Source organism: Haliotis rubra, unplaced genomic scaffold (assembly GCF_003918875.1).
Source record: "Haliotis rubra isolate DU_JTF1 unplaced genomic scaffold, ASM391887v1 Scf167, whole genome shotgun sequence".
Taxonomy (NCBI): Eukaryota; Metazoa; Mollusca; class Gastropoda; order Lepetellida; family Haliotidae; genus Haliotis; species Haliotis rubra.
In genome coordinates this window covers 1,023,028-1,086,437 of record NW_025765636.1, presented here as the reverse complement: position 1 = coordinate 1,086,437, position 63,410 = coordinate 1,023,028, and the positions used below count along the sequence as shown (strand labels likewise).

The 63,410-nt window shown below is 40.1% G+C and overlaps 2 protein-coding genes and 1 long non-coding RNA gene across 6 annotated transcripts; 2 read left to right on the top strand and 1 right to left on the bottom strand.

The window, feature by feature from the left end:
• The first annotated feature begins 13,964 nt into the window (after window positions 1-13,964).
• On the top strand, window positions 13,965-22,767 carry LOC124272144 (WSCD family member AGAP003962-like). Its single transcript, XM_046707288.1, has 3 exons — window positions 13,965-14,394; window positions 17,481-17,714; window positions 22,280-22,767. Exons 1-3 carry the CDS (start codon window positions 14,124-14,126, stop codon window positions 22,630-22,632), a joined length of 858 nt encoding a protein of 285 aa, XP_046563244.1. The 5' UTR covers window positions 13,965-14,123; the 3' UTR covers window positions 22,633-22,767.
• A 4,551-nt stretch (window positions 22,768-27,318) lies between these two features.
• LOC124272191 (nmrA-like family domain-containing protein 1) lies at window positions 27,319-57,133 on the bottom strand. Of its 4 annotated transcripts, none has more exons than XM_046707336.1 (8): window positions 57,097-57,133; window positions 49,606-49,706; window positions 33,887-34,065; window positions 33,353-33,480; window positions 32,687-32,831; window positions 31,466-31,561; window positions 30,354-30,547; window positions 27,319-28,729 (listed from the first exon to the last, which is right to left on the bottom strand). In XM_046707336.1, the coding sequence occupies exons 2-8, from the start codon at window positions 49,644-49,646 to the stop codon at window positions 28,526-28,528; spliced, it is 987 nt and encodes a 328-aa protein (XP_046563292.1). In that variant the 5' UTR covers window positions 49,647-49,706; window positions 57,097-57,133; the 3' UTR covers window positions 27,319-28,525. The 4 variants fall into 4 exon arrangements, with proteins under 4 accessions (XP_046563292.1, XP_046563290.1, XP_046563291.1 ...); XM_046707334.1 differs by lacking the exons at window positions 49,606-49,706; window positions 57,097-57,133 and adding exons at window positions 44,106-44,584; window positions 46,926-47,362; XM_046707335.1 differs by lacking the exon at window positions 57,097-57,133 and having other exon boundaries at window positions 49,606-49,782.
• On the top strand, window positions 36,101-42,269 carry LOC124272192. Its single transcript, XR_006897281.1, has 3 exons — window positions 36,101-36,476; window positions 36,527-36,530; window positions 42,258-42,269. It is a non-coding gene; the product is annotated as an uncharacterized LOC124272192 (long non-coding RNA).
• Window positions 57,134-63,410: the final 6,277 nt, after the last annotated feature.

Genomic DNA, 63,410 nt, shown 5'->3' with positions numbered 1-63,410 from the left:
ACAAACACAGATCGACTACCAACCCCCTGAGAAGAAATAGGTGAGTCAATGTTATGCATGCATTACAAATGCAACTTGGATTGTATGATCCGCACGTAGCTGAGAATATAACTTGAGTGCACATTGAATTATGGACCGGGATATTGATGTTACCATAGTAATGAATAATCCGCTGGCCTCTGCCTATGGTAAAAGTGTACCCTACCAGTTCATATGTGATATGTTTCAAATTATATCCCCGACATTGACATATCCGTGTACAAATTCCATTGCCTACATTGAACATGCGAGACCTTTTCGAGGCAATGACCTCGAGAATACATTACTTCCAGGCGTGACTTAGTGTCTCGTAACAATTTCCCATGGATCTAAAGTCAGTAAAAGAGGTATGAGATTCATGATTCAGGTCACAATATTGCATGGTTTAAGAAGACATGCAATAACTTGCAAAAGCAGCAATGAAATACTACCTAATATTTAACTTATCCCCATTTCCATATAGACTGATTGATGATATGACAAACCCATTTACTTTTTTAAAGGAATATTAATGGATCGTAATGTAGTTATTGTCTTGTTTATACAACGTTTTACTTTCTTATCGCTGCCATTTACTGAATTTACAGTTTACACTGAAATCGTGCCATGATTAACTATGAACACTCAGTGAGCTACTGGTATTACCATAGATAATAACTAAACATTACATAATAGTCTGCAAGGTGTTACACATATTCCAGTTCCATATTCCTGGTTTTCAATCACAAGTTGCGTTATAGGATGTTCGTCAAGAGCGTTCCAAGGAACATAACTCTATGGGGTTCGCTTGAAATAAAGTTCGGTCGGTAGAGGGTGCGAGAGTCGATTTAATGCCACGTTGCATTAATTCATACGAATTCTTTAATTTCATATTGTAATCTTAATGCGTTATAAATTACATGGTACGTTTTGGGTTGCGTACCATCCGAGATCCGAACCCACACCCTCAGAGACAGGCACCAAATCGCCAGCACAGCCACCGCGACTTCAACTCTCTGAACCGGTTAGGCAGCAAAGTCTTGTGTGCTCAACCCCAAAAGTATTAGAGTTTGTACTTTACTATGAAAGTGTAATCCCTAATATATCATATGTTGCGAGAGAAATGCAATATTGAGTTTTAGAGAAGTGTGGCGTGATAACGAGCCTTAAATCATATATCATGTGGAGTATTTATTATATGAAAGAGATGTTATCGATTTTGCACTCATGTATGAATCGCTAGCTCTGCTGTCGATATACTGAAAAAGAAAATAACATGTTAGTGAGTGAGTATAGTATTACGTCCCTTTTAGCAATATTCCAGCAATATCATGGCTGGGGAACACCAGAAATGGGCTTCACACATTGTACCCATGTGGAGAATCGAACCCGGGTCTTCGGCGTGGCGAGCGAACGCTTTAATCACCAGGCTACCCCACCGCCCCATACATACATGTAATCATGACATATAATATATTTGTTGATGTGCAGAGACGTTGTCACAGGTTTTCAAGCACCTCGTGGACATTGGGCACATCGGACCCATGGCTGCACGCCTCCGTCCGTTTAAAAAGAAACTGAGGTCCTTTTGGGGTTACCCAACCATTGTCTACAGGGATATTTAGGAATTTATTTGTTTAAAGATGTTTTGATATCATCCAAACTTGATACGTCGCAAACTCGACCTGAGTCGTATAATTTTAACTATTGCTTCCTGAATGTAATAATTTATATAGCACACTAGCCTACCTCTCATTGAAATATGTTGCACGGCCAATATAATAAATATCCATATGAAACAACCCCAGACATTACAGGATTGCTGTCCCAATATATGTTCACAACTATTTGCCCACAAATGCGGACAGAACGTGCATTTCTACATAAATGTCTAGCTAAATTATATTTTACTTCAGGCATCTCTACAAGGATTCTATTTTCATTGCAGCAATTTACTGGCAGAAGTAAATTTATATGTTTTTCATTAATAGCACTTTGTATAATTTAATTTAGAAATACCATGTATTATTAATTCAGAAATATCACCAAGCAGTCATTTTGTACTTACAAATCTGCATTTGCATTAAACATTCGACTTGGTGGTAAATCGATTAATTTAGCAGTAAATGAGAATCCTATTGACTGATAGATGAAGGAATAATATATATATATTGCCAACAAATTATTTCATACACTTACATAGCTTGAAATCCTAATGAGTGACAAAGGAAAAACAAGTGGCACACACTATAATTCATGAAAAGAACCTTCACCAAAATCATATTGAGTCCACCTAGTTTCTAACATAACCTACTGATTATGGATGCTGGAATGCACGGCTTTTGTAGGCTTAGTATCACGTTGAAATTAGTTACAGGATAGCAGGCAATGATTTACGTCACAACGGACCACGTTATGGATCCTTGAATGTACAGGTGTCGTAGGCTTAGCACCGCATTGAAATTAAATACAGAATAGCCGGCAATCATTCACGTCACAACAGACTTTCCAGATGGTGCCCAAATCCATTGATTGCACATCACAGAGCCCTTTGTCGGGTTCCAACTGTTTCTTCTCTACTAGTGTACAAGTCTTCGCGGATACAGTGATGGTTCACACTGAACGAAATGGAAGGGCATTGGTGCACGATTTATTTTGCAACATTTGGCCCACGTTACAAATGTGATCAATCCGACTATACTTCAGACTTGGCCTGGTTTTAAAAACATCTACAAGTTCATCCTCAATCATCCAGTGACACGACATGATACCTCTTAGGCCACGTTTTTTTATCACTTGGTTTACGGATCCGCCGACTGTAAGTTTTGCTAAACGTGGCAAGGTAATTAATGATTGATCGGTCAAGTTACATGGGGAGGAGTTATTGAGCATCTTGTGGAAGATCAGGCCTACACCTATCTTGGAATGCAAGTTCCAGTATGTCCAGATTCAAGACAAACTTCGGGCTGAGAATGAATCTCGATTAAAGAAAAGGAGCTCAGAGCTAAATGCTCGAAACAAGGTCAAAGCCACCAATACTTTTGCATGCCAGTCCTCTCCTATTCCTTTGGAGTTGTTGACTGGACAAAACAAGATATCCAGAGTCTGGACCACCTGACTAGAAGGATCATGTCTGATAACAGAGCCCACCACCCTCGTTCCTCTCTTAATCGTTTATATATGCCAATCAATTCTGGAGGTCGGGGTTTGATTAATGTGGAGGCTCTTCATGACAGAATTCTTTTGTGTACTTTTGCACATATTTATTTCTCGGATGATCCTCTGGTGATGCATGTCAAAACTCATGATGAAAGCAAGGAATTCCACAGCTATTGTAAGCGTGTCAGGGTTGTTGGACAGAATCTGAAATTTGAGGTTGATTTTGCTTATGGCGATGTACTGCTGGACGGTACAGCGATGGGAATAAACCAAGCGAAGTCCTTCACCAAGTCTGCCCAGAGTCGGTCATTTGTGAAGAAACTTTCTGAGAAACCATTGCATCGTGTGTACATGCATTGTGTGGAACAGAATAGCAATCCAAAAGACTCCATCGGCTGGTCTTAAATGTGAAACTGAGGGCTTTCTTTTTGCTGCCCAAGGCACTTCCCACTCGCAATCACCTAAATCTGATTCTAAAAGAAAATATTAACATGAAATGTCGATTGTTGTAATGAATTTACAGAGACTGTCTAACACCTTGTCAGTGGATGTCCTTCCTTGGAACAAACAGCATATCTTAAACGACATGATGGCATGACCAGTTGCTTCTTCTACCGTCCTTGCTATGCCTGTGGCTTTGACTCCGAGGTCCATCCATGGTACGACCCTGAACATGTCCAGGGCGTCATGGAAAATGCTGCTTTTAATCTTCTTTGGAATAGGCCCATTTACAGCCTCAGAAGAATTCAAGCCAACAAACCTGATCTTGTCCTGTTTGATAAAGGTAATGAATATATTTATATCACGAATTTTCTGTCCCTTTTGACAGCAACGTGATTGGCAAGATTCAAGAAAAGCATTGAAAATATGCGGACCTCGCCTTTGAAATGTCTCGCTTGCATCCCACGTACACTGTCGTCTCGATGCCCTTGGTTTGGTACCTCCTGATCTCTTGGCGCCGATCAGAAGAGTGCCCGGGTTCTCCACCGGGAGTACAGCCCTTCTGACACTCTGGGTAATGCAGAAGGCTGCAGTTTTGGGGAGTTCCTGATTTGTTGGACTAAGCAGCGTTTCTTAGGAGAAGTCCCATTCGCTCTGAGCTGCGTGCAGAGGGGTCAAGGGCCCTGAGCTGATGATGAGCCTTACCAGCCTGACTGTCAGGATTAACCAAACCCTCTCTGCTGCATTGTCATCTTATTCTGTATAATTCTGTATAACATGATAATAATGAATACCCCAGTGACCTCTGCCTTTGGTAGAAGTGTACCCTACCAAGTCACATGTGATAATGTATCAAATATTTTCACCAACAATGACATGTGCATGTACAAATTTCCTTGCTTGTACTGAACATGTGCAACAGTAGCTACTAAATATACTCCGCAGCAAAAAATACGTCAGTACGAATTCAAAATTAGATAGGTACTGTAATCAAATCATTACAGAAATGGACATAATAAGCGGATCAAAGAAATGTTTGTGTACAATACAATTTCAAGACATTGCGTAAAACGTTTGCAGTCCATTCAGACCCTTGACTTCAGTATCTAGTGTGGCCACCACGAGCGGCAATAACTGCAGCACAGCGTCTATGCATGGAGTGCACCAATCGATTGATGAAGGCCATTGGCACCTGGAACCACACTCTGAGAAAGGCCTGGCGCAATAAATCGGCTGTGTTCGGCCTTGGTTTGACATTATTCAATCTCTTCCGAATTTCATCCCAAAGATGTTCAATTGGGTTTAAATCAGGACTAAGGGCTGGCCACTGCATAATGTTGACACCGTTCTGCTGTAGGAAGTCCCGTGTAGCTCTGGCAGTATGGGGCCGGGCGTTATCATGCTGCAAAATGTTGTTCCGGTGACATGCAAAATGTGGTATGACGTGGGGTCTGAGAGCTTGGTCGATGTAGTGCACCGCTGTAATGCCGCCTCCTCTCCCTGGACCAAGGCTCTGGAACACCACAGAACCCACTCTCTGGTTCAGGCCTATTCCATCCCATACCATGCTGCTTGCACCTCCCCATGAGTCTCTTTCCATAACACATTGGTCTGAGTAAGGCTGGCGCCATATTCTTGCTCTGCCATCTGCAGTTGATAAGCAGTACCGACTCTCATCTGTGAACAGAACAGTTCTCTATTGCCTGTGGTGTTGTAGGGCAAACTGTAGACGTTCACGCCGATGATGAGGAGTGACGATAGGTCCACGGTAAGGTCTACGGCAATGGAGGTTCCCGCTGTTAAGACGTCGGCATACTGTATCAGTACTAATTGGTCTTCCGTGTGTTCCCACTGTCTGGCGTGCTGTTTCGGATGCCTGCATGAAGGGATTCTGTACATGCTGTCGCACAACAGGGCGGTCTTGTCGTCTTGTGGTCACCCTTGGTCTGCCAGTGCGGGGGCGATCATTTGTGGTGTTGATGGCCCAGAAACGTTACTGCAGCCTGTAGATGGTCCGAAAGTTAACCTGGAAGTTATTGGCAACGGCTTGTGCAGTGTGGCCAGCTTCAAGTCTTCCTAGGGCCTGGTTCCTCTGAGCTGTCGTGAGTTGCGGCATCCAGCTGACGTTGTAATGTGAATGTTTCAACCAGGTTTGGGGGTGCATTTTATAGGGCTAGTCCTTGTGAACAGCACGTGCAGCATGAGTTGCATGAAAAACATGGAGAACACCGTACCATCTCCGAGATCAGGTTGCGTTTTTGAGACCATCTCCTGGGTTCAATTCTGAGTTTGGGAAGGAATGTCTTTGCTCAGATAAAGTTTGAGATGTCAAACATATACTATGAAAACATTAAATGAGTTTACAGTTATACGTTTATGCGAAGGAAAATTCCAAGCTGATGTTTCTTTTGCTGCTTAGTATATTAACTTAATCGTAACTAATCTCCATTTCCATTTAAACCATAACTTCATTGTCTCGAACCAAGATATAACCAACTGAATTGTTAGTTAGTTAAACCTTAACCGGACTACTTTTGTCTGTTATATTGATTCGACTCCTGTAACATCTGGCATAGATAATGAAATACAGTTTTGATTATATATTTTCTGCTCATATACAAACATTAACTTAGTTAAGCACCCCTGGCACATCTCACTATTGAATGAGCCCCGATCTGAACTCTTTGGAGCATATCTGGGACATGAGGAATGGCGTAGACTGCCCCTTCAGAGGATCAGGAGGCTGACAGGGGGTATGAGGAGGAGAGCGCTGGCTGTTTTAAGTCACTTGGAGGTTATACTCGGTATTGACCTTGAACTAGGTCAGACACGCAAAATGACATTTTGCATTTTGCATGCTCCCATCCACCAATAAATTCAACATTAAACAATCAAGGGCCATACTTGTACAGACATGGTCTTGTATGAAAATCAGTGTGTTTTAAAATGAGCAATCATTTTGTTGTTTATGAGTCAAAGGATCATACGGGTCAGAAAAACTCATATTTTTCCATCGTGGTCATCACGAGAAGTTCTGTGTACGTGTTGAAAATCTATCATTGCAAACATAATTAAGTTCTATGTGTATATTACACGAGTTAAGAGAGTTTTACATTGATTTGGGGCTACTATGGGTAGCCTGCAATCCCGGACACTGGCATTTTGATCCTTGTATGACATAGCTCACTCGACCGCCTCCGTGGTGTAGTGGTTAGAGCGTCCGCCCGGAGAGCGGAAGGTCGCGGGTTCGATCCCCGACCGCGTCATACCAAAAGACGTTAAAATATGGTACTTGTTGGTCCCTGCCTGGCGCTCGGCATTAATGGGTACAACAAGGACTGGTCGGCTCGGAGTCAGTATACTGTGTCTGAGTGGGGTATTCATGCTTCACTGCGGCATGGTATCTCAGTGGGCTAGCACTATAAAACCAGCTTCAGTCTGGGCTAGTACAAGCAGCCACACATACCCATACACACGCATGCACGTCGTCATATGAGCGAAATATTCTCAAGCACGACGTTAAACCCAATTTCACCTCACCTCATAGCTCACTCTGAAATCCTGGTTTTCTGTAAGTCGCTTATACTGACGAATGGCTCTGCTTCGGTGACCAGAGGTTCTGGCGATTAGTTGCTCATCTACACCTTGATGGAACAAACGAGTAGCGCAGGTGGCACGAAGTGAATGATTCGAGAAAAAACCTGAAAGAGAAAGTAGCGTGATTAAAATGATAGTTTAACAGGTTAACATGTAACAGAATATTTAAAGCTGAAAACTATCAGTGAGATATTTAATGTTGTCACAGATATTATAAGAGGTGAAAGCTAATCCTATTGCAAATGTTTTCTGAATTACAAACGGGTTCGATTCCAGACGATCACCGGCTAGTGTATCCTTTCCAATTGGGGAGGCATAGTACCAACATCGCCTTTGGGTCGATTCAGGGGTCGCAGATCAAATGCTGCTGGTGCATTGGCTGGTTGAACACTAATGTATTTTCTAAACAAGGAACCAATCGACCTCTCAGGTTGAGGTACCTCATAGGCCGTGACAACTTTAGGTGTGCCCTTGACATTGTTCAGTCCACCTTGTTGATTCTTGCTGACCTTTTCCCTGTAGATATTCACCCTGTTGATTCATTCCACTTTCCAGTTGGTCTAATGTCAGACTGCTGTGCTCCTCACCACTACAGAGTGCGATATTAGGACCCATAAGAAATACCATTGTGTCCACAAGTGTTTGAGGAGTCTCTCCTCCAAGTAATCCTAAGGATCACAACTGTTCCTGTTGTTCTACACTGATAACACTAGCCTGACGGGTGTGAATCAAAAGTACTAACTACTTGTTGCTGCAGCTGGTAGGAACTAACTTGAGGCCTTTGGACAGGAGGGAAGACTGAGCTTTAGTCAGTTGTTTAGAGCTGAGGTTGACAACGGTCTTCTGGTTGTAGGTTACACGATTTACTGTACTCAGTGTGGTGTGATGTGACTTGGCTGCTGCTTGTAGCTTGAGGTTGTCAAATTTCTTGGTCTGGCGGGCTTTAACGCTCTCGTTGAGGGGTGTATTGGAGTTCATTGTGAGGGACTGGACTTTCTTCAGGAGGTCTGGGCGGATAGCGGATAGCGGATAGGTGCAGCAGCTAGGCTAACGAGTTCATCACCTGCAACCCGTGGAAGTCCGGGTTAGAATATTGATCTTCAGTAACCCATGCTTGTCGTAAGAGGCGACTAACGGGATCGGGTGGTCAGGCTCGATGACTTGGTTGACACATGCCATCGGTTCCCAATTGCGCAGATCGATGTTCATGCTGTTGATCACATGATTGTCTGGTCCAGACTCGATTATTTACAGACCGCCGCCATATCACTTGAATATTGCTGGGTGCGGCGTAAAACTAAACTCACTCACTCACTCATCACCTGCATTGAAAGCGGCCTGCAACAACTGGCTCCCAATGGTAACATTGACTATCTCCAACACCAGATAGATGAATTTCAGGAAAGCTCCGAAACAACGAAGCAATATCTCACCACAGGAACAGAGAGCTATAGCAGAACTTAGCAGTGACAAATCCATCACTATCACCGAAGCATACAAGGGCAAAGCAGCCGTAATCATGGACACCCCTGATTTCATCAACCTCATGAACACCACCCTGAACGACCCCTCCACCTTCAAGATCTTTCCCAAAGACCCAACTGCTAGACTTGAACGTCAACACAAGAAGGCCCTAAAAACTCTCCACGACAACAAGGAAATATATGACACTGTATTTAATAAGCTTAATCCCATCAACTGTACATCTCCATATGCTCGTGCTACTGTTAAGATACACAAAAAGCCTATTAAACTTAGAATTCTTGTATGTTCTCGTGGCTCAGTATACTACAATACTGCTCAGTTCCTCTCGAAACTACTTTTACTTTTAGGTAAAGAAGGCAAGTCATTCATCGGCGACTCTGCTACATTTGTCAAAAAACGTTTGGACTCTAACGTATCCGGTAGTATGGTCAGCTATGATGTTGTGGACTTGTTCACAAATATTCCACTAGACGAAGCCCTTGACGTCTTCCGTGCCAAATTAGTCTCCGGCATCAATACCCTGGACACTACACTGACTGTAGACAGTATTGTGAATGTAGCCTCAAGCTGCTTTCACACCTCCTATTTTACTTGGCAAGACAGCGTTTACCAGCAGATCTACGGTCTCCCCATGGGTTCCCCTCTTTCACCACTGATAACCGAGATGTTTATGACCAGCTTCGAAGAGTCCGCCCTATCCACATCCCCTTTCCAACCACTCTGTTGGTTCAGAAAGGTTGATGATACTTTCACCATCTTAGATCCTGAATTTGTACTTTACTAAGAAAGTGTAATCCCAAATATAACATATGTTACTTTCCTCCACTAAGACCCCAAATAGACCCAGGGGATGCATATATAAATTGAACTGTGATTCTGGCTCCACATACATAGGTGAAACATCCCGCCCATTTGACATACAACTCAAAGAGCACAAAACATCTGTACAAAAATGGACCAAAAATCAGCTCTCTCAGAGCACATCGTCAAAAACCCTACTCACTCCATTGACTGGCAACAATCAACCATATTGACCACTAAAGTCCATGATTGGCACAAGCGCAAACTATTAGAGTCTTTAACCATAAGACAATTACAACCGCAGCTGAACAGGGATCAAGGAGTGTACCTCCAAAGTGCGGGGGAAGTCAATTAGCTCATTACCACGTCTGCTAATCACTTGAAAAACCTCTTCTCTTGTATAAACAATGCCCATTATCTGTACATCTCACTCTTTCATTTCCTGTTTCTTATCCAATTTATTGTATATACATGCAACACTGGCTTCTTGTACATTTAGTATATATACCCATTGATGTATCTTGTTGGTTTCAATTCACCTGACGAAGGGGCAAGGAATAGCCCAGAAACGTTGTGACATACAATATAGAAGAAGTTGTCATCCATAATATTTGCGTTTTATGTGAACCATGAAAACTAAATGGACTACTGGTATTACCATAGATAATAACTAAACATTACATAATAGTCTGCAAGGTGTTACACATATTCCAGTTCCTACGGCAGAACATCTGATAATGAAACATTCACAGGTGACATCTTTATTGCGATTTCCATAACCCGGCCACAAACACTCAAGGCACTTCGGTTACATTAAATTGATTGTGAAATGTGTAAGTAAATCAATGTGGTTTTACACCTACCAAAATCAATGTCAAAATTGGAAATGCTGTTGGCTTGTAAATTACAAGTGTGTTACACTGTGAAATTAATATGTTTTAAGAATCTCATAATTAAGGAACTACATGTCAATAGAAGTTGAGTTCACTGAAAATGGTTTGTATAGAAACTTGATGTGTGTAGCCTAGAGTAACGTTTCTCATAACGTTAATCATAACATAATTACTGCGTTAAACAAGTTGTCAGTGAGTCTGACCACCTGGTTCTGTTATTTACCTCTTATGACAAGTATATTCTTTTCCAACGAAAAGCCGAAAACTGATTGCTGAAGACCCATGGCTTCACAGGTAGTTTAAAGGGTAAAGGCCACACTTTCAGCCCCAGTCTGTTATGATAAATAATTTTGCTCAATACAAATGTCAGTGTTTGTCATTTCTTTATGAGTTTAACTATTTAGGACCTTCTATACACAGTGAACTTGACAGGCAAATTGGGAAAGAACCCCTCATTTGTTCAATTTCATAAACGTTGTGTTTTCTTAAACTGAGGTATTATAAATTGCATTGAGGTATAAATAAGCATTAAAGCTTCTTTCTCAGGTATACCTTGTTGACGAACTTGGATTGATTCTTGGTAAAAAGGTAAGAGTCGTGAACACCAGGTGAACTCCACTCATTTCATATTGGTTCACAAATGTCATGTACTGAATTTCCTTCACCAAGGTTTCCAGCTTCATTGGATACATCTGGTAGGGACGGTGTTTCAGAGGCACAGCATCACCTATATCATGACACACTAAAACCTTACGACCAGGCAAATCTAGAAAAAGGTGAACAAACTCTTGAATGCACTGAGATACTTGAGGTGTTTGCTCAGATCGCACTGGCAAAACACTTGGATTTGCATTTCTCTCGAGGTTCCTTGTCATAATGTATTTTCTTCTTTAAATGCGATTCTTTAAAATCATCCCTGACAACTTCACAAGCTTCCAAAGAAACGATGAAACATAGTCTAACAAACACATTTTAGACCTATCATTCAGCTATTTTTCCTTTAAACGCTTTAAGTCCACGAACAATATGGCCAAAGAGATGATCAAAAGGTCTGAAACCTAAGGACTCCAAAACTGAATCCCTCACACACAAATGAATATCTTCATCCTTATCCTTCCCAGTCTAGAAACTGTAAATCCTTAACCTTGCTTATGCAGGATGTTAAGCCCTCAACGTAACCTGAAGGGTTTTTTGCGCCCAAATGAGTTCCAAGTGCTAACCTTAAAACAGGTTTTCAATAGGAACTTGGAAGAACAATCTGATGAAAAACCCTCCATTCATCATCATGGTGGCCTCCATGTCCTGATCAAATGTTGCCCTTGAAATAATGGCAAACTGGAACCATGTTAGCGTCTTCTAAAGTGCGTGCCCTAATGGCAAGAATTTTGAATTCTGGGTCTTCTCCCTATAATTTAGCCAACCGCTCCCCTCCCAATACTGGTTCCTCAACAGCCAAATTGCCAGACGTTTGCGTTCTCTTCCTCGAAAAATTACACACGTCAAGAATATGAGCCATACAAGTGCCAGGCATATCGTAACTGGAATCATTCTCAGAAGAAATTTGCCTAGCCTTAGCAAGAGTAACAGGACAGGAAGGAAAAAGACCTGGAGTTTCTTTTTCAAGATTTCAAGTACTTTGTGAAGTGCTAGGCTCATGACAAGTAAAATAAACCAAACATTTGATACCTGCCAAATCATTCCCAATACGCAAGTCCACACATCTGAGAAGGAGAGTTTCTACAACTGTTTTCTGATCTATTTTGAAGTACACCACCCATCAAACAAAATTTCCTTCTCCCTTGCGAACAAAAGTAGTACCATCCCCTTTCATAGCAGACCTAAACTTGGGCCTGTAGGCTTCAGAAACCAATTCATAAGCCCTCTAAACAGCAGCCTCCTTGGTGATCAGACCTCTTTTCAACAGGTAAGGCTGAATAAACGTCCTGGGGTTTTCCCCTGAACACATTTTGCAACAACTTGGTCCACTGACTTTCAGCCCTTTTGAAATTGTTAGACATCTTTTCAAAATTTGAGAAAAACCTTTCATCATCAGTTCAGAGATAGACGGAACAAGTCAGCCTGGTGAGGTACTGTAAAGGATATCAGTAGTATTCAGTAGAAACGTCAAGCGAATTGTACAATTACTATATCATGAGTATGTGTTTGTTTGACGCCGCCTTCCGCAGTATTATATCTGTACGACGCGATCTGTAAACTATAGAGTCTGGATGCAGCAGAGTGTTTCTGATTTGGCCATACCTATCGAGGCAATATCAAGAACTACACTCTTTAGTCGATACTGTGGGCTGTTGTCGTCTGTAGATCCATTAATCAGCAAAAGTGGTTGATGGGTCATCTAGTTTCTTTTAATGACTGAGAGTATACTTATTGTTCTTACTTTGTGCAGCCCTAATGGTTCTTGTACGTTGTACTCAATACGTTGACTCTGTCATTATATCTGCCACAAACAGGAGATGAACCATCGATTGTACACACAACATTAATAATTGTCGATATTAACACTATAAAAACAAAACCCACAAGGGCAATTTCAGTCTGTGTCCTTCGCGGTCATTACATTTAGCAATAGTCTTGCTTGTGTTGTCTGTAGTCATTTGATAATACAATATTTTAAACGATGCTAACATTCCAATGCTATTGTCAGAAAGCAGTAAACGTATCAATTTTCAACTGCTTCAGAATAATATCAATAGTACAACCTTGATTATATCTTTTCTCTCCATTTTTGGAAAATATCTGTGCCGTACTGTTACATACCAAAATAAAAGAAACACATTATACCAAATGTCTTTACATATTTGTCAAATTTAGCCGAGGTATGGTCGAAATATGCTTTTAAAACGTGGAATGTGACTACAATATATAATGCTGAGCCATGGTTCTCGTAAGAGGCGACCAACAGGATCGGGTGGTCAGACCCGCTGACTTGGTTGACACATGTCATCGGTTCCCAATTGCGTAGATCGATGTTCACTGGATTGTCTGGTCCATATTCAATTATTTACAAACCGCTGCCATATAGCTGGAATATTTCTGAGAGCGGCCAACCAACTAATGCTGATCCCCAATACAAGCTACACGTATTCCAATTGCATTACAATTTCAACAAAATATGTCAAGAGTAATGATCAATAGACTTTACACTGAGCAGCTATAAAATCGGATTTAAAAACCAAACAATTTGAGCAGTTACCACAGGTGGAAACAGATTTGTAGAACTTCAGCATCACTGATCTATTGCTTTTTCAGTAGACCTTCACAATAGTTGGCTCAAGATTGGTTTGTTTTTCATCAGTAAAAAATTGTTTGAGGGTGATAGTACTGATACAACATTCACAATAAGGACTTGTTCAAAGATAAGAGTGCCATTGTGAAGATAACTGTTGCTAGATTTTAAAAAGTTTTTTACCTTTCTATATCCTGGTTTTCCCTTTGTGTTGGTTCAACATAGCTGACAATGAGTCCATGGATCGATTGACATCGCAACAGCTTGCATTGGCAAGATATATTATCAAGTCTAAATCACTGATAAGCGGCATACAGAAGGACGGAACAGAGTCTGATGGTTGCGAGTTCTGTTTAGGTTCGCTTGGTTAATACTTTCGTGAAAGTCTCTTCTCGGTCAACTTTTCAAATTTCTTTCTTTCCGCCGAAGGATTACAAATTCCTGGATATTTTCTTTTCAGGACTCTCCTAATCAATGGCAATATGTTCAGGAAGACATCTTTGAAAAGGAATTTCAAGTTTGTATTACTTGCATTAATGACAATATTTGCTGTGGACTTTTTGTTGACTGCAACGGAAGGTCTACCAAAATCAATTCCGTCTTCAGTCCGATCTCTTGCCTTCAGTCGGAACGGTTCAGCGCCAAACTGTCCAAGTGTAAGACTATCTTCCAAAGTCTTACCTAATATTGCGCTGGTTAGTTACCCTGGCTCGGGCAATACGTGGACGAGGCACCTCATCCAACAACTGACAGGTAACACTTATGTTTATGTAATGCAAGGTTGCTAGATTTAACCACCGGGCGCAATTGTCACAATGTTCTCTTTTCAAGCAGCATATTAAACCGTCAAGGGATTCAAATAACTTAAAAGTGCCACAGCTCATAGCGGTCTTTTCATAGAAGCATGTGACATGTTTCCAATGTTAATTTTACGTAACACCAGTGTGGATCAGGATAATTACTTACCTCCCCTTAAGTTACGTTTGTTGTGAATGTATGTATGTATATATATATATATATATATATGATTAAGATGGAATGGTTACTGAATGTCTGTAGTCACAGGAAGGAATGAAAAATTATCAATATGCTCTTGATAGTCGCTATGCGGCTGAAACCATGCCGATGTAACGTTACATTTCAAGTGGCTTTTGATAACTGAAGGAGTGCAATGGTATCATTCTTAGGGTTGAACATCGGAAGGTCTTGGAAACTTGGATCTAACCCAGGGCCATCTTAACAGCATTATACACCCCCGGGAGAAGCAGTACATTGGGCCCCTGTAAGCAAGAAACACGATGCATAGATTAGATAAGGTCGTTTGTTCGTGGAGCTGCCAAGCTTTTCCTTCCGTTAGCAATGTCCTGATCTAGCTGCCACGTCGCACTAAACGCCATACAGGTGCCACTTGTTACACTGCCTGGTGCTCATCATTAAACGCTACAACAAGGACTCTCCTACACGGAGTCATTATTTTGGTCGTACGGGTCATTCTTGTTAAAACTGTGGTATAGCGTTGGGCATGCTCTGTATAACCGAGTACATTGTGACTAGCAGAAGCAGCCGCATACATATGAGGTGCACGCGGATGCACGTCACTAGACATGTGCAATAGTCTTAACCTCAACGTTAATCCTCAATTTACCTAACATCGCCCCACTACTTGTACTGTGATATCGCCCGTGTTCGTATGAGCTTGCAAAGTTTGTCAGCTAAAATAAATCAAGCAAGTATTTGCTGTGAATGGAGGGCTAAGGTGCGTGACTTAATAGAGGGTTAGGATACATGACTTAATGGAGGGTTAAAGTACGTGACTTAATGGAGGGTTAAGGTACGTGACTTAATGGAGGGTTAAGGTACGTGACTAAATGGAGGGTTAAAGTGCGTGACTTAATAGAGGGTTAAGGTGCGTGACTTAATGAAGGGTTAAGGTACGTGACTTAATGGAGGGTAAAAGTGCGTGACTTAATAGAGGGTTAAGATGCGTGACTTAATGGGGGATTACGGTACGTGACTTAATGGAGGGTTAAAGTGTGTGACTTTATGGTGGGTTAAGGTGCGTGACTTAATGAAGGGTTAAGGTACGTGACTTAATGGAGGGTTAGAGTGCGTGACTTAATGGAGGGTTAAGTGCATGACTTAATAGAGGGTTAGGATACATAACTTAATGGAGGGTTAAGGTGCGTGAGGTAATAGAGAGTTAAAGTGCGTGACTTAATAGAGGGTTAAAGTGCGTGACTTAATGGAGGGTTACGGTGGGTGACTTAATGGAGGGTTAAAGTGCTTGACTTGACGGAGGGTTAAGATGCGAGACTTAGTAGGGAGTTAAGGTATGTTCAGGCTTCATTAGACATGTTTCCTAAGAGTGAAGGAACTTATGTAGCTAGAGCATGCTTTTGAAATTGCATTGCAATTGACATAGGTTTCCCAAACGGAACTTGATGTCATTACATCTGAAGTGTATTACCTTTCCTAAGCACAGTTCGGAACAGTAGTTTCACAATAAGTGATCGATGGCAAACAGGTAAACGGATAGCATTCGTATTATGAGAGACAGAGGCACAGAACTTTCGGATTTTCACTTGAAGGGGAACGGAAATGTCTTTCCCAAACTAAAAGTCATGTCAATGGAGGTGAAATGATTTTCTGCTGGCCTGTTATGTTGGGGTTCAGGACTTTATTTTAGGAGGTAGTGGTGGTACTTGGTGAAATTGATGGCGTCAAGATGGAAGTGAACGAACATTACCTGTGGCTATGTGGAAAAATGCCGATCAGATATTAACCCTGTCCGTACCCCAAACCAACGTCTACTCAAAAATGAAAATCAGTTTATAAGTGAAGCGAACTTAAACTTGTTTTCTTACCTTCGTGTTCTTCCCGTCAGCAGCTAGGTTTGTAAATATCAGATATCCGCAATATCCAGAATGTTCGGGGCGGTGGGGTAGCCTAGTGGTTAAAGCTTTCGTTCGTCACGCTAAAGACCCGGGTTCGAATCCCCACATGGGCACAATGTGTGAAGCCCATTTCTGGTGTCCCCCGCCGTCATATTGCTGCAATATTGCTAAAAGCGACGTAAAACAAAACTCCAGAATGTTCTCTAAATGTATTTTATGGCATTATTATGCCACGGACATAGTAGTGTAGTTGGTCGTAATTGTGAAGGAATATGTCGTCATATTACTTAGTGAAGTGGGGCGGTGGGGTAGCCTAGTTGTTTAAGCGTTCGCTCGTCACACCGAAGACGGGGGTTCGATTCCCTCGGCCTATATGGGGACTAAGCTTTTTTCTGTTGTCCACCACAGTGATAGTGCTGGAATATTGCTAAAAGCGGCGAAAAGGTCACTCACTATGTGAGTGTAGTTTTTATCACCGCACCTTTCTCCAATTAATAAGTAATATGATCCTACCATCTGATGCTTGAAATTGACGCATCAAAGTATAAACTTAAAAATACCCTCCATATTTATGTTACTGTCAAAACTCATTTCAAAATATAAATATACAGTTTCTCTGATATGGTCTCGTCATTTTATCATCGGTTCTTGTGGATTTATTTCCATTCAGGACTCAAGATGCTCATCACCATGCTTGTCGTAAGAGGCGACTAACGAGATCGGGTGGTCAGGTTCGCTGACTTGGTTGACACATGTCATCGTATCGCAGTTGTGATGTTGCTCATGTTGTTGATCACCGGATTGTCTGGTCCAGGCTGGATTATTTACAGACCGCCGCCATATAGCTTAAATATTACTGAGTGCGGCGTTAAACAACAAATTAACCATTTATGACAAACTCTCTCAACGATAATGTCGTTACAAATACAGTTCGCTATATTTTAGGGATTGCTACAGGATCGGTGTATATTGACGAGGCATTGCGACTCAACGGTTTCCCTGGTGAGAGTCTGTCCAACGGTTCTGTAGTGGCAGTGAAGACACACGAGTATTATGAAGGCAAACGTTATACCAGAGCTATTCTTCTCATAAGAAACCCGTATGAAGCATTCCTGTCCCTATTCAAACTTATAAAGTCAAACCACACAGGAGAGCTCACTGTCGACAAATATGGGAAAGGTAAGTACTTACGACTATTTGTTATTAATAACAGGTTGATCTTGGTCTTTTGCTGTAGTTCAGTGATATGCACGACAAAACGTTGGTATTCCAGGTAATTTACAAACACCTTGTCTTCAAGAAGAGGTATTACGTGGCAGCGTTATTCATTGTGTGAGTGAAGGAGTTTAGTTTTACGCCGACCATTTCCAGAATAAAACAATCATATTTGCTCATGGTTCCTCTGTATAGTCATTGGGTTATTTTCAAAATGGTTCCAAATATAACCGGCATGGTCATAAATGCGTCGAGTAATTAAATGTTGAATATCCTAGGTATATACCTGCGGTTTGTAGGTTGCCGATATTCCCGTGATGACCTCAACATCGATCCATACAAATGAGTTTGGTTTGGTTGTTGTTTAACGCCGCACTCAGCAATATTCCAGCTATAAGGCGGCGGTGCGTAAATAATCGAGACTGGACCAGACAATCCAGTGATCAACAGCATTAGCATCGATCTACGCAATTGGGAACCGATGACATGTGTCAACCAAGTCAGCGAGCCTGACCACCCGATCCTGTTAGTCGCCAATTACGACAAGCATGGGTTACTGAAGATCAATTCTAACCCGGACTTTCATGGGTATTCATTCTGCAACAATGTACTAAATCGTGCATGCGGATAGTCAATGCTATATTTAGACTTATGCTATATTTAGACTTATGCTATATTTAGACTTATGCTATATTTTAGACAGAGTATTGGTTCTACAGTGTACTAAAACCCCATGAACCTTTCCGGTGTATCCTTACCAAGGGAGCTGGAGAATCCTCTGGAATCTTTTTATTAAGCATAAGAGGGGAGCTAACCCTTACCTCTAACTCAACTTTACATCTCAAATTACAAGATGATCAATAGTTGTGTGGGATCATTCTTACCCTAGATACTTAGCCTAAGTATGTTTTTCTACGTTTGACCATTGTTACAGTGACGTGAATATCACCACTGCCTTTGAAGTTCTACTGCCATTCTAGTTTGTACCGTCACTGTAAAACCTTTGTAGTGATGTGTATTGATTTGGTAACCTAGTTAATTTTAGAATACAACTGTTAAAAATAACTTATTGCTTCGTCGTGTATTAGCCTTTCACAAACTGATGTCCAGGCAATCTTTTAGTTTTAACTTGGAAATTAACACCTAGTTGGGCACGGTGCTTGTGTTTTTTGACTGAATGTCATCTTACAGAATTATCTGCTGTATTCCGGAGTATTAAATACTCCGTCACAGAAATGGAAAAAAATGTGTTTGAGAGGGACGTCAAACACAAAAGCAAAACATGTTTGACATCTTAATCGATATGAAGCTCAGTTCAAAGACCTTAAGTTTTCTCAAGCCTGAAAACATTATCTTCATTATTCCTTACAAGTATGTCAAAATCTTCACCAGAGGTTGAATGACAGATGCTTCTGTTTCTAATGACTGGGTATTACCATCTGTCATAGCTGAAAATAGAAACGACTAAACCAATGCAACATCAATTAAAAATCCTCGCTAAAAGCATAGTCGACGTGTTTGTTTAACTGCATTCAGCAGTATTACAGCTGTACCAGGTTGACAAAGTTGGCATAGGTTCCTAACAACAAAATCTTGTTCATGTTTTCACTATTATCATATAACTATTGTCATATTACGGGCAGTTCATCATTATTTTCATTGTCATTACGTTCATTGTCATTATGTTCAGTGTCATCATGTTCATTGTCATCATGTTCATTGTCATATGTTCATTGTCATTACGTTCATTGTCATTATGTTCATTGTCATCATGTTCATTGTCATTATGTTCATTGTCATTACGTTCATTGTCATCATGTTCATTGTCATCATGTTCATTGTCATTACGTTCATTGTCATCATGTTCATTGTCATCATGCTCATTGTCATCATGTTCATTGTCATTATGTTCATTGTCATGTTCATTGTCATTATGTATATTGGAACACCACACAAACTTCTATAACTCCGAGTCAGATATAGGATTAATCGCAAGGGGTTTTCATATGCGTAGTTAATTCTGTCCATAGCTTTGGAAAAATCGAAGCTGAATTCTTGATTCCTTGGTTTTACACGTGTGCAAAATGACCGAGTTCACACTTGTTACAAATTGTATTCTAATCAGGACCTTTGCAAAATGTCCTTTCATATCTAAAACGACCATAAGGAAGAGAGGTTTATGGATGTCAACTTCTTTATTATTTATTATTTCTTTACACAACGTTTCGGAGTATTTCTTTACTCCTTCCTCAGGTGAATGACATTATAGGAGTTCAGTTTTGAAGCTGTACTGCACTGGAAGTATGTTTTTCCCAAACAGGACACAATGTTATTAAATCAAAAACTTTGTTTTTATGGTTGCTGGAATCATTGTTCTTTCTGTTTCAAAGCTAAACTACCTTGAATTAGACGTGCGTTAGAACAAATGTCACAAGATGCGGTTAACTTGAATAACATGGGCGCCTATTTTTCAATGTGCAACTCCATTCTGGTTTTCCTGGTTATTCAAAATCAGAATTGGTACATGAAAACACTCTGTGATAACTGATGACACCAAATCATATTTACGCTTCAATGTTTCATTTCTAAAACGGATTTAAATTGGCTACACATGGATTCTGAACGTGGAATCTGAAATATAGTTATCTATACAGTATCTTATTCAACAGAGCTGAGATACCTGGTTAGGTGTCAGTAAGATGAATGCGATAAAACTAAATATTGGTGTTTCGTGTCCACAGTGAAACAATGAGTGAACCAAGGCATGTATAAACAAACGAATTCAGTGTGGAAACATTTAAATTATTATTACAGAGGTACAGATAAGCTGTGTACCTGCGTAAATTACGCAAATATCTAAAACTCAATTCTTATTAAGTCTGTTGCGTACAAGTCGCTTGAAGTTTTGTAAATACTCAATAAATTTGATCTTACGTGCGTACACACAAAAATGTCGAATCTTAGCATGCGTACCGGTGCATAGATAAAATAACTGAAGTATATTCAGAGGTTATATTTCAACACATGCACTTGGCAACTTGCAGTCTCTCTTATAGTTTCTCTTATTACAGATCATAATAACATTTAAACTTTATTATATGTTTTCAATTAATGGAAAATGGGAAAATACCCAAATGAGTTTGAGTGAGGTGGGTACAATTTATGTGGTTACCGAAAGGAACGATAAGGATACCTAATTGAGATGAACACAAGCGAGTACATAACTCAATGACCACAAAAGTTATCTGCAGCTCTGTAAATAGTAACAAAATGTTACACGATTAACGTTAACTAGGCTTCCAATATACCTACAGATTATTGCAAAGTAATTACAGGGGCAGTACACAGAAGAGTGGCAATGAGAAATAGAACACCACCATACAACCTGCAATAGCAGCAGTAATACCAATTAAGTCAGTGATTCTATCAGCAACGGTGGTTTAGCTTTTAAGCAGTTTATGAAAAAAGGCCCGTCCGACCGCCCGAAACGGTTTAGATTTCTGACGGACGATCCAAATTTACAGCTAGCCAGTCCGATGGTCTGGTAATAATATAGATAACATGTTCCATACATCTGAGTTATTTTCATTGGATTGCCTGGTCTGGTTAAATCCATGTTTGGCTGGCAACATTTTGAAGTTACCAGCCCTGATGTCTGGCTGGGTTTTTGGCTTATTTCAAATCCCACAGATGACATCCTTACCTTGTCAGTTTGCTGACGGGGTTAACCTCTTTGGCCATGTGGACAAGGCGTCCGACTTCGGATCAGAAGGTCCGTGGTTCGAATTCCAGCACGGGACTCGGAAATGTTATAGCCGCTAAACATACACTGCTTTAAAATATACATCGGACGAATATCGAGGGTGGAAATATTATCTTCATATAACCGTGGTCGTGATGTAATATAAACCCGTAAAGATCCGGACTGGAAGTGGTCTTAAGCAAACCCATGCTTGTCATCAGAGGCGACTAACGGGATCGGGTGGTCGGGCTCACTGACTTAGTTGAAATGTCGTCGTGTCCCAGATGAGTAGCCGATGTTGGTAACAGGTTTTATTGTCTGGTTCCAGACTCGATAATTTACAGACCGCCGTCTTGTTGGTGAAATATTGCTGTCTGCGGCGTTAACAAGTCCTGTTGTAACAGGAGATGAGAGACGTGTGTGCCTGCCATCATATATAGTATAAATAGCTACTAGAAACTTCCATATCAAGCTCGAATAGTCTACAGCTGTTTTGGAAAATTCCCCATTATACACGACCCCCAAAAGTATCTACATCTGATGATTTCCATACCACTGATTACATTAGATAATAACACATGCCTAACAAATAAGCATTGTTGAAACACAATGCTATTAGCGTTAACAGAAACAATGTCATAAATATTACGACATTGTTTAACAATAAATTACCACCATCATATTATCACATTTGTGTATTCGTGAAAAAAAATCACAACATAATAATGCTGATTCCATAGAAATGCATGAATGACCGTTTTACAAAATTCATCATCTGTCCTTTCAGATTGGGATGAATTTGCATTCAAGGAGATTGATCATTACCACAAATTACTTGCCTCCTGGATGAAGCATCGGGATGTACTGCTCATCTTCTATGACGCACTGAAACAGAATCTGACACAGGAGTTAGTGAAGATTAAAGCGTTCCTAGGAGAGTCGGATATTGCAGGAGACATCCGCTGTGCCATGATCAACTCTGCTGGAACATTCCACAGAAAAAAGATCGGACTCACTTTGGATTTCTTCTATTCCAAAAAACAAATTAAGTCTGTAAATATGTTTATTGATCAAATGCGGAAGATGTTGGAAGACCGGTTTGGAAAGATCACAGTGGATATGGACGCGTGGAAGTTGTGATCATAATGCATCTGTTTCATTTATATAGCATAGGGCGGTGGGGTAGCTTAGTGGTATGCCAATTTTCCCATATGGGAACATGTAATAAACGTCTTTGTAACTTTTTTATGCGTGAAGAAGAAGAAGAATATTTTTGGACCATATTGATAAAACAATTTGACAAATACAATTGCATTATGTTAAAACTTTTTTCACATGTCCTTATAACAAAAAAATGTAGGTATATAATGGCAAAAGAAATGTTATCATTGTAGCAGGAAATAAGGTAAAAACTTTGAATTGACGTTAAATGTTCTATTCGGGAACATTGGCAGGATCATCGTTAAAATCAATATATTCAGATAAACTGTAATAATAGATAAGACAAACATCACATGATCTGTTCGATTCTTTATTTTGAAAATATTACTGCCCATCAAAAGTTTAGACTCACAAGAGTAAATGTAGCCACTTACTTCAGTCAACTGTTCTAAACTAGATTTTACAATTATTCCATTCAGTTTAAAGTTCCTGTTAACACATGAACTGATGCATTGTAAAACAAATTCTAAACGTTGAAAAGATTATTGTCATGAGTTAATTAATTGATAAAATATCAGTGAAAATTGGCGAATTCTTACCAAAACTTTACACCAAAACGCAGCTGTTCACATGCACGATATTTGCACATGCTTTTCAGCAATTTGATGCAAGATCCTCGTGCAATTCATCTACATAAGCTTTGCAGTTGCTTCCCCCGGGTTTGTGGAGAAGTTCATCTTCGATGTAACATATAGACACACACACACACACACACACACACACACACACACACACACACACACACACACACACACACACACACACACACACACACACATATAATATATAGTGAGTGCTTTTAGTTGATCTAAACTTTTGATGGGTAGTATATATCTATAGCACCTAAATTCCATCAATATATGTTGCTCAGTGGCGCTTTGTACAGGAGATATAAGTAAAAGTCATTCAGAATAGCTAGTCAAAGGCTTGCTTTGAAGAGGTGTGTATTTATGAGAGTCTTAAAATGAGGTTTATCAGAGACAATCGTTATAGGAAGAGGTAGATCGTTCCACAGTAGGGGGAGCTGAGGCAGATAAGGCTCGATCACCCATTGATGATTTCATGATGGGGACTGACAGGCAACAGAGTGGAGAGTACGGGTTGGTTGGTATATGCTGACAAGGCTTCTGAGATAGTGGCATGATGATTCATCATGGACAAAGTTTTGGATAAGAAGGCGTATCCTGAAATTCACGGGCAGCCAGTGGAGTGCCTTCAGGGTAGGTATGCTCAGTTCGCGGCGTGCGTGTTACAACCCTTTTCTGTATTCGCTGTAACTTTGTGATCAGAGATGAAGGAATATGGAAGAAAAGGGAGTAACAATAATCTAGTCGTGATGTCATGAGAGTCTGCATAAGAAGTTTGTCCGTTTCATGATCAAGAACATGGCGGATTTTACTGATGTTGTGCATGTGGAAGAAGCAAGTTTAGCTTAAGTTCTTGACATGTTTTTCAAGGGACATGCTGGATTGAAATATGATTCCAAGATTTCTTGTAGATGGAGTCGTTCTGACATTGCTGTTGCCAATGTTAAGTGACAGACCTGCAGGCACTTTCAAAAGCTGCTGTTTAGAACCAAGTAGTAGAAATTCTGTTTTACTGTCATTTAATTTGAGAAATTCACAGTCATCCAGGATCTAACCTCGCTAATACAGGCTTCAATTTGACTTATTCCAGTAGCAGTTTCAGATGGCTTTATAGATATGTAGATCTAATTGTCGTGAGCATAGAGATGAAAGATCAATTAACCATGTTTCCTGATTATATCACTTCTTGGAAGGATATATCTGCTGAAAAGCAAAGGCCCCAGAACTGATCCCTGTGGAACACCAACGTTAACCGTTATCGTAAGTGAGGTAACATCGCCCATCTTGACAACCTGAGTTCTGGCGGACAGATTCGATCAAGCAAGAAAGAGCCTTTCCTGCAGCACCGAGTCTTTCCTCCAAGCGAGAAAGCAGTATCGTGTGGTCTATGGTATCGAAGACTGATGATAAATCAAGAGATTGAAAGGTTAGCTTGTTACAGAAAAAGAATTAGCAAAGGAGTCAGACACAGAATCAACATGGATATTGAAATACCCCATTAGAACCAGATGACCTGGTTCAAGGGCAATGTTGGCAAGGGTCGGCTAACATTCAGGAACACTTGCCACATGATTTTGGTCGCTGAAATGTTGCGACGAAAACCCATTTCAGCTGCGTTAGTGGAAGTAGCAATCGATACCAATCTACGGCAAGTTATATACCACCTCATCATCGTAATTTATGTGATTGTTTAACAAACATTTCATTACCTAGCTCTTCTCGGAACAGTCTTGCATCATCGATTTATGTGTTAAAGAAAGTGGGTGTTCACAAAATTTCAAGAAATATAAGATGGGTTACAAACATATAGTTTTGTATCATTTTTCACGATGATCATGCAGTGTTCCCATATGGGAACATATCTGTATCTCCGGAACCGTTCGTGATATCACTATGACATTTTGGAGTTTTCTTAGTTACACCATTACGAGATTCTCTTGTAACTTTTAAGTGTTTCTGACAATGGGATCTAGTGCCGGTATGATAAAGGTTAAAGCGTTCGCTCGTCACGCCAATGACCCGGGTTCGATTCCCCACATGGGTACAATATGTGAAGCCCATTTCTGGTGTCACCCGCAGTGATATTGCTGGAATATTGCTAAAAGCGGCGTAAAACTAAACGCACTCATTCACTTTACCTGTCATAATTGTGCTTGGGGGTCGTCACATAATGATATAGGTCATTTGTAATGCGCTTGATTCCACAACACTTGGGATACTCTAAGCGCAAACACAAGACAGCCAGTAGCCAAGAAAGAAGAATGTCTTTAGGTGAGATTTAAAACTTGAGAGAGTTGGAGTAGATTTAATGTTTGTAGGGAGAGAGTTCCACAGGAAAGCAATATTCCAGCGGTTTGGCGGTGGTCTGTAAATAATCGAGTCTGAACCAGACAATGATCCAGTTATCAATAACATGAGCATCGATCTACGCAAATGCCGTGTGTCAAGCAAGTCAGCGAGTCTGACCACCGAATCCCTTTAGTCGACTCTTACGACAAGCATGGGTTACCGAGACCATTTCTAACCCAGATCTTCACGGGTCTAGAGAGAATTTAATGATGTCATCTTCTTTATTACAAGGAGTCCTATACATTCCATTACTCCACTCTGCTTAGTTGCTTCAGCTCATGAAAGACTTAGCATATCCACGGAAATGTTATGTTCCTTATAATAATGAAGTTTATATCCATAAACCCTCTCTGTGAAAACAAGCTCATTTTTGTGGAATTACACAACCATAATTTATAAGTTTGCCTAAAATTGATATGGGAACAATAAAAAAAAATAAAGATTGAAAATTATATGAAAAATAGCATAAACCACCGATAGCATGGCCAGTTCAAACATACAAAATGCAAGCTAAACTGAATGAAATATACTTCTAACTTCGCTTGAGTGCATGGTACGTTTGTGCTACAGGTTTGAACGAAAAGTCCGTGCTCAAGGCAGATTACTCCAAACTCAAAGCTTAATTGCATACCGCTAAAGAAATGCACTGACACAGCTGTTAATGTAAAGGCGTGACTTTGGCCGTTACAATATTAATTAACTATCAAACTATTTTTGATTCAGTATTTTTATACACACCTATCGCTTGTCAAGACACTTTAAGACACTTGTATATAGGTTGATTCCTTTGTCGGAGCGGAATCGGATTAATCAGTCACTTTCTCTTTAATACATAACCGATGTTTAAACAGTTTGTTCAATTAAAACAGGAGATTTAGAAGTTGCATGTGAAAACAATGTTTGATTTGGCCCCGCCATATGTCACATTGTGCTACGTCGTCATATGAGCGAAATATTCTCAAGCACGACGTTAAACCCAATTTCACCTCACCTCACCTCATTGTGCTATATGATGTGCATCCACATTTATCAGAAGAATAGCCCGTGCATTATGAAATCCATATACTAACTTATTTGGAACTCAAGTCAATAGTTAATTTACCTCGTCGGCGTATGCAGTTGATCATGACACAAGCTGTTTTATCAGTTTAGTGCATCGATAACACTATACTGACACAATTACAAACAGACGGTTCAGTTGAGTTGAGTTGAAGTTTCACGTGGCATCGGCTTCGTTATAGCAAGGGGCCTATGGTTAAAGCGTTCGCTCGTCACGCCGAAGACCCGGGTTCGATTCCCCACATGGGTACAATGTGTGAAGCCCATTTCTGGTGTCCCCCGCCGTGATATAGCTGGCATATTGTTAAAAGCGGCGTAAAACTGAACTCACTCACTCGTTATAGCCATATAGCGACGAGACCAAGTTTGCACATATACACACTTTACAAAGTTTAAATTAGTTTCTTAAAATATCTATGGTAATAGATAATGTATGTAATTATTCTAAAACTGAGAGAAAAACAAAATGGTTGATAAGCAGCGTGTATACACTTCGTATGTAGTTTCTTACAAACTATTTCAGATAACTGGTATCGGACATGGAATTCCATGTCCGAGGTCCTTTTCTTAGCTGTATGTTTTTTTTCACAAGAGTCGGAAAGACGGATAATGTGTGTGGAAAGCATGTTTATTTGAGTAAAAATATCCCCATGTAGTCCACTGTATTGTGCGTTATATATTTGTTTCGGTTAGACAAAAAGGATATTTGTAAATATATGTATTTATTATAATATAGACCCTACTCAACACAAAAACGATGTTTTCACTTTTGTAACTACCCCTTTTGCAAATGGTAGGGTTTCAAAGTGGGCAGTCACATGTCCATTGCGTTGCACCTTTGATGTCAACTCAATCACATTAACGACTGTTACCCTGTAAATAGCTTGTGCGATTACAGCCAACTTGCAGAAGGCCTAAACACAACGTGGGTTGTCCTTGCCCCTTACGTAGGTCACGTGATTAGGTCACTTGTTCGAGAATCGAGCTGTCTTCTGTAAAACTATTATCTAGGTAATTTCATCACTCGAAGCATGCCAGAACAACGTTCAAACAATTTCCAGTGAAGAGTGTGATCAACTCTTCTTCCCAAAAGTTCCGAACATTTCACTTGAGTCATGTGTTCCTGTCACGTGGAAGCACGCGTTCGAAGCAACTTTTAAAACACCTGTTCCGTCAAGGTTACGTAAGTGCTCCCAAAACGTTCTTGAATCACATTCCAGCAGCTCCACAGTGAAGCAAGCTTTCGATAAACATCACCATCAAACATGTTCCAGAAGCTTCAAACTACGAGATAAACACATTCCTTGAAGCAACTGTTTGATACACATTCCTTGAAGCAACTGTTTGATACTCATTCCTTGAAGCAACAGTTTGATACACATTCCTTGAAGCAACTGTTTGATACACATTCCTTGAAGCAACTGTTTGATACACATTCCTTGAAGCAACTGTTTGATACTCATTCCTTGAAGCAACTGTTTGATACACATTCCTTGAAGCAACTGTTTGATACACATTCCTTGAAGCAACTGTTTGATACACATTTCTTGGTACACGTTGTAATGGACACTTCCGATAAACATCACCATTGAACATGTTCCAGAAGCTTCAAAGTGCCAGATAAACACTTTCCTGAAAGTAACTGTTCCATACACTTTCCTTGAGGCACGTTGTGATGGACACTTCCAATGAGCCATGCACTCCATTCACGTCCCTTTGAACACATCCTCCCGACAAAGACGCGAAAAAAAATTCACGTCCTCACGAAGCAATACCATCCTGCAGACTACCTGATGAAGCTCGTGCTTCAATGGACATCACAACTCCTCGTCTTCCTTCATCGCCAGCATGATCTTATCTGTGTTTTCAATCACCCACCTGTCGAATGTTACAGACGTACCGCACAGTTTCTTCGTCGCACGAATGTCTCCAACAGCCTCCACGGTTCTATAGTGCTGGAACATAGCTGCGAGATCCTTGGCTCCACTGAATTTGAAATTCGCATAGTCTTCAATGCCAATCTAAAACAAAACAAAAGTTCATTTCTCTCAGACGCCAATAAAAGACACTCCTCAGACATGAATAGTTTAAAATGAGTGATTGAAAAAGGCAGGCACCATACGCCATGATCGCATTTTTACAACAAAACGTTTAAATAAATAAATACGTCCCGGTGGTTTCAAAGTCAAATAACTGGAGTATGTTACTACCCGCAGCTTGCATAGACATGGAATGATGACGGCCATAAAGCCATAGAGTCAGTAAGTGGTATGCGAAAAAAGGTTTTAAACAACCAGTAAAAGTGCGGGTGCCGATATGGATGAAGGATAGAAGGATTAATGAAATCTATGAAGATGTATACTGGGTGGATTCAGACAACAAACCTCCTTGTGAATTTGAAGTCTTTTGGATTTACTAAACGATCTTGGGGTTATTTATTAATTTGAACATCAATGATTAGGTTAATTACATTAGGTTATTATTCTTTGAATGAATTCCTGATAGAGCAAATGTGAAGCGCGTGACAATTCAAACAAGTTAAAACATTGATTACACGACAGTCTCGTTTCCTGTTGACTGGATTCCGTCCTATTGCGCAACTTAGTACAATAACCAGTCCAGAATTTTGAGACCAATTCATTGCACTGGATACATAAATATTAATCAGTATTATTTGATACATCTAAGCACTTGTATATTGCAACACTACGCTCCTTATAATCCTTGCAAACATGCCGTGCAGCGTGCTCTGTCGTACAGCGAGCACTGACAAACAGAAACCTGGAAATCTCAAAACGAGGCTCTGCCGCTAGAAAGGTTTGGCGGTCTGGTACGGACTTGATATTATATCAATCACATTAAGCGTTAAAGAACTTCACTGAATAAGCACAAAAAACACATAACAGGTGTAACCAGTGAGCCAGATGCATTGTGAATCATTTTACGACCTCATCAAACTGGGGCAGTCTGTGACGTCTTAGCTAAAGTCATGCCACCTACACCTCGCCATAAAATGTAGAAATATGAAATTATTAAAGTTTAAAATTAAAATTCATTTGTAAATACCATTTCTTGTGAAACAAGGAATTGGAATTCAGTTTAACCATAGTTGTTTCTGATGTCTATTTTCACTTTCACACGTGTAAATTCGGATCGGCTGAAAAAAGGAGGTCATTGTCTTAATAGGTTAATGAGACTCATGTTTCGGTTTGAGTGTTTCTTACCACACATACTGTTGTTAAATGGTTAGTATTTCATTAGAGAGCCAGGCCCATTCGATTTCAAATTGGCTCGTTATTTTATTCATCAAGGTCCCGATCCTCAAAGTGTTCGTAGCATTACGACCCTGTCGTAACTCTATAGTTTATCATAGGCTTACGACCGTTTTGGTGATCGGGAGTCAGGACCCGTTGACACATTTAGCAAGTTGCTTTTCCTATTCATTGAAAAATACAAACAAACCGTTTTCACCCTAAAGGAGAAAATGAGGGCTCTACAGACAGTCTGATTATTTTCGTTGTCACTAGGTTGGATAAGGTAGGCTGGCTCGATGACTTCGTGGATTTCGTGTCTCGCACCGACAGTGTGGGTGTCATAATATCAACCACTGGCGGCGTAAAACAACGAAGAAAAGAAACAGCGTACCAGTGGAGAAACGAAGACGATATGATGCATGTGCTTGGTCAGCATGTCCGCCATCTGCTTGGCCGTGATCCTGTCTATAGCCAGGTTGACCGTTTGACCAAGATATGGTTTCGGCTTCAGGAATATGTTCAAGACACATCGCCCCATATCACTCACGCTCATGCAGTCAATTGAGTCGCCCTCTAGTGGCAAGGCTGTAAGAGAAAGGGAAGGTCGAGTTAGCCAAGTGGTTCAAGCGTTGGCTAGGCACGCTTAAGACGTTCGAGGTATACAGTAGCTTTCACCTACTATGATATTACTGGAATATTGCTGAAACTAGGTATTTCCTAAGCAATCTGATACTGATAGGTGATTTAATCAGGACATGGAGATGTGCACTGAGGCAATATATCGTTCACTTACAAATTTTCCACGGAGGGCATTTTCCTCAGCTGGCGAACATCACCACATACCACAAACGTCATGTTAGAAAAGCCTTATTGGTAGAAGGCAGCACTTATCTCATAATAAAAGTCAGTTTATAAAATCCACGTGGATAGGCGGCAGTCATATTGGTAGAAGGCAGCACTTATCTCATAATAAAGATCAGTTTATAAAATCCACGAGGGTAGGCGGCAGCCATATTCGTAGAAGGCAGCACTTATCTCAATAAAAGTCAGTTTATAAAATCCACGAGGGTAGGCGGCAGGACTAATTCGTAATAACAGTAATCATAAAATCCATATGGGTAGAAGGCAGTAGTTATCTCATAATAAATGTAATTGTATAAAAGCCATATTGGTTGAAAGCAGTACTTACCTCGTAATAAAAGTCAAATTATAAAATCCATATGGGTGCCTGTAGCACTTATCGTGTATAACATTAAATTACAAGTATTCGACAGGAAGCCGAAAAATAGACTATCAAACCTAAAATGGTAAGTACAAAGTGATTGAAGCTATCGTAAAATATATGTTTATTCACATTGCTACAGATAATATGTCTCTGCAGTGCACGTACATTGCTGTCACTTCTGGACACAATATACATGTATTCCGGTGTAGCTGACTATTGACTTGTGTTCACTTGTGTTGGCTTCGACCTCGAGCAGCGTTGATTAGCTTCCAACTCACCTATTGCATATTTGCCCTCTTTTAATCTGTGCGGCTTAAATATTGTCAACAGGTTCTCATAGAAGAATGGCATCCTCAACAACGTGTATGGTATATCTGTAAAGAGAGCAAAATAGTTCCAGGTATGCTCCCAAACCAATATTTCTATATGTTTAGGAACTCAAGTTTCACGCGTTGTGCACACATACAAACAGCTACCGAAGATATTATGATTGGATTGAATTGATTGATTGATTGATTGATTGATTGTTGTTTAACGCCGCACTCAGTAATATTCAAGGTATATGGCGGCGGTATGTAAATATTCAAGTCTGAACCAGACGATCCAGTGATCAACAGCATGAGCATCGATATACACAACTGGGATACGATAATATGTGTCAGCCAAGTCAGCGAGCTTTGACCACCCGATCCCGTTAGTTGCCTCTTACGATGAGCATGACAAATTCTCACCCGGATCTTCACGAGTTGTAAAGTGAGTGAGCGAGTTTTGTTTCACGCCGCTGTTAGCAATATTCCAGCAGTATCACGGCGGGGGACACCAGAAATTGGCTCCACACATTGTGCCCATGTGGGGAATAGATTCCGGGTCTTCGGCGTGACGAGCGAACGCTTTAACCACTAGGCTCGTGAAGAATGACAGTCGCACTTGTTTATTGAATGTCAACATACTGCGTGGGCGAGGAAGGTTACACTCTCCTAAACAGAGTACCATGCGGCCAGCATAGTACCATTGACGCTTCAAGATCTTTTATATGTTTTTCATCTGTTTTGCTTTTGACGTGTCCGTACATAAAGATAGACACACACACACACACACACACACCCCTTTCTCAAAATGCTGTATCCGCCCCTGAGACATGTGGGATGGAATACTTACCTTTTGTAATAGCATGTATTTAATGATGCACATCAGTACAAAAAGCGCACCGGGAAACATGCATTAATACAGTCAAATCTGATTACGGAATACCCGCGCTTGTCCAAAAAAAAAGCGAAAAGTCCGGTCATGTGATATGCAAATTCGCCTATGGTAGTGATGGTATGCTGATGCTGAGTTATCACTGCGCTGGGGTGCGAGAAGGTTTTCACAATATCAATCACTTGATTGTCTTGTCCTTGGATTGTTTACAGGTCACCGTCATATATCAGGAATAGTGTTGAGCGCAACGGTAAACAACAAACAACGGGTAAATCCTGAACAAAACAGGCACATCCTACCTTGGGACATCAAATACTCTTCCAACTCAGCCTTTGCTTCAAAGGGGCCACATTCGGGTACTTTCTCGGGGTCAGGCGCCTCGGAACCGTACAAAACAAGATGGCGGATGTTGCAGCTGACAGCAGCGTCTATAGCGTTGGTGCCCTTTGATAGAAAAATTGTTGTTGATTACACTAGTTCATTATAATATAATGTCATTATGTAATATTGTCACGAATGTCATTCAGCAAACAAACAGCAAATAAAATCCCCGGAAATTGAAACATTGCTATAAAAACTTCATATCTTATAAATATTACGATCAGTCCTAGAGATTGTATCCAGTCTAACTTCTAACGTCATCAAAAAATATTTTGGTATTTTAAGAACTTGAAAGCGTCATGGAAATGACATCTCCATTGTTTTATAAGACGGAAACATGTGCGTTCAGTACGCACAAATCTATTATTAATAAATGGACGTAGAAAGCATACAAACTGAGGGACTTGTAAATTCCATGACATTAATTATGCAGACTCTGTAATTCAAGTCATTATCAATTTTTTCAGTGCAGTAGACTGCACCACTCCATTACCATACAGGACCCTCGTATTTCCTGAAAGTATTTTTGAAATATATGATTGTTGATTCCCTGTGGTATTTACCTAAGGGGAAATAACTCTCACCTGTGTGATTTCCTTCTCTTTGCTGAAGTGCTCCCAGTAATGTGTTGTCAGGAAGACAGCATGCGCTCCCTCGAAAACGCGCTCCAAGCTCCGTGGATCATTCAGATCAGCTGTACTTATCACTGCGCCTACAACACACATATCACATACTGATCTTCTTGGTATCGTTGTAGGCCTACAACTTATTAAATACATAAGTCTTGCATCTCAATTCAACTCCTACAAGATTCACTAGTGACCTCTTCATAGATCTTTTTGGTCAAATCAAATTTACAAATATACGCGTTCTTTAACGGCCATTCGATTAACTGTTATGACAACACAAATATATTTACCAAAAAGAGTGTCCGAAAATATAAGCCAGATATGGTTACATAGTGCACTATTATATACGAAAATATTATGCAACGGCTTCTATTTTGTTGATGCTAGGGAATGACGTGAAAAGTTATGGAATAATATTCGAATCTTGCAGGCGATATTTGACGAGGTACAGGAAACATGTTAATCAATTGCAATGATATATGTTCTCACCTTTCTCAGCTAGTTCGTTAGCACGACCACTCGTTGGGGTGCGAGTGATAGCGATGACCTTCACCCTTGGACTTTTGACCAGAGCCGACGCCACCGCTCCACCCACCATTCCAAGAGCTCCAAACACAACCACTTTCAGTGGGTCCTCCTCGTTACCCACGCTGGCTCCGCAACCCATACTGAAATAAAATCGTTTAGGGGAATGTAATTACTTGTGTAAAAGTTAATATTCAGTCAGTATCGGAAAAGCATCGTGTCACAAATTACGTAATGACCTTGAATGACCTAGTGCAAGCGGTATGGAGATATTGCCGTAAGGAATGGAATGTGCTACGTTAACCTTAGGTAAATACCAGTATGACGCTTCAAAAAGCCAACATAGCCTTAAGATGGCCGTAACTCCCATACTTTAACATTGACGTGGGAGAGGCGTAGCGCAACGATCCCTTTGTGGAACTGAACGCAGAATCCCGTGTCAAATGAACTGACTGACTGAGTTTAGTTTTACGCCGCTTTTAGCAATATTCCAGCAATATCACGGCGGGGGACACCAGAAATGGGCTTAACACATTGTGCCCATGTGGGGAATCGAACCCGGGTCTTCGGCGTGACGAGCCAACGCTTTAACCACTAGGCTACCCCACCGCCCGTGTCAAATGAAGCGCAGTGGGGGTGTTTGTGCTAGCTTTTGCCAGTAGAAAATGGATACCCGCTCAGACACATAATGATTCCGACCAGGCTTTTGTTTATATTTAAAAACGGAAGTCTAGGTAGGGTAACAAGTAACATCATTTAATGACAAACCAGGATTTACCACCGACCTTCGGCTCTCCAGACAAACGCAACAGCAACTACAGTCCGTTTGAGACAAAATGATACCAAAGAAATGCAAGCTAACACAAAAACAAATAGACATAAAAGAATCAAACCAACGCGGACTGCAATAAAAACAACAGACCAACTCTAGAAAAAAAAATACATAATTTGTGTCACAAACATAAAAAAGTTGTTTAAGTAAAAGTCATCATTTATCTGCGCGTTTTCCAAGTTTGTTATACAAGGGCGGATTGGCAACTAAAGGAACAGCGCGAAAAGCGAGATGCACGTGCATTAGTGACATGTGATTACTGCTGATTGACAAAGTGAGAGAAAATGAAAGTCTATAATTTACAAAGTCTATGATTTCTTCAAGGATGAAAATGACGGGGTGACCCAAGTATGCAATTACTAAGTACATTCAGCGCACTGCCTGTGTAGCTGGGGTACGTGTCATCTCGCCAGCTCAAACATTTGTTGAGAACCCGTTAACGCACGTGCATCTCGCTTTTCGCGCTGTTCCTTTAGTTGCCAATGAGCCCTTGTAACAAACTTGGAAAACGCACAGATAAATGATGACAGTTTCTTAAACAACTTTTTTATTTTTGTGAAACAAAATTAGGCATTTTTTTTCTAGAGTTGGTCTGTTGTTTTTATTGCACTCCGCGTTGGTTTGATTCTTTATGTCTATTTGTTTTTTGTGTTAGATTGCAATTCATCGGTATTATTTTGTCTCAAACGGACTGTACACTACAACAGCCTGTTACAGCAAAGACCATATATATATGGTCTCTGGTTACAGGGACACCGATCTAGAGCAAATAACGGCATCTGATGGGCATACACCGTTCTTATTGCTTAGGTTGACGAAATTTTGCCAAGGTGGACAGTGTCCAGTCCTCGTGTTTCGTCACGGTCGAGGGAACAGGGACTGACTACCTGGCAGCTTGATGACGTCATTATATTGTTCACGAATCTGGATCAGTGCCACTTCAATACCAGGTCTTGGTAAGTAACGACGGCAGTAGGTAAACACAGCCGTTGTTAATAAACAACACTATTCTGCAGTGAGCTGCGTGGGCTTAACAAAAGTCTATTTTCTTTTTAATCAGTCATGTAGTCTCCAGGAAAACATAGCACATATCCGCTGGGAACTGCCATGCTCTGCGAGACACTGTTGTGTGTAAGATGCTGCAGCATGGTACACGATGCAGGTCAGATTATTCTGTAGGGTGGGTGAGTGAGTTTAGATTTACGCCGCTTTTAGCAATATTCCATCAATATCACGGCGGATGACACCAGAAATTTGCTTCACACATCGTACCCATGTGGGGAATCGAACCAGGGCCTTTATCGCGACGAGCGAACGCTTTAACCACTGGTCTCTCCAACCGCCAATATTCTATAGGGTTAGTAAAACCAGTGACAAGTTTTCAAAACCAAAGTCTACCCACACATATAACTATGTACATAAATGTACATGACGACGTTATGTGTAAGGTTAGTGTTGAAAGGAGAGCCTAATATTCCTACGTTGCGGCAACCCAAGAGTTTGTTGCCTACAAACCCCATGACGTTATCAGAGGGACACTAATTAGGGAATCATTTTCTGACGTGTATCGCGTTAGATCTGACGATCGGTTCCTTGTGGGAAGCAAGGTGAAGCAAGGTTTTACGCCGTTGTAGCAAGATTCCACCAATATCACGGCGGGGGACACCAAAAATGGGCTTCACACATTGTGCCCATGTGAGGAATCGAACCCAGGTCTTCGGCGTGACGAGCGAACGCCTTAACCACTAGGCTACCTCACCGCCACGAGTAAGATGAGTATGGTTTTACGCCGCTTTTAGCAATATTCCAGCAATGTTAAGGTTGGGGACACCAGAAATGGGCTTCACACATTGTTCCCATGTGGGGAATCTGGTAACCAAGGACTCAGACCGACAGTTACCGCTTCGATGAATTCCGCAAACAGGGGAAGGCTGCTACCAGATTAAAGTTGGTAAATCTTGGATTCGAACCAGGAAGGTGATCTGGGACTACTTGACCACCCTTCACGCAGTGTCAGCAGATAAGTGGGTCGACTGTATGTGGGTCAGTTGTGTGAATAATGCATCGCCCTACATGAACTGATGCGGAAGAGATCGACTATTGATCCCCACTGGATGAATGACAGCTGAAAAACAACATCTTCCTGGCAACGACGTGGCAACGGCGTGCTTCCCTTGTGATGACCTCGTTCTACAACTTGATTTCTGTGCTGAGGTTGTTTTAACTCTCATTCTTTAACATATAGACAGGCTAATCACTTAAACGGATTGATGGCATGTTACCGTGGTTACGCAAGGAGCTTAGTTTCTTGGGAAATAGTGAAGTTCAGGCTAAGCGTGAATCAACCGCTGTTGTACTCAAAAGGACAGTTATTTCACTTGTACCTTGACAAATGGCCCAGAGGGTTTAACAGTGACATTGTACCACACAACACAGCGGATTCAAAATGACACGAGATAACGGGACGAAGTCAGCGGGGTTTTAGAAGCAGGGACAATCACTCGTTTATCAGGTCCGACATGTCGAACTGTCGAACCGTTAAATAAGTACATCAGTGATCTGATTTAGTTTGATCAAGTAGATGGGTTTAAGTAGTCCAGGATATAAAAACTGTGCAGCAGTTCTGTCAAGATGAAATGCACATGCTTGCGTGTATTCACCACCCTTCTACGCGTGGGGGCGGTGTGGTAGCCTAGTGGTTAAAGCGTTCACTCGTCACGCCGAAGACGCGGGTTCTATTTCCCGCATGGGTACAATGTGTGAAGTCCATTTCTGGTGTCCCCGTCATGATATTGCTGGAATATTGCTAAAAGCGGTATATAACTAAACTCACTCACTCTTTATATGTGGTTTTCATTTCAAACAGCGAATAAATGACGACACCTAGCGACAAAACACAGCGTATTCAAAATGTCAACAGATAAAGGAATAACCTCGGGGAGATTTGGAAGCAGGGACAATCTCCGTCATCATCGAGCTGTCGAACTGTCGAGCCGTTAACCCATTACCCTGCTGTATACAGAGATTATTACACGAGCAAGTGTGTCATACGTCTTATACGAAACGAGTGTGAAATTTTCTACGAGTTTCGTGTAAGTCGCGTGGTACACTTGCGAGTGTAATAATTCCTTTCATTTTATTCGTGTACATCTGTACAGTAAAACACGACAAGCAAGTGTGACTGCCCTGTTCATTGACGTCAGGTTCAATTGTTTAATGACGTCACAGACTACAAAATACAGAAACAATGGTTGCTAGGCAAAAGTGATATGTGCACATGTGCACATATGATATATATGACACTGGTTATGTTTTACCATATGGATAATAATATGATTTATTACTCGCCCGTGGAAGATACTGCACTGTAATAGTTTTACGGCAATATTACACTAGTGTAATACCGCTAGACGTATGACCTCATACTGGTTTACAGTTACGACGACACAATCCTAATACCTCCGTCACAATGGCATTAGGCCTTGCTTGACTCGCGGAAAGCTGAAAGTCATCACACTGTTAGTAGGCAGTTTCTATCGATCTATATCGGAGACTAATAAACAGAAATACTAAACTCGCTTTCGCTCGTTTGATACCAAATCAATAACTCATTTAATAAAATGGTATTACACGGAAGGTCGTTTAGTATCATCTATCTTACATACAAATTGAGAATTGTAGTGTTCAGAACATAATATATATATGAATTGGGTATGTCCGTATAAAACAGACATTCTTGCTATCAAAAACACATTCTTTGTGTTCTCTACAAACACAGAATGTAAGAAGACTGTCAGTGATTGATATACATGATTGATATACAGTATATCATTCCCACAAGGAAAGTATTTAACGTACATTCTATAAACATGGCAACAGCCAAACTGCAATAGCTTTGTACGCATGCCATGTTCCAATCAACATTTGGATCATGGCGGCCGCACAGTAAAGGAAAGATACCGCATGGGTACAATGTGTGAAGCATATTTCTAGTGTCGTTATATTGCTGGTATATTGCTAAAAGCGGCATAAAACCAAATTCACCCACTCATACTATACTGGTGAGGTGAGGTGAAATTGGGTTTAACGTCGTGCTTGAGAATATTTCGCTCATATGACGACGTGCATGCGTGTGTATGGGTATGTGCGGCTGCTTGTACTAGCCCAGACTTAAGCTGGTTTTATAGTGCTAGCCCACTGAGATACCATGCCGCAGTGTAGCATGAATACCCCAATCAGACACATTATACTGACTCCGAGCCGACCAGTCCTTGTTGTACCCATTAATGCCGAGCGCCAGACAGGGACCAACAAGTACCATATTTTAACGTCTCTTGGTATGACGCGGTCGGGGATCGAACCCGCGACCTTCCGCTCTCCGGGCGGACGCTCTAACCACCACCACGGAGGCGGTCTCATACTATACTGAACCCCAAAAGTGTAGGGTTCATAAACATTTCGGTGAATATATGTGTGCTGTTGTGAGAACACATTTTCTTACAAATATCCCCAAAATGTTGGTGCTTCCTTTGTTCGGTACATAGCAGTTTAAGATCCCCCCAAATGTCTTCTTTGTATGGCTCGAAGCTATAAACAAATGTCACACATGATCTGGTGATCTAACATTTCAGCGACATTTACAAAATGTAAATTTGATACCTGCTGCTAAAATGGGATAAATATTTGAAAATCGATCGATATCATCACCAGCTATATCCAATAGTTATCTTACTCTTTTACGCTGTCATCCGGCAGCTAATACCATAGCAACGTTGTGTGGGATGGCATGGGGAGGAATCAAATCGAAATTACCAACAATTATATTATGGTTAGTAGTTTGGCTTCTTCGTTTGTGGATGTGATAGTTGCGCTGGCTGAGTGGGTTAGATCGCTGATTTTGTGCGCTGGCGATTAGGTGACTCTGAGATGGTCGGTTCGAATCTGAGATTGGACTCAACCTAATAAAAGTACAAGAATGTGTACTTTACTGAGTGTAATTCCAACTATTACATATGTTACATTTTACCAGTTTCTAAGTGGCATTTAATATACATTCGTGGATTAGAAAATAATGCATTGAAACATCGTTAGCACGGTTACGAGGCAATGATGGTACAGGATTGTGACATTTCAAACATGTTGTGACATTGCAAATGAATAAAATATTCGATGAAATGTCAACACACAAATAACCGTTTTCTGTTCTTACTTTACAACGTCTTCATGATAGAACATTTTCAAAGGCCTGGGTGACGTGTTTCGAACATCCAAAGGAACACCTTAATATTTCATATCACTACATATAATCTGTCATTCAACAACAGCTGGAAGGAATCAGGAGGTTATGCTTAACTTGTTTAGAGTAGTATACACCTAAAACCATTACCCTGAAAGGCATTATTTAACATTTAATAGGTCGAAATTAGAAAATATGCAATTGTCACGTGTTTTGATTGTCTGAATTACAAGTAGAAACCTTTTTCATATTCACATAGTTTGAAAATACTAGCCCGGTGTGTTTTAGTATTGTAAACATAACTGGATCATGCGAGTCAATATCTTAAGGATGGCATTAAGGTAAAACAGATTATTACATTCGTTGTTTCCGTATTTGATGTAACAAGATAACATCTATGTCGTATGATATAAACTGTGTCGAGTTTCCTATACCACGATTTGAATTGTGTCCAGTTTCTTCTAATACTATATGAAGTGTGTCGAGTTTCCTCTACCACAATTTAAAGGCGGTCGAGTTTCCTCTACCACTATGTAGACTGTGTCCAGTTTCCTATACCACGATTTAAAATGTGTCCAGTTTCCTCTACCGCTATTTGTAGTGTGTCGAGTTTCCTCTACCACGATATAAACTGTGTCAAGTTTCCTCTTCCACCGTTTAAAATGTGTCCAGTTTCTTCTAATACTATTTGAAGTGTGTCGAGTTTCCCCTAACACGATTTAATATATGTTGAGTTTCCTATATCAGCATTTAAAGTGTGTCGAGTTTCCTCTACCACTATTTAAAGTGTGTCGAGTTTCCTCTACCACTATTTATAGTGTGTCGAGTTTCCTCTACCACTATTTATAGTGTGTTGAGTTTCCTCTACCAAGCCTGCTTTAATTGATCGGTAACAAACTCCTTTAATTCTCTGTAAAAACTTCACACGAAATAACGATGGTTATCACCACCACTTAAGCTAATCATATATTTAATGTGTCATGGTTAGGCTGTGTAAGTTTTTTAAAAAATGTTGTTGTTATTTAAACCATGAGCGTCAGCAAAATACGCCGTCACCTGCCAATATCTGATGACCGTCAGATAACGCATACTTCCGTTTATACCCTGATATCACATTGATCTCTGACAGTCTATAGTGCTGTAAGGCGATAGAGGCAAGGCGGATAAAGTGTTGCTATTTCTGTGGCCTCGGATACTCAGATAAGTCATATAAAGGGGTGTATGTATTCACATACCCTAACCTTCTGTGGCCTCGGATACTCAGATAAGTCTTATAAAGGGGTGTATATATTCACATACCCTAACCAGAATATGTATTCATTGAGATAATAAGGAGTGTATGTATGTATCTAAAACAGAACCGAACAGGGTTGAACAGTACTGTTATGGACAGTGCATTGTGGGGCGACAAGTGTAGTGTGACGGCCATTCACATCAGAATAATTGTTCTAGTAAGGTCAACTTTAATATTGAGTCTTGTATTACTTAATTAGGTAGGTATGTAGCTTGCGTGTATGTCATTGAATGTAATAATATACATGTACAGGGTGTACACGTGTGTCTGTGCGTGGAGATAACACACCATACGTGCATTTAAAAAGTGAATGAATCTCTCGTAGCCTGACAAAATAGCTCTTCGGATAGTGTACGGTATAATGTAATGATTCGCGTTTTACATAGTAATACGTTGATTTTACTGATACCACATCTGGTCACAAAGATGCCCCTCTGCCGTCAAAACCTCCCTCAAATAATTGGAAAATCATGAGTTCCCAAGCTTATCAAATACTAATCTGATGTTTCAACTCTGTAAGAATTGAATGGACGCCATAATACAACGCAATGGTGGATGGCGACACATGTTGCCAGGGGGAACAACGAGTTACACCAGAATTCTAGAAAGAGATATCCTAGAAAATTACAGATTTAGTGAAAATATCTTCTCATTTAAACCGTAGTTACAGATAGCTGTTGACATTATTTTCAATATTATGATGTCATTACATTACTAATGGAATAAACACACCGGATGACGTAATTTTGTTCATTTTGGTCATATGGGTCAAATTTTATAATGTAAAACAATCAGTTAATGATTACTGTAATTACAGAACGTTTGAACATCCAACTGCCAAGTACATGGCACCAATATCTGTCATCCACAAATGAGTGAGTGTGTTTAGTTTTACGCCGCTTTTAGCAATATTCCAGCAACATCACGGTGGGGAACACCAGAAATGGGCTTCACACCTTGTGCCAACGTGTAGGGAATCGAACCCGGGTCTGCGGCGTGACGAGCGAACGCCTTAACCACTAGGCTACCCCACCGCCCCTCATCCACAAGAGGAGGTCGCCATGCTGGGTGATAAGAACAATCAAATACCCGGAAAATGACGAAATCATAAAAAACAAAACCTGAATATATTTTGTGAAATTCACCCAAACCGATACAGTCTTAACAAATAAAATTTGTTTGTTAACTTCTCTTGATATATATTGTCAATTTGTCCAGGAAAGGCCAGAGTACATATGTTGGTAATAACTCGCGTAATTCATTCTATGAAACAGCCAATACGTTAAAAAGACCCCGCTATTCACTGACATTATTATACCAGCAACTATGAGATTGAAGTATCCGAATTAATGCATTTACCGAGCGTGACGTCACAGTGAGATTCATATGACGACGACAAGCCGCCCGGATGACGCAAATGATGTGAGCGCGCGTACGTTTTTATGAATTAGGATGATCGATTTCCACATTAAACTTTTACCAGACATACATCACCCTTTAAGTGTATCACCATTACACCAATATTCTCAAGGTATCACCGTAATGAAAAGACGTCCGTTTGAGATTCAGTGACGTCATTAATAAAAGAAAACAATATGGCGTCTCCGTTTATAACAGACACGCCCACGTGAAATTAGAGAAACATGTATCATGTAACGTTTTCTTTATAGCCTAATGATATTTTTAATTTTGTGTCGATATATATATAATGCCTGTTCTGTTGTGTGATAGTTAAACGAAGACGGTACCTAGTTGGTCCTACAGGCTCCTATAGGGTACTACAGATATTGATTCGTAATTGATTGATTATGACAGCCATCGTCGTGATGCGTTTGACTGGTTTTTGTCTCGGACTGTTTAACGATCAGTAAGAATCGCACCTAGCTTGTACTCAAGTGCTATTGATTGGTCTTTGATTGGCATCGACAACCATGTAAACAGGTATTCGTGCATTGTGACAAAGGAACTGAAAGTGTCGACAAACGTCTTAACCTAACTGGTGCATGGGCGAGGGATTAAAAGCGACAAAAGACAGGAACATGTTATTTATGATTGGATGGCGAATGATCGAACGAATGAATAAATGAATGAATAAATGAATGACTGACTGGATGAATGAAAAAAGGAAAGAAGGATGGCTAGTTGTGGGAATGAAATAACGAATAAATGAATGAATGATTAATTATTGGTTTGTGAATGAATCAATTATGTGAATGAATGAATGAATGAATGAATGAATGAATGAATGAATGAATGAGAAATATATTTAGGTAGCAAGTCGACGACAAAGAATTCACAAGTATACCATATGCCTATGACCTAATTCTGGTATAAACAATAGCTGGTTCTATATAGGAACAAGGGAGACCAATCCATGATCAGGATTCAATCCTAGCATTACCGTCGACAGCAGTTGTTGTCATGGGGTTGTATCAATTGTTGTAACTTACACATATCCACGCTAACAATGACAATAATACTTCCTTCCTAAACTCCATCATACTGAATATTCACACAAATAGATCATGTCTTTGCTTAAAAAGGATCGTTAAAACGGTGAGCCCATTAATATAGAATAGAACTGTATCTTTCTACAACACTTAATTCTAATATTAGTGTTAAAATGATGCATTCTTTGAATATTACGATCTTTTCTACGGCACACAATCGTTACACAATATATTTGAATGAAAATACATAGAATTATTATGCACAAACAACAAAACACCAGCATATTTGGAGACAAATGAAATACCACGGTTAACAACACATAAATCAATGCACAACAATCGTCACTCAACGACATGACTTGCAAACATACCTGAATAAGTCAGATCGGCCGGAACACCCCCAGATGAACTCTGGCATCACAGTCGCCCCTTAACGACGGTTCCTCGTCACATGTCTACAACACAGCCTCTACACGTGGCTGCCACATCCCTCGTAGCACAATCTTACATAAACGTCTCTGTGTCTTTGTCAGACGCGCGGCAATCGCTGCCAACTATACGTATGTCATGTGTTATCGACAATAGATCACAAACTCCAAGAGTTCACTTTTCCTGACGTCATTCCTTTTCATGACAACGCATGTTCAACAAAAACAACGGCTGTGACATCAGCATGAACGCCAATACGAGTCAGTGGGATGACGAAGGGGAAGATGCTACACATATATCCTTGTCAATTCGGGTGGTCGGATCGAAATGCGTCTCGGAACATATGCACTAGCCGGCGAACAATGTTTGGTCTTCCAGAGATCCCCCTCCTAAAACAATCGATAGTCACAGGTCTTGCGAGCTGGAATCACGTCGCATAAAGCCATTGGTTTGACGTCCTTCAACCATGTCCGCTTTAGAAGGATTACCGATTATAGATCTATTGTACTACAGCTTCACAATCAAACTGACCTGGGATATAACATTACATGGAGTTGATACGCGGTGATCATAATTGCGTACTAACGACTTATAAGGAGGTGTTGGATTGTGTTAAGGCACAATTTGTTCTCAAGTTATGACAGAATTCAAGAACAATACGTGAGGATTGATATAAGAATATTGGGCATTGTGGAAGCTTATGTAGTTTTTGAGTAGGTAGATTATGTTAAGTATAATCGTAGCTGTGTTGCAGACACTGCACAGTCGTCATTACCAACGTGTCTTTTATATCTCTGAACCTGCCGCCGTGGGGTCAGGGCTTCAAGAGATACGATATGTTTGTTTGAAAGAAGGAACCTAGACTTACATTAGTCCCAGAAAGGAAGTTATTTCATTATAAAATATATTTAAAATATCCAATTTGTCAGAACTACAAAGTTACGTTACGAAGTTCAATTTCAATGTGACATCGTTTCAGATATATGGACATCATTTGGTCATCGTTAAACAGGATGTTGTGACGTAGGTAGTTTCACTGCTTGTTAAGTGAGTATGTTTAGTTTTAGCCGCTTTTAACAATATTCCAGCAATATCATTGCGGGGAACACCAGAAATGGGCTTCACATCTTCCCACAGAGGTTACTCCTGTCATATCTTCCTACGTAACCTCTGTTCTAATACGGCCCTTTCGTGGTGTGAGCGTTCAAGACTCGTGATTGGAGACAATCAGATTTAGTTGTGCAATCAGCGACGTTGTTTCAAAAGTGACCATTCGCATGGCCTCGGTAATTTCCGTGTACTTCGAAAAACTAAACCATTTCCTCTGCGCGATGCGCAAACGTTTCTTCTAGACAGAACTCAGTCATGTTATGGCGGATCAGTGGCGTCTCCATCGCCCTCGTTGACAACGGACAAGCTAGCCATTAAACGTCTTGTGTGTAACATCAACACAAGTCCCCGGCAGTTGGGGGATATTTGTGGCCTCACATTTTCTTGTGTTAGTCAAGTTGAATCTAAGTCGATGTAACACGTGTTCTGATTGGATAGAAAGAAGGGAGATAATTCGTGTTGCGATCTTTTGCCGCTAGGGGATCTTACGAGAAACGGGAAATATGGCCGTATTAGAACAGAGGTTACGCAGGAAGATATGACAGGAGTAACCTCTGTGGGAAGAGAATGATTAAACCCATATGGGGAGTCAAACCCGGGTCTTCGGCGTGACGAGCAAACGTTTTAACCACTAGGCTACCCCACCACCCCTTGTTACAACCAACATCGTTAATATGCAAATGGTTCCTATGAACAACGATACTGTGGACATCGTTAACTGCGGAAGTCCTAATCTTCGGACATCCCGATAGTCGACATGGTCTGTACGAACATCACTACTACAGACAATATTACTATGGACGTCGTCCCTACGAACATCTAAAATGGAGGAATCGTTACTACGTGCACCGTTGCTACTGATATCGTTCCTACGAACATCTAAAATGGAGGAATCGTTACTACGTGCACCGTTGCTACTGATATCGTTCCTACGAGCATCTAAAATGGAGGAATCGTTACTACGTGCACCGTTGCTACTGATATCGTTCCTACGGACGCCATTGACATTGACATCGTTTCTACGGACATTGTTCTTACACTGCCACGACTTCGTAACTTCCGATATCGTTACTACGATTGAGATTCTCGGAGACCGTGAAATACCGGTACCGTGGCAAAGATTACAATTACCAGCTATATCGTTTTCTTAAATGCGCGTGCGTGCGTGCGTGCGTGCGTGTGTTCGTAAATCTAAAAACATTTTTCGAGTCCCACGATAGAATATCGTTTTAATGCTGTTACACGCGGCGTAAAACCTCACTCACCCAGACACCCGTTAAGCTAAACAGTAATTACAACTACCGTCCTATATTTCCACAGCGGCAGTTAACTTCTGACTTCTCTCGTGAAGGAATGTCAGACAGACATACAAAAGACAATTTTAAAGAAAACATAATATTGATATCCTGTACGGGTTCACTGATTGTAAAGAGACTGAAGTCAATAAACTGCGTAAGGAACGAAACATGACCACGCCATGTGTGGTAAACGTTGGCCGTCCGTTACATAGACACAAATCAGTGCAACACATAATATAGCGTGCGCGGTGTTTTGTAGGGTTGAACTGTAGCCGGATATTGCAAGCCGGCCGTTCATCGACCATGCCTTTACTCAGCCTCGATATTCCTGTTGCCTTTGTTGTAGATACATACGCTTCGATTCACATATCGTGTGATTTGTACTGTGTATTGTTTATTGTTGCATCAAGGTTAGCTGACATTCGATAACTTGTACGACTTGAACAGCTTATCTGCCTTCCGCTGTTGCTGCAAAACATGTCAGCCGTAGCGTCAATAAGTAAGGCGCGTTGTTTGAAGAGCCATCATCATAACTATTGCTATAGACTATATGAATACATTAAAAACTAGATTATAAGAGACAATTGGAATTCTTAAAATGGGCATAATTATGATATTTGATAGAAAATCGAAATACCTCCCATTCCGCCACTACCACAATAATCCGAAAAATGATTTGTTTTTTTACATTTACACCCTTGTTCTGAAGGAGAAACAAAATGACACAGTCAGTTGTGGCGTTGGGCGCTTGGAAAAAGTGTAAAATTGGTGCGTTTCTTTTGGTAGACAAGATAAAGAAATTATCTGTTTGATTGGCATTTTAGAAGTTGATGAATAATAAGAAAAGTATTATACTTTATGGATAACAACTTCTTTATTTTATTATGATGCGGCGTTTCGTGTAGGTTCTTATACCGTTGTTAAGCAAGAGTAAACTACTACAGCACAGAACCGACTTATATACATGACCATCATAACTGTACCACCGAATCTATCGACCTGTCGAACGCAGGTCAGTGCAAAAAGTGTCACTACAGGAATATCACTCATTTTTACCCTCTTCAAACGGGTAGTATGGGCGACTTTGACATTGTGCGACCTTGAAATCCAACACACTTGGAGAATTCAACCATCATCACGAAAAGTATATTTATTAATTCAATTTCCAAACGGTTGTATTACCGGAAATAACAAGTACATTAAAACATAGTTTTCAAACCTTGAACGGTTGTGTCCCTTCGATAATCGATCGATGATGTTTGTGTGCAACACACAATGTCGGCAATACGATTTGCGTCCCATACAGCGGCAGCAATATGAGTGGAACGTGTCGAGTATAACTGTATTATGACATTAGCTGGAATTTAGCACGTAAGATCTGAACGGTCATAAAATCGTCACACGGCCATTTGTAAAGTAGCATGGGATGTTAAGGCCCGTTAGCATCGGTATTTTCCTTGGTCGAAGGCGGATTGGAACGGCTTCAGGAAATACGATTCAAGCAGACCATACCATCCATCCCTTGCAAATATTCGATTAAGAAATAGTCCTAACCATCAAGACATCAGCAGCAGCAGCAACACCATCGTCATGACTTGCCTAGACTTGGTGTAGACAAACCTCGAAACATGATTAGTGCTAACAGGGATTCGAACAAACTCCCCGGATCACGATAATAACTGACTCCCGTAACATTTATCTTATATGAAGTTTATTTCAAAGTAATCGGTTCAAGTATTTCCAAAAAATATAACTTTCTTTGCATGCCAGCTGAAATTGAGTATCTATCAAACAGTTTATAATTTCCCTAAATACACAACTTCTCATTGTGACACAGTCGACTAATAACAAAGGCATGGCCAATACCGGAAATCGGCACCTGAAGTTCTTGTGACAGAGGGGCGGTGGGGTAGCTTAATGGTTAAAGCGTTGGCTCGTCACGCCGAAGACCCGGTTCGAATCCCCACATGGGTACAATGTGTGAAGCCCATTTCTGGTGTCCCCCGCCGTGATGTTGCTTGAATATTGCTAAAAGCGGCGTGAAACCAAACTCAGTCAGTCAGTCACTCTTGTGACAGACATTGTGAAAGTCTCGTGAAAGTCTTGTGGCTGACCGTATCTACCATTCCTTGACATAGACATAGCACTAGGGATTTATATAGTTCGGAGACTTTATTCAGTCTAGGAACTCCTTCCAAGCATTTGTAATGTTTTGTCCAAATCCAATGGATATTCACCTTTATAGTTTGTTTTGCCGGGTGTTAATGAATCACATTAGCTCGGTTGGCTGGGCATTTAACTGTTTATGTCCCTGTATCTCTCTTTTGAATAACATTGTCATCTATAGTATCTACTTGTATAAACGGACGTCTTTTGTTTCTGACTAATTCCTATGAAACTAGAACTGGCATCTCTTTCGTCCCTTGGCGCTGATGTGCTGCAAACGTCACTAAATACTAAAGACATAGCATAAAGTTTAATAAGGATCGTTCGCAATCTTTAAATAGATATCCCCCGGCTTTCTGCATTTAATGAGTATTCGTATTACGTGAGGAAGATTTAAACCAGCGGTATATTCTTTCTCTTTAACTTACCGAGAGACCTTTTACAACATCGAGAACTGAACTGAAGATCAGTATATATTGGGTCGCTCTCGCGTTGAATGCTCGTGGCAGATTAAGTACTGTAAGATAATGGTGATGCAGAAAGATGAATCTGTATTTGAATTTCGATTCTAGGTTTCTTAGCACCCTACCGCGGACATGACTAACAGCAGAGCATTGACAGTTGGTCTCTACTTTATTCACTCAATACCATATACTGAAAATGGCTCGTTTTTAACGGAAACTATTGTTGAACATCATTTAGCAATATCGTGTCGCTTAGTATTTTCTAAATTATATTACAATAAAAGAAAATTAGACATCTCTACAAACTGCACGCATGAAAATAAACGGCATGCAAATAAACATATTCATATTCGTATAATTTACCCCATCCCTATTCCCTCCAAGCTTCTTAAAGGTATTCTTACCATTTTCGGCAACATCGAATTCGTCGGCAACATCGAAGCATGTTGATGCTGCAGTTGTCACAGCCGTCGTTTCACACGCGTTGTTGTTTCAGCGACAGCATCTTGAAGGTATGGACGTGTTAGCTGATGATGTGAGCTATCCCTGTGAGAACATGATCTACACAACGCCTGAACTATGTCTTGACATTTTATCCACCCTCAGTCATCTCAATGACACAACCCAACACTATACAAGATTAATCGACCGTAGATGAGCACATGTATTGATAGGATAAGAAAACTCCAGTCAACATAAACCTTAGGGACCAACACAAATCAATCGAGATGAATAATGCACTTTGTGAAAATGATGATTGGAAATTAATACAGGCAATCAATAATGTTTGCAACGGATGAACTTTCATTGGCATAATGTTTACATACGAAATGTCAAGATGTGTTCCGTATCAAAAATATTTTTACGTTTTCTTTACACATTTGAGATAGAAAAGAATTCCGGATTTAATGAGAAGAGACTTGATGTCTTCAAAGCATAATATTTAACCTTTCTATTTCAGAATGTCCATAAGATCGTGTTTCTTCAGGAATGAGCAGTACATCTGCTGGTTGCGTTTTAAGAGTTTTACAAACATATTAGAGAAGACACCCTGTCAAGAACAAACATATCACGAGGTAGGTCGAGTGAACGCATAATCAAAAAGGCCATCCTCTTCAGATGCCGTTAAAACAGGCTGAATAAAGGGGATTGTTTACCACATATTTTAGTATGAAACAACGAGAAAGTGAGATCTGACTGTATTAGTTATTGTCCCACTCATATCGGATCCTGAAGTCAAACCTCTGCCTCACAAATGGCATACCGATGAAAGCAAAATTAGTGAAATGTTTGCTTCAGTTTTCAACATGTAAGCCTAACATCATTCATACCAAAGTTATGTGGCAGGAGAGATGGTGTAAGCGTATAAGTCTTTGTTGTAAGTGATTGTCAGTGGTAGCAACTGTTCAAAGTGCTGGTAAAATACTGGAGGCAGAGTGAGCGGTGTTTAGAGTTACCTCCCATGGTTATTGTAACAAACACGACTGACATATTGCGTGGTGTCTACCGAGATACCTATCTGAAAACACCGAATTCCTATTTCCAACATTATTCCGCATTCAAGAAAGGAGGCGTGTAAGTCCCAAAACATTCGACAGACGAAAAAGACGATGTTTCTACGTTTAATTTGTAAATCTTGTGTGGATATTCACTGATTATACAATATCATTTAATTTGGAACATCCAGCATAGAAGACTATAAAAACTTATTCAAGTAACATGAGTGTTCATTTCTGTTAATGTGGTTCATAGTGACAATGTTAAAAGTCATTATTCCATGTAGGTGTATCCCTAATCTATACATAGTTGGATATCTTTCGAACTTCGAAGAGTGTTGTCCACCATCCTCGATAATCTCCAGGGTATACGTTACGATCACTCTCCACTCTTCCCTGGATGCATCCACGGCTTGGCCCCATAATTATATTACCTCCCTTTGCTGGCCACGCATTCTCACAGTAGCCAATCAGCTAAGCCGCCGTTACATCCGAGCTTGCCAGTGTCAACAAAGATAGCGGTGTCGCAGTCGCGAAGGTTTGTTCGCATTACCACTCATATGTTACCAAGTTTAAACGGTTAGATAATTTAAGAAGTGAAAGTGAGTTGTGATTGGTTCGCTCAACTTCCCAGCGTAGACACCTGATTGGATAACAAGCCAGCAAAGGGAGGTAATAAAATCATCGGACCAAGTCGTGGATGCATCCAGGGTATAGTCGGGAGTGATCGTAACGTATACCCTGAAAAGATTATCGAGGATAGTTGTCCACGCTACTATCCCAAAAAGTTAAGACGGGCTATGTAAGGTTTCGTAAGATGCAGTTGTGTAAAGTTTTTTCTTCTAGTCACAGAGTTTAACCTCTAGATTCATATCACTTGGGTTGTGACATTGGTCATACTCAAATTGTGTAAAGAAAAGAAAAGAAAATTATATTAACCATACTATTTTGTAGTCTCCAAATTTCGAAGACTAGTCTCTATTTTCACCATGTACTGTTACGTGGGAACTATGTGTGCACTCAAACCTTGTGGAAATAGTATCATTTGCTTCATTGACATGGGCCCGGTTTCACAAAACAATCTTAGCCCTAAGGTGATCGTAACTCCTAGACTTCAACATAGGCTTACGGTCATCTTAACGCTAATGTGGAACGGGTCCCTTTGCCCTATAACAGCTCTATCAATATATTAACAAGTCAGTGGTTCGGTGGGATAGCGTAGTGGTTAAAGCCTTCGCTCGTCACGCCGAAGACCCGGGTTCGATTCCCCAGATGGGTACAATGTGTGAAACCCATTTCTGGTGTTTCCCGCCGTGATATTGCTGGAATATTGCTAAAAGCGGCGTAAAACCATACTCACTCAACAAGTCAGTCGGTCGACTATCGAAATAGACCTACGTAGATTTCATTTATGAACAAAGTCATCCTGTTTAACGATGACCAAATGGTGCTTTGGATGATCGCCATATATCGGACTTCACTGATGCTATATCACAGTAGCCCGTGGTTTGGTGTTAACGCTATCAACCACCAGTTCGACAGCTCCTCAGCTGAACTTTCACAACCTGGCTACCGATCCACAAAGCGTTCGGGGCTTTGGGGTAGTCCAGTGGTTAAAGCGTTCGCTCGTCACGCCGAAGGCCCGGGTTCGATTCTCAACATGGGTACAATGTGTGAAGCCCATTTCTGGTGTCCCCCGCCGTGATATTGCTGAAATATTGCTAAAAGCGGCGTAAAAGTAAACTCACTCACTCACAAAGCGTTCGTAACGACTTGTCGTAACTCAGTAGTTTGTCATACGCTTACGAATGTCGTGGCGCTACGAACGCTTTGTGGGTCCCGATCCACAAAGCGTTAGTAATGTTACGACCTGTCTTAACTCTGTAGTTTATCATTGGCTTACAAATGTCGTAGCGCTAACACGTGTTTGTGGATATGGACGCTGATATATCCGCTAAACCATCGACTCAACGTTCAACACTCAAGGACTTTCCTTTCAATATCAGCATGTCTACAAAGCACTGAACGAATGTTCTGCCGTTCAGCCAGAACTTAATCCATAATCGATCAGCGTCTGTTTACTTACATACCGGCCACAATAGACAGTGGATGTAGATGAGGAGGCAATATCAATTATGTATTGTTCTCATTCAGCCCATCATGTGCTGACACAGACAACCGAGATGATCACAAACATGAAACACAAGGGACCGTTTCAATACCAAAAGTCGTTTATTTGAGATAAGTTAAAAGTGATATACGTACACAATGGATCTGTTAAAATGATGAAATATACGATAGAAAAATATAACTGATGGGTACTGGTACCAAGTAGATAAAGGTCAAAATTGACAAAAGCATATTAGGAACATGATAAACACTGTAGACTCTTAAAAATACGGATGTGTAATGTTCCTTGTATGTAAATATAGTACGATTGGTAAATCTAATATGTATAGCAAATATATCCTTACAAAATACGCTTCACATGATCAATTCCTTTTTTTCGAAGCAATTGTTATTACTTTGAAAAAAGGCGGTTACGTTTTTCGAAACAATTGCTATTACTTTGATAAAAGGCGTTTACATTTTTCGTAAGAATTGTTATTACTTTGATAAAAGGCATTTACGTTTTTCGAAACAATTGGAATTACTTTGATAAAAGGCGTTTAACAAATCTGTCAAAGATTATATTTTACAGTTTAAAATTCGATTATTTACATTGATATTTATAACACGTCGGGCAGTGTTCCCATGGCATCCCAGCCAAGGATATCGAAGAGGCTGTTGCAGTTGCAGTCGTATGCGAAGAGGTTTGGGGCGATTCTATCCGACATCAGCAACCCTAGCAGTCCACTCAGGAACAGGATCGTCACTGACCACCACAGCAAGGTCAAGGTGTGATGGGTGGAGCCACCTACATGGGGTCTGTGGTTTTGATTGAGGAGCTCTGAAAGAAGGCCGAATGTTTCAATGGTTTCCACTTACAATAACCAAAGTAGGATCTATCTATCTACCTACACAAACACAAGCATGCATGCATCCGTCCACCCATCTGTAAATACGCAGTTACATACTGATACCGATTGATTTCCTGCAATATATTTGAGCATTAATGGAGGTGTAATTACGTGGATTTACATAATGCATATAAAACCACAAATATTGAAGTCAGGTCTTAAAGATCACATATACTCTAGGGGGTACAAATATATAAATCACTAACTGGCATCGCTATAAATGTAACCCCGTCATTCAAACTACTCACTTCGGTCTTTAATTAACTTAAATCGTCCTTTTTGACAACAGTGCACAATTCTCACCCGCGAACGAAATTTCAACCAATCAGAGCAGGGCGTCTCTGTGACGTCATATGAGGAATAGATATGAGGGCCGTGTAACCCGTGTAAGGTGGTATAAACCTACACATGTTATTTGTCATCATTCACTTGATGGTCAGTTAATGAATTTATAACAGGTATAATTAGTGGTAACACACTTAGATTACCCGACAAAGGTTCCCATTTGGCATTTCTTGCGTCTGGAGTAAATATTCAACATTATAAACATCGATCAAAGGATTAACCGATAACACGCTGATTGATTAATTACTTTTATCTTACACAGCGGAATTGTCAAAAAGGTAGTGTTTATGTATGTAGATTTACTAATCTATACTGAATACACTCTGTCGTGTCGGTGTCTGCGTAAAAAAACAACGTCCTTCTTTCAAAGACCGCCTCCGTGGTGTAGTGGTTAGAGCGTCCGACCGGAGAGCGGAAGGTCGCGGGTTCGATCCCCGACCGCGTCATACCAAAAGACGTTAAAATATGGTACTTGTTGGTCCCTGCCTGGCGCTCGGCATTAATGGGTACAACAAGGACTGGTCGGCTCGGAGTCAGTATAATGTGTCTGAGTGGGGTATTCATGCTTCACTGCGGCATGGTATCTCAGTGGGCTAGCACTATAAAACCAGCTTAAGTCTGGGCTAGTACAAGCAGCCGCACATACACATACACACGCATGCACGTCGTCATATGAGCGAAATATTCTCAAGCACGACGTTAAACCCAATTTCACTTCACCTCACCTTCTTTCAAAGGATTAACCGGCAATACATTGATTGATTGCCCATTATTGGCTAACTAAATTACTGTTTTTAAAGAAAGGCGGACATTATGCAATTAGTTGCCAGGTGTGCTATCTTGGGTGACCAATGAGACTATACACCAATGTGAAATACCTGAAAAGATTTATCACTTTTTCGTATATTAAACTGTTAAAAGACACATCACTTGGAACAGCTGCAGATGAATGGCATATCACTCGGTTTTGTGGATATTGATGGATACATTCCTCGAACAAAGTAATGGCCTGATATTGTTCCTATAACTTTAATCTGTTTTAATTTTAATATTTGCATTTTGCTTTTATTCATTTGTCGTAGCATTCAACAGAATCATTGTTTTCGCCGTGAAGTGTAATGAGACAGACAATATACACTAGGGTGTGTGTGCGAATTATGATTCACATTGGCAAACTATAAAATGTCTAGATATTACAGTTCTGTTATAAATTCACTATAAGTATCAGCAGATCGTCTGCTTTTTAGTTAGTTTCAAAATGCATACAAGTATGATAATAAACTAATTAGGATTATAAGACCAAATATAAAGACGCACATTGACTAGTATCTACATACTGGTGAGTGGACATTAACCATGTGAATGTATAGCAATAAATTTATCGCGCAGTATTGTGACTTCGACCCCCACCTCGCTTCCGTGGAAGAAATCGTTATGTTATAAGTTGTGTCATGCAAAATCCTTTTGGTTATGATTCCAATACATATTTAACTACGAGTAGAAAGTAGTTTTGATTTTCTAACTTGATGAAAACAAACTATAATCTCATTAATTCTAACAGACTTTACGACTTTCAGAAATGGCGGCGCCCTGTCGGGAACATCCGCCTGTCTGAGGATAAATGCTATTTAGGTTTGTTTTCACCGAGTTACAAAATCAAAACTACTTTCTACTGGTAGTAAAATATGTATTTTATTGATGGCCAATAGGATTTTGCATGACATAGCGTATAACATAACAATTTCTCTCGTGGCAGCGAGGTGGGTGTCAATATAATACTACTTACAATATTATTGTTACTTCGACCACAACCTCACTTCCGAGGAAGAAATCGTTATGTTACAAGTTGTGTTATGGAAAATCTTTATGGTCATCAATCATATACATATTTTACTACAACTAGTAAGTAGTTTTGATTCTTTAACTTCCGTGAAGCGATCTGAACACAAGTAAGATATCGTTTCAGGCTTCCACAACGCTCGCTTCGCACTCACAAACATAACCCATTTAGCACGAACTGCGGGGTCCTGTGGAAATCTGTGCATGGCGACACCATCGCCCGACCCCTCGGAGCAATTAACAACAAAGCAACGATTCGGCATGTCGTCGTTGATGTCGAGAAATCATCAAAATGATGAGCGTGCTACACACTTTCTATACAACTAACTGAAAATCGTTCCTCATATGACGTCACTGCAGTGCTCTGGCGACAGAGTTACGTAACCTGTCTGTGGTTTCGTTGGCGGACGAGAGTGAAGCAGGCGACTTTTTGGCAACTTTTAATCGCTCGGTATTAATTAACCACAAGTTTTTTAAGAATGAATTTGGTGTTCCGCATAAGTCTAACCACAAATCTTTCATATGTAATAGTTAAAAGAGTAAAAAAAAACAAGGTTTATTTGTTCTTTAAGTGAATATCCCATTTTGGATTTAAAAAAGGATTCCATCAGGGCGAATAAGGGATGAAGATTTAGGATCAGTATAGGCGTTGGGCTCCGATGTAACACTGACGGCCAAAAGAGACCTGACCACTTGAAAAGTGGGGGCTTTTGCATGTCTTGTAGCCGGATGGTGGACACGCTATACGTAACTTGTCATTGATCATGATAATATTAGATGTGTGTGTCCACTGTACATTACCGTGCTGGCTTAGTTTACGCTACCCCACCTCAGTTCGGCAACAGTCATTCCAATGTCGAATATTTTAATGTTGATTTCGTTGTTATTTTCAACAATCCGTACCCCACCCCTTTACCATCTATTCTGGGATTCGAATCGGCACAGGACATAGATTTACGCTTACAATTAGTCCAGTACAGGGTACATTGAACAGGGGGAAAAAATAAGAAAATTCTTTGAAAGTGTATAAATGTAGATCTCGATGGAACTACTAAAGAAATTAAGAAGCCCTTCACAAATATCGAATCCAAAAATATCAATCATACCTGTTGTAGTAAATGGATAATTACATACAGCAGGTCACTGCCTACTGTAGATTAAAACCGATTAAATATATACGTTATGTAGTCCTTACCGTTTTGCTTTCTTTCACGTCCATTTTCATCCGCTTGATAAGAAGCCGCTGAAAGCGATTGACGTCACAAACGTCGTCAAGGGGCTTGTTATGGCGTCAAATGTAAGTGACGTCATATAAACATTCGGACGATTTGTCAGCCTTTCCCGATGTCTTCATTGCGGGTACGCGAACAGGCAGATTGGCCGAAAGGCTGAGAGAGTGAGTGAGTGAGTTGGGTATTACGCCGCTTTAGCATTGCTCCAGCAATATCACGGCGGGGGGACACCAGACATTGCACCCATGTGGGAAATCGAACACGGGCCTTCGGTGGGGCAAGCGAACGCTTTCACCACTGAGCTACTCCACCCCCTGTCAGACACCACAAGGAGTTGTTTAGGAACAATAAGTTGTACCCGTTGTAAGACAAATGGTTTAAAACGGGCACAAGAGCAAAGATGTTTTACACACCTAAACTCGCGCAACTTTAGCAACGAATCGGCGCGTACTATTTCCCATCATCGCAGTGCCGCATTACAACAATACACAGTTCAGCCATATTTGTGGCGTGTCAAGGCGATGGTGCTGATGTTAACTACATAACATCAAGGAACTTTAAAAATGACCACAAGGCGTTGACACAGACGTAGTGGAAGTCGACTGAAGCACCACTGATCTAGAACCTTTAAACAATAGGTGCCGGACAAGTGAGAAGAACTCCTATAAATGTCTCACTGATTTACAATTTGGACAGTAGTCCCTCGTACCATGGTGTTATATAACGAAGTACCAAGTCACAGATCCTTAGCTTGATCCTAAACTGATTCCTTAACTGATCCCCAATCTTCTAACAAACAAGAGTTCCTGTCCACCAATATGAATTAAACATATTGTAATTCTTTTTTCCCCAAATGGCATCTAAATCGTTCATCATGCAAAAATAACAAACCAACAACAGTTTCTTTGCAGTGTTTAATCTGGTTTGGCAATAATTATTTGACTATCTTACATAATAAGGAAGCCATGAAAGCAAGATTTACAGAAATATGACATCCTCTCTCTACCTCAACAGCATCAGAGTATTCTACATATGTACAGGCGGTGCACCATGGAGGCACCACTCATGGAGAACAAGGAACTGTAACAATCCGCTCACTGACAATACTCACCTTCCTTCACTATAATCAGCAGCAACATGATTTCAACAACTATATGAACATGACCAGTCATGATTTTACACACGTAATAAACAATTTTTATTTCACATAATAGGTTTATAATAATCAACCATTATAAGTTACACATTACACACTCAGGCTGACCTATGTTCACAAGGTATACACACCTCCTCTACAGCTATACTCTAGGTTATTGCAACTGTTACTGCATGTTTTGATTGGCAATGTTATCACATGAACTGCAATATTCAAACTGGATCACTTGGTTTTAATGGCCTGTGGTCACACTGTTTAAAGTTAGGCAGCAAAAAAGTTACAGCTACAGGGCTAATTAAAGTCAAGTCAGTACCAAACTCAGCAGGTGATGGTGAGAGCACTAATCCTCTCGGCTTACCAGTCAGCCGGGTTGAACACTGAAGCCACAAATCCTGAATCTATTGGCTCTTATCTACATGGAATAGCTAGATCAATCCTGACATCCAAGAAATAAAATGTATGATCAACATTAATAACCTTTTCCTGTCATTTTTCATTCGTTCAGTATTTTAACTGTATGTATCACTATGTGAAGCTGACTTTGAAGGATATCCCATAGTGATGCAGAATGTAGACATTGACCACCTTGATAAAATCCAGGGCCCCCTTCCACAAAACTCATGACCTGTTGTAAGTCTATGACAAAGTATCGGAGTTGCGATCACCTTAGGATCGATCGATCGATCGCTTTGTGCAGGCAGACTGTTGTAGATTATCCCTGCTTTGTGAAACAGGGCCCAGAGCACTAGTATTGCACAGACACACACATAATAGGGGAGAATCTAGAATCTGAACCCACCATCAGTTTCCTGGCATACCAAAGAGAAACAACTCTGCACACTAAATGGTAGCAAATGTTATGATTAAAACACGCCTACCCCAGTTCATTATGAAATACATCTATTCCTATTATCTAACAGATGGAATGATTACAGCAGTATATCCTGATACAAATACAATATAATGCTCTGAAGAATACTCTATATTTTAACATTGGCTTTTATTTTAACAATATCTTTGTGGAACACTATCTGAAATATATATCTAGTATTGACAGTATCAAGGTACATATTGTTTGAGTACAGTTACAGTTATTGTGCTTATTACTTAATCCACTTCTCCCAAATTTGTCACAAATGGCCTTCAAGATATTTCTGGTTCTCCTTTCCCCTCCTGTACCACAGAAAGTTTCCAACCTGAGACAGGGGAGACAATCACGGCTAGTTACCTCCTGTTATACAGACAAAGATGGCACACAGCAGGAATGTTTGCAAAGACACCAAAAACAGACATTTATTTTATCAATTACTACCACCTATGTTCATCAACAGCAGAGAGATTTAGTCACCAACATGCCCCTCTTGAAGTTTACACAAACCTAGTATACTAGACTTGATTCATTCTTTAAAACACTTTAAGGAGCTGATATGAGAGGACGAAGGCTGCAAAATAGCTACAACATGAAGCCTTCTCTCTCACATAAACATCCATTCAATACCCTGGGACACACACGAATCTTACTGTTATCACTAACAAAACATACCGTCTAATGTGGAGGTCTCACACATGTAGCACTATCAATACTTTTCTGGAAGAGATCTTAGCACTAACACTTCATTCTGTACAAAAGCGAAGCACTGTCTTTGTTCTGACAACCTTGGTACACTGAACCAAGCCCACATATATTCAAACTGGTGCGACATAAGATGAAGGTGTGCTCTCATGTGAACTCTACAAGCTGTTTCTTAAGTAAATGTACATACAATGAAGACAGTGAATTATCTGAATGTACTGTTTCACACAATACTGGAATAACGTCCACTAAGATTGGTTGGTTGGTTTGTTGCCAGCTACATGGAGGCGGTCAGTAAATAATTGAGTCTGGACCAGACAATCCAGTGATCAAAAGCATGAGCATCGATCTACATAACTGGGATATGATGACATGTGTCAACGAGCCTGACCACCCGATCCCGTTAGCCGCCTTTTAAGACAAGCATGGGACGTCCACTAAGATGAAGCATCTGCGTAATGTCCTGCAACCCTCATCCTGGCCAGCATACACTAAATGACTAAAACCCCTACAAATGAAGTGTTTGGAGGAGTAATAATATCCTACACGTACTGGCAAATAAACTACTAAAATAAAGTTACAGAACTCCTGACTTTTCATATAATTACAGTCATACTTTTCATATAATTACAGTCATATGAAAACCTGGGTGTTTACAAACTTCCATGTAAGTAAAATACTGATACAGAACTAAAACCTATTGTTCAACTTACAAGCTTGTATCCCAGTTACATGTATATGAAACTTGTATATTTTACTATAAAGTTCGTATGAAGCCACAGATTCTAATTCTTTCGCTCTGTAGATGCATGGCTTCAAAAATAGATCCATCCTACTCTCAACAAACATATGATATCACCTTCTAATGAGAGACATGTTCAATAATATTTAGTAGCACATGAAACAATCAACAGAAGGACATACACCCATGACCAGTGAGATACAGCAATTATTATACCATTGAAGGAAGGTTTTTCTCAGTTGTTTAACGCCACACTCAGCAATATTCCACTTATAGGACAGTGCTCTGTAAAATAATTGTCTGAACCTGGTAAACCAGTGGTTAACATCATGAGCATTGATCTATGCAGTTGGGATACAATGACATGCATCAACTGGGGCAGCTAAGGTGACCACCCTATCCCGTTAGTCATCACTTAAGACAAACATGATTCGAAGTAGAACTGGAAGGTCTTTGCAGAAGCTGAGTGTGTCTGTCTTCAATGGTTTACTCAATGATTTGCCTTACAGAGTTTATTGCTAGTTTGTAGATTTTCTTGATGGTCAAAAGTATAATAATTGAGGTTTCATTTTTTCCAACTCAAATTTAATAGAAAAATAGGAGATGATGGAAGAAAACGTATTTGAATTTCTATCAAATCTCAGGAAAATGACAGTTGATAGTGCTTAGATGAGAAAAGAGTCACACAGTGCTTCGAGTACTGTTGAAGTGATGAAGATAGTTTAAGTGAACACATTTATATTTAGGGCTGGGACGATACACTATGTCATGATACGATACATATTGCGATATTTTACCTGCGATACAATACGTATAATGATATATACACCTTCAAGAAATGACACGGTATCAAGATTTAAAATGACTTATTTCAAGGTATTTGTGTTTAACAATAACACTATTGTAATAAACAAACAAGTAACTCCATCATACTTGCCTATTTTGCTCTAAATAAGTACTGTAACATTTACAAGATAATACTGTTTTGAAATAAAGTTGTGTATCGATACACCAGTCCACGATACGATAGCTGTATCAAACTTCAATGTATCGTGATGCATCGGTGAATCGTCCCAGCCCTATTTATATTTTGAACTAAACAGTTCAGAATCGTGAATATTTTGGGCATTGGTTTGTATGAACACGGAGCATCAAATTTGATAAAAATATCCCCAAACTATTCATTCTCCCAATGTAATGTTCTTAAATGTACATCCCTTGTCCTGCTCAGTCCTGGAAATGAGGATTTTTTTTTCATAGCTTTCAATGTCAGACTCAGTGGTAATGAAAGAGTGTCTCAACATGATTTGTATTTTTTTAAACATATCTGGTTTGTACATATAACCAATACAACAAGCATGAAACAACAACCCTTGATAATGTGTTAACAATGTACTACACAATACTATGAGTGATATATACATATGTACATAGCGCTATATACACAAAACAGTATAGTTCGCTTCCTCCCATACAGACACTGTACAGGCATTGCAAACAACGTTTATTGCACCTTGAGCACGGACAATCTTCAGCAACATAACTGAGACTATTTAATGAACAAGTCTGAACAAAAAAAAAGATTTATCCCCAAGTCAGCTCAACTAGAAAAGTATTCACTACATGTGAACTTCTGAAAGAAGAAATTAACCAAGTTATATATTCTGAGAAACAGATCAACAACTTTACTTGATGCTAAACTAACACTAACATAATAAAGCTTATAGCATATTTTCAATATCTTTGCTTGCAGCAGTTTTAAGGTGCAAGATCAGTGGTATACTATATATGATTTATCACAGTTCTATTTGATATGGGAGATGGCAACGAAAAATGGGATATTTATTACATGTCACCTGGTAAAGAGATTAGGGCTTAGACAAAAGGGCATTCAAAGTGAGTGAGTGAGTTTTATCACATGGCTATCCTGGCATTCTAAGACAGGTATTTGCAGCACAATACTAATTTTTGCACCAAAAAAATTCCTCAAGCCAATCTCTTTGAAACAATGTTTTGATGTGGCCAATGAGCAGGTGTGGGTTCTAGAGTGAGTCCCTAGAAATGCAACTTTGTTTTAATTAAAATATGCTAAAATGTCTCTTGAAACATTGGCGCAAAAAAACAGATTTTGCACCTTCATCCTGTGATCACTATGCCAGTGCCTTAACTTAAAACACTTGTCCTCTGGCTCCAGAAGGAGGGTCAAAGGGCCTAGACAACCCCTTTAAAAAAACACACATAAGATCGAAAATAACATATAACGTGCCTTGAAAATTTATAAGTTGAATCCCTCTGTTACTATTCTTCTGGCTAGTTTATTGAGAGTTTCACCATCATGGATGCCCTGTAGAGTAAGGCTACCTTTAGATTTTATCACGCTGAACTGAATTTCAAATCAAATGCATAGATAGAAGTTTTAAATTGTTGTTAAAAGTGATTATTGTGATTTGAACTAGTAGTTCATAATAGAATATAGTCTTTGGCCAGTTAAGCTGCTAAATAATATGAATTTCTACAACTGATCACATTATGGGTGAGTGAGTGAGTTTAGTTTTACGCCGCACTCAGAAATATTCCAGCTACATGGCGGCGGTCTGTAAATAATCGGGTCTGGACCAGACAATCCAGTGATCAACAGCATGAGCATCAATATGCGTAATTGGGAACTGATGACATGTGTCAACCAAGCCTGACCACCCGATCCCTTTAAATTGTTGTTAAAAGTGATTATTGTGATTTAAACTAGTAGTTCATAATAGAATGTAGTCTTTGGCCAGTAAAGCTGCTAAATAATATGAATTGTTAC

What these genes read in the sequence shown, in the direction of transcription:
- LOC124272144 (XM_046707288.1), top strand. Translation starts at nt 14,124, where the DNA reads ATGTTCAGGAAGACATCTTTGAAAAGGAATTTCAAGTTTGTATTACTT. An exon ending in CCTCATCCAACAACTGACAG is followed by an intron (nt 14,395 to 17,480) that starts GTAACACTTATG and finishes GCTATATTTTAG; the next exon opens with GGATTGCTACAGGATCGGTG. An exon ending in TGTCGACAAATATGGGAAAG is followed by an intron (nt 17,715 to 22,279) that starts GTAAGTACTTAC and finishes CTGTCCTTTCAG; the next exon opens with ATTGGGATGAATTTGCATTC.
- LOC124272191 (XM_046707334.1), bottom strand. Translation starts at nt 44,152, where the DNA reads ATGCCAGAGTTCATCTGGGGGTGTTCCGGCCGATCTGACTTATTCAG. An exon ending in TAACGAACTAGCTGAGAAAG is followed by an intron (nt 33,481 to 33,886) that starts GTGAGAACATAT and finishes TGTGTGTTGTAG; the next exon opens with GCGCAGTGATAAGTACAGCT. An exon ending in TCGTCTTCGTTTCTCCACTG is followed by an intron (nt 28,730 to 30,353) that starts GTACGCTGTTTC and finishes GTTTTGTTTTAG; the next exon opens with ATTGGCATTGAAGACTATGC.